Source organism: Pelophylax lessonae, assembly GCF_965119305.1.
Source record: "Pelophylax lessonae genome assembly, chromosome: 3".
NCBI lineage: Eukaryota > Metazoa > Chordata > Amphibia > Anura > Ranidae > Pelophylax > Pelophylax lessonae.
This window is the reverse complement of record NC_138770.1, coordinates 658715589-658787677: the sequence shown is the minus strand read 5'-3', so window position 1 is coordinate 658787677 and position 72089 is coordinate 658715589.

Below are 72089 nucleotides of genomic sequence, written 5' to 3'. Positions count from 1 at the left end.
CGTTTCACGACTCTATGGGTCGCTTACTCATAACCCAGTAAGCGACCCATAGAGTCGTGAAACGCGTCAACCATGTCCATGTCTGTGTGATGCACTGTTGCTTCCAATTTATGGGAATACACACTTCAAGTTTATCTACTTTTGAGTGCGGGCACTGTGAATGAGGGCCTGGGCACAAGGGGTGGGGGGGCAACACAGCAGGAAAAATAGGATTTTTGTACTGAACGTAAAAATTCATTTCTCTGAGTTCAATAACAGACACAGCACTCCATAAATCATAGTTACTGGGTTATATTAATACAAAAAGTAATAACTGCGCTAATGGAAAAGGAAACAGCAGCAACTTCAAGTGTGACCACACCCTAAACAGAATCTCTATAATAAGCCGCGCTAGCTTGAATGATGGAAAATAAAGTCCATAAAGTCCATGTATAACAGGATCACAGTATTCAAACAGGCTCCCTATGGGTATACTCTTACCAGAAATGGTAAATCAAAAGGCAGGTTTCTCTAAGATCAAACACTTCCCCTTGATAGCAGACTGTAACCAATATTCTCGCGTTAATTCAACGGTATTGATAAAAAAAATATAAAACGCAAATAGCGTAAAACCCAACACAAATGGAGGAAACTTAAACACCAATGTGAGTGAAAAAAAACTGGATAACTGGGTTATATTGCCTCCTCCAGGAGTAGGACTAGGTAGAACAAAAACCATCTGGCTACACCCATGGGCCATCCTCAGCTGGTATGTAATCAGTTTAGTAGCAAGCAGTATTTTAAGTATCAGAACAGTATTAGAGAAATTGATTTTACGGTAAATACAAAAATCCCATTTTCTCTTTCGTTCATTGACAGACACAGTGCTCCATAAATCATAACTACTGGGAACTCCAAAAGCAGTGGCAAAAGGAAAATGAGGGGTGGGGAAAAAAACCCCAAGGCTAAACATAAGTGCCCTTAACCAGGACACAGGAGCCTTAACCGGGTCACAGGAGCCCCGTCTGAAAAAATAAAAGTTTAAAGAAAAACACCCCTCAAGATGGAACAGCCCCTCTTAAACAGCAGCCTGCAAAACTTTGTGGCCAAAATAAATATGTGAAGGTATGCATCGATGACCAAGTGGCCGCCTTTCAAACTTGTGATATTGATGCCTGATGACTGAAGGCTGAAGTAGAATGCACCGTGACAGGGAAAGGTGGAACCTGACCATTAATGGAATAAGCCTGAGTCACCGTCATGATCCATCTGGAGATGGTAGCCGAAGAAGCAGCCACCACTTTTCTTGGTCCGTCCGTAACCACAAAAAGCTAGTCTGACCTCTGAAAGGGCTCTGTAGCTGCCAGATACATCAGAATTGCATGAACCACATCCAAGGTATGTAAAGAAAATTTCCTGGGATGAGCCAGCTTGGGACACAAGGAAGGCAACACAATGTCCTCATTCAAATGGAAGTCAGAGACAACTTTGGGCAGGAATGATGGACAGGGACGAAGAACCACTTTATCCCTATGGACCCCCAAATAGAGACTGCAACAGTATGATGCCGCCAATTCCGATTCCCTGTGGGCTGAGGTAATAGCCATTAAGAATGTCACATTCTGGGATAACGTAGAAAAGGGAATCTCCAGAATATTCTCAAATGGAGGTTTCTGGAGAACCGAAAGCACAAAAATTAAATGCTATGGTAGCAAAAGAGACCGTACAGGTGGAGCCACATGTCGAACCCCCTGAATGAGGGTACAAATTAAAGAGTGTGTGGCTAGGGGTGACTGAAAGAAGACTGCAAGGGCAGATACCTGGCCCCAGATAGTACTCAAGGCCAATTTCTAATCAATACCCCGTTGAAGAAAGGTTAGGATCCGAGTCACAGAAAAGGATCGAGGATGAGCGCCAATCCACTCACACCAAGAAATGTACGCTTTCCGCGTATGATGGTATATCTTGCTGGAAGACGACTTCCTCGCCTTCACCATAGTAGGGATCACTGATCCAGACAAACTTCTATCCCTCAATACCTGGCTTTCAATAGCTAAGCCATTAAAACCATTGACTAAAGCAGGATGATAGGTCAGCCCTTTGGACAACTGGTCTTCTCTGAGAGGAAGCCCCCAAGTGACGTTTACGGCCACTAGGATGATTGGAAGATCCTCATTCTTGATTCCTCGCAGGAACTGCAGATAAAGCCTTAGCCGAGGATTCCATGGTCCTTGGACACCTGCGGCATCTGTCAGAGGAACCCGTGATCTCGCCACAAACTTGGGTATCCTCCTGTGGAGCCGAACTTGCTAAAGGAGCTGCATGTAGGACTGTGCAAACAGAACTGTCTTGAAGATGGATACCACCAGGCTAGAACCTGTATGCAAATCAGGAGAGAGAACTATCTGTGTGACAGCAGCAGGAGAATCATGGCCTGTGGTTCCTGAAGTTTGTCCAGAGGAAGGACCACCCTGGTCAGAATTAGAATCAGACCTAGGTAATTAAATTCCCTGGACAGGGATAGGGGGACCTTAGGTAGTTCGAACATCACCTGAACCTTTACAGGAATTAAATCTGCACAAGGAGACTCAGGACCTAGAAAACCTTAAAAGAACAAACTTTGTCCCCCTTTCTGGGTACCTCCAAAAGAAACATTTTGCAGACCTCCTTGACGCTCACAAAAAAGGTCCACAGGGCCGGAAACCAGCGAAGATGTCCCCCGACCCCAATAATGGGTGAGAGTAGACCTTTACGCTGAAGGGGTCTAGTCTGCAGGTCCAGAGAAGCTAGCTCTAGGCTTACCAGACCAAGGTTGCTTGGAACCTCCCGGGGACGATTTGAAAGATCTATTTCCCTTATTCTCCATCCCAGGAGCACAAAATAATTTTCTATGGGCTGAGAGGGAAGGTCCCAGTCTTTGATGAGGCTCCTTCCCTTTCCTGGACTGTGTTAGGAAGGTATTCCCCCCCCCCCCCAGAGGCCCTTAATGATGTCATCCAGGGTAGCCCCAAACAGGCGATCACCTTGAAAGGGAAGATCAGTAAGAGCTTTCTTGGAGGCTTGATCTGCAGCCCATGGACCAACTGGTCTGCTAAATCAACATAAGCAGTGGGGACCTGCTCACACCCAGGCCCTGGCGCAAAAGCCTGGCCCATTCAGTTAGAGTCTGAGACGCCAGGGCTGAGGCAAAGACTGGCCACAAAGCCGAACCAGCCATAGTAAAAGCCTCCGCTTTCCTGTCATTCCTTAAAGGATGGATATTCTTCTACTGGGATCATGGTTGCTTTTATCAACCTGGAAACAAGAAGGTGCCCCACTGGTGGACCAGTCCACTTTTTAAAAGTGACTCCTCTAGAGGGTAATGTACAACAAAACGTTTGTGGACCACTAACAGTAACTTTGGTTGTACCCATTCCTTACAGGAAAACCTGTCAAAATAAGACACATAAGGAAACACCTTTGGAGTGCGAGGTGACTTATGCGTACTAAACAACACAGCCACATCCGTGGCTACATCAGCTGCATCCTCCATTTATAAAGTCTCACGTTCTGTAGTGATAAGTGCGTCTACCAGTGCTTTTTCATTCGCTGCAGCGACCATGGAGGAATCATCCTAACTATCGGATGGATCTGGGGGTGTGATAATAAGTCCTCAGTCCATGGTGGCATCAGGCTCATAATCAGATGAGACAGACTGAGCAGGGGAAGGCGGGGGGTGCTTCCTCCTGGGCCTATGCCCACACGTGACTTCCACCTGGGACACTAAGGACTGCAGGACCGCTGTCAGTGCAACCATGGGAAGCTGGGGTTTCCTCCTCCATGAGGGGGTCAGTGGGGGAGATGTGACCCTGAGGCTCCATAAGGAAAGGAAGACCTTGCAGTACAAAAACAATCTTTTGGCATCATGAAAGGATCCCCTCAAGGTTTAGGGTACCTATGAGCAGAGAGAGAGAGAGATAACAGGGACCCCCAAGGACTCATCCTACCAACCAGAGGAGTGCGGAGAATTCGGACCCAGCATCATCATGGACCCCATCCCTGTTCATATGTCCAGGGCACAAGAAGAGGAAACTGAGGAGGAAGAGGAGGAGCTTTGGCATCCCCATGAGGCTTTGCTCGTTTCCATTGTCTGCCGGACTAAGGAAAAATGACATCCGTGACATCATCGGGCTACACAAACATGGCTGCCAACCGGAGACCAGCCAGACAAAGGAAAAATGGCCACCATCAGCTACAAACGCTGAAGCATGCTGCCAGAATTTTCCTTGCCCCCTCTGCAATGCTGCACCCTCTGCAAGGGGACCCCCCCTGAAGTTAGGACACACGTTAGGGCAGACTCCGCTGTGCACTCTGGGACCCCTCCAGACTACCAGGGCACCACACACACTATCCCAGGACCCTTACAGAGTGGGAATAGCAGGGGGGGGGGGACCAGGGGTCTCCGCTGCATTCTCTGCCCTTGATCCCCCACCAGACTCCAGTCCAGACAGGAGGGAAAGGAAGTGGGGGAAGGCCAGCTCACTGAGGAATTTAAGGATGGGAGGAGGGAACCTGCAGGCAGGTCCGACTGTTCCTGGAGGTTACCACCTTCCACCCCAAAAAAAACGCCAAAAGGGGAGACGGTACTTACCCTTCCATTGTGCGGGTAATGCTCCAGACAGAATCCTCACCACTGAAGTAGGGGAGCTGCGGACCGCTGCGACTCAGACCCAATCCTGGTCGTATTCGACCCTACGAGATGTTATTACATTTGCTAGATTGAAGATTGAAATACATTTATATTGATACACTGACATTGTTGAGTTACATAAATTAGTTCTAGCTATATACAGTCAGTTTAGGCAGGACTGTCTGCCAGTCACTCTCACAAATCTTTTGATAATTGACATATATATTTAGATATTCATATATCTATTCATAGCTCGCTATATTGTTATTTTCTGGATTTTGTGTCTTGGGTTCCATATTTACATTTGGGACCCAGGGAATCAAAATCTCATTATATTCATTCCTTTGTTGCCTGTCCAGTTGTGTTGAATGTATATTTGTTAACCCTTTATTTGAATTTAGTAAACTACTGTAATATGACATGGCAAATGAGCAACGACATGGCAAATGAGGCTTAATGTGGAGAAGTGTAAGGTTTTGCACTTGGGGACTAAAAACATAAAATCACATCACACTTTAGGGGGGGAACCTTTGGGGGAATCAAAAATGGAGAAAGATCTGGGAGTCTTGGTTGATGATAGATTAGGCAACAGCATGCAATGTCAAGCGGCAGCTGGCAAAGCCAGCAGATTATTAGCATGCATTAAGAAAGGGATGTATTCCAGAGATAAGACTATAATTCTTCCACTTTATAAAACTCTGGTCTGACCACATCTGGAGTATTCTGTACAGTTCTGGTCGCCGGTCCTCAGGAGGGATGTATTGGAGCTGGAGAGAGTCCAGAGAAGGGCAACTAAACTAATTAGGGGATTGGAGGACCTTGATTATGAAGAGCATCTGCAATCGCTTGATTTATTCTCCCTGGAGAAGAGACGCCTGAGGGGGGACATGATAGCAATTTATAAATATCTCAATGGGGATCTCAGCTTAGAAAAAAAGCTAACTACAATAAGGGGGGGCAAGTGGGACTTTATAGGTGCAAATGATGGAGAAAAATCTGAATTCTCAAAAATTAAACATTTTATTACAGAAAGAAAATAAGGACAAGACAATACATTTGATTAAAATGTTAAAAGCAAGAAAATGCACTTGATAATATCAACTCTACATGTTTCGCCATCTTCATAATAGCTTCTTCAGGAGTTTTGCCAGATATTTCTCAAAAGTGAACATTTCTAAATTGCAAAAAAAAGAACATAAACGATAGGACAAAAATATACATTTTTAGGGCATATACCAATGGTCCTAAATTGAATGCCCTAATGAACTTCGTAATTCTAGTGCTAATATCTAAAAGGTACCTTATGGAGACCTGGACCCTTTCTTTTGCCGGAAGTAAAGATAATGTGGGCGCCGGAGCCGAGGTGAGTAGAGAGGAAGAAGGAACTGAGACATCCAGCCCCTTATAGTTGACCCATAGAGAGGATGATAGCCAAGCCAAAGAATATACGTATTAAAAATAGGAGACTTCAATATGGAAATACATTGAAAAATATGAGCTGCATGACCTCAGAATAGGGGTTATATATCTAATTGCTGGACTCAAATATATTTACCTGTATTGATAAAAAATGCAATATACTTCAGGGAGTACCCCAATTTCAAAAAACCGGGCGGGAAACGAAAGAAATTATCCCATAAAAATCCCAAAGAGGAGGTATCCCTTTAAGGAAAACGAGAAATTTAGATATAGTATGAGTAGATCATGAATTTTAAAGAAAAGAAAACACATACATTCATGGTCTGTCTAATAGGGATATTTACCCTCATGATGCAAATGTTGAGCACATAAATTTCCATCCACACTTGTATGTGAGCGGACCGTCAAATCACAAAAAATTCTTCCAGTGGTGCGCTCTAATAAGAAACTGCGCAAAAGAAAGAAAGGAGCACAGAGCAAAAAATAATTCAGTTAATATATCAATGCCCACGAAATCAAAAAAGAAAAATAGAAGCACAGATGTTCCATTACCGCATAGGTCTCCAAACGCATGTATCGTTCCCCGGTGGTCTAGTGTAATACTGACCGTGTTGCGCCGGCATTTATACATCCTCTCCACTCCCTCGGCGTCTGACGTCACCGAGGGAGTGAGAGCGAGGCGTACCCAGTCGTCCAATTGAAGCCAAGCAGGAAGTGCGTCATACAGACACGACCGCATCACATGGCACGATCCGGAAACCGGAAGTCGAGGACAACAACATCCGGTCCGGTCGCCATGTAAGCAGAGAAGGTGAATACATCGAGACACTTAGTCCGACATGGATTTAAGATGAAATCAACAGAGATCCCAAAACTCAAACAGAAATATTGTTTAAGGAATCTAAATTATGGGAAGATTTTATAGGACACAGTCACATACAAAAATCGACCCGATTGTTTCTCTCTGTATTTAGGATTAAAAGTGTACATTCACCCAATTAGAAAATTTAGAAAAAAAGAAAAGAAATATAAAATAAGGCTCCCATAAAGGATCAGCTGGGAATCACAAGCGGTGCTGCTACAAACCAGGCCGGACCAAATTGCCTGGAAAAATTAGGTAGGGCACCGCGGGTGCCCATATGGGCAACAAGAACAGAGGCAAAAGAGAAGCCCAGTTCAAATTAACTCTCAATTAGATGGGAATAGGTCACCTAAACAGCTCCACACCCACAGTCATACTTACTTTGACGGCAAGGGTCAGGAATCATCAAAAATAATCTAATTACAGAGAAGAATTCCTTGTTCATTCAAAAGTAGACAAGCCACATCTGAAAAATACCATACAAATAATTCATATCAACAATACAAATTATCACTGCTTAAAGCACAGAAAGGGGGACCCTGCAACAAAAAGTGCCAAGATCCAATCTGTTAGTTTATAACCCAGATTCTGGATTTCAACCAACAATAAATTCATTTGACATTGCCTAGCCAAGAAAGGGCTTGAAACTTATGGATTCATTTATACCAGGATACTGAATAGCTGATAAGTTAAATATCCATTTTGTTTCACATTGCAATACATTTCTATCTACACTACCACCTCGTTCACTCAGTGGGATGTGTTCCAAAGCAAAAAAAGTCATCATTTTATCGTCAAAGCCATGATATAAGCCCATATGGCGGCTAATGGGACTTTCGAACTTCTTGATTTGATCAGTTTAACATGATCATGAATTCTATGGAAAAACGGTCTTTTAGTTTTGCCTATGTAGAAGGCTTTGCAACTACAGTACATTAAATACACGACTCCAACAGTTTGACAATTTGCATAAAAGTTGGGTCTGTATAATTTACCATTGGGGAGAATGATTTCACTCAAATTGGGCAAATATCTGCAGAAGTTACATTTTCTGCAAGAATATGTGCCCGTTAATCTTCTTTTACATTTACTTGAAGAGGTATAATGACTATGGACCAACTGGTCCCTTAATGATCGCGACCTTTTAAATGTTATCTGAGGACGGTCACTAATGTATTTAGATACTTTTTCATCAGCCTCTAAGAGGTACCAAAACTTCTTTAAAATTGATCGTACCTGGTCATGTTGGCCAGAGTACCGTGTGATTAAACGTACCTCATCAGTATTGGTCGTTTTTTTTCTTTTTACCGAAAATCAAGTCAGTTCTATTCCATTTTTTTGCTCTATGATAAGATCTCTTAAGGCATGCCCTGCTATATCCTCTACATAGGAGTCGTCTCTGTAAGTTTTTAGCCTCTCTCTCAAAGTCTTCTGATTTGGTGCAATTGCGCCTCAATCTTAAATACTGGCTATATGGTATACTCGATACCAATGGTTGGGGGTGGGAACTGTCTGCCCTCAAGATAGTATTACCTGCAGTGGTTTTGCGAAAAAGAGTGGTGCCCAAAGTTCCATCCTCACCTACATATATTGTAATATAAAGAAAATCCAAAGACTTTTGACTATATGTATGTGTAAATTTTAGATTGAAATCATTAATTTTCAACATCTCAAGAAATTTCAATAAAATGGTTAGAGAACCTGTCCAAATCATAAAAATGTCATCAATAAATCTTCTCCACAGGAGTACACAGGAGAGAAATGACTCCAGATCATCTCTAGAGAAGAGATTACGTTCCCATCCCCCCAGGTGCAGGTTGGCATAAGAGGGGGCACACTTGGTCCCCATAGCCACCCCCCGCACCTGGAGGTAATGGGAACCATTAAACAAAAAGACATTGTTAGACAGAATGAATCTAAGAAGTGAGATGATGAAAGCATTGTATTCTGATGAGGCGCCACCTCTCTCAGACAAGAAGCCCTCCACAACTCTAACTCCGCAATGATGCGGAATGGAGTTGTAGAGGGCCTCTACATCAATACCAACCAGCCATGCGTCTTGTGGAACTTGAATGCCATCTATGGCTCTAATCAAGTCACTTGTATCTCTGATATAGGAGGGTAAGGCCAATACATGGGGACGTAAGTAGTCATCCACTAGTTGGCTGGCTCGCTATGTTAAACAGCCATTACCAGAGACTATTGGTCTACCTGGAGGTTTTTTGAGGTTCTTGTGAACCTTGGGTAGGGCATACATAGTGGGTGTTTTTGGATCTTTGATATTCAAAAACTCCCATGTTTTTTTATTTATAAGGGCTCTAGAGTAAGCCTCAGAAATGAGTTGACGATATTTGGTGACTATTCTTGTTAAGAAACTTTCAGAAATTTTTCTATACCAATCTTTATTGTTTAGAATATCTAAGAATAAGAATATCTATGTATACAACTGGATATGAGGCTATGGTCTTAGATATTCTAAACAATAAAGATTGGTATAGAAAAATTTCTGAAAGTTTCTTAGCAAGAATAGTCACCAAATATCGTCAAATCATTTCTGAGGCTTACTCTAGAGCCCTTATAAATAAAAAAACATGGGAGTTTTTGAATATCAAAGATCCAAAAACACCCACTATGTATGCCCTACCCAAGGTTCACAAGAACCTCAAAAAACCTCCAGGTAGACCAATAGTCTCTGGTAATGGCTGTTTAACAGAGTGAGCCAACCAACTAGTGGATGACTACTTATGTCCCCATGTATTGGCCTTACCCTCCTATATCAGAGATACAAGTGACTTGATTAGAGCCATAGATGGCATTCAAGTTCCACAAGACGCATGGCTGGTTGGTATTGATGTAGAGGCCCTCTACAACTCCATTCCGCATCATTGCGGAGTTAGAGTTGTGGAGGGCTTCTTGTCTTAGAGAGGTGGCGCCTCATCAGAATACAATGCTTTCATCATCTCACTTCTTAGATTCATTCTGTCTAACAATGTCTTTTTGTTTAATGGTTCCCATTACCTCCAGGTGCGGGGGGTGGCTATGGGGACCAAGTGTGCCCCCTCTTATGCCAACCTGCACCTGGGGGAATGGGAACGTAATCTCTTCTCTAGAGATGATCTGGAGTCATTTCTCTCCTGTGTACTCCTTTGGAGAAGATTTATTGATGACATTTTTATGATTTGGACAGGTTCTCTAACCATTTTATTGAAATTTCTTGAGATGTTGAAAATTAATGATTTCAATCTAAAATTTACACATACATATAGTCAAAAGTCTTTGGATTTTCTTGATATTACAATATATGTAGGTGAGGATGGAACTTTGGGCACCACTCTTTTTCGCAAAACCACTGCAGGTAATACTATCTTGAGGGCAGACAGTTCCCACCCCCAACCATTGGTATCGAGTATACCATATAGCCAGTATTTAAGATTGAGGCGCAATTGCACCAAATCAGAAGACTTTGAGAGAGAGGCTAAAAACTTACAGAGACGACTCCTATGTAGAGGATATAGCAGGGCATGCCTTAAGAGATCTTATCATAGAGCAAAAAAATGGAATAGAACTGACTTGATTTTCGGTAAAAAGAAAAAAACGACCAATACTGATGAGGTACGTTTAATCACACGGTACTCTGGCCAACATGACCAGGTACGATCAATTTTAAAGAAGTTTTGGTACCTCTTAGAGGCTGATGAAAAAGTATCTAAATACATTAGTGACCGTCCTCAGATAACATTTAAAAGGTCGCGATCATTAAGGGACTAGGGTTGAGCGGACACCTAGATGTCCGTGTTCGACGGGTTCGGCCGAACTTTAAAAAAAAGTCCGGGTCCGTGTCCCGGACTTTTACCGAACTTTTCCCGGACACCGAACCCCATTGAAGTCAATGGGGACCCGAACTTTAAGGCACTAAAATGGCTCTAAAACACCAAAGGAAAGGGCTAGAGTGCTGCAAATGGCAGCAAAACGTAATTAAGCGCATGGCAAGTGCTCTGCAAACAAATGTGGATAGGGAAATAACTTAAAACAACAAAAAAAAACAGAAAAATAAAACAATGTTCTTCTTCATCTCTGAAGGACGAGGCCCATATGGAGTAGGAGGGAGGTTGAGGTGGTGGTGGATGTGGCGGTGACATAGGCGTGCGCACAGGGTGTGCTGGGTGTGCCTGGGCACACCCTAATCACCTAGGGCACATAGCATTGCCAGTGAGGAGATGGGAAAGATCTCCCTGGGACCTGCTCTGCTCTATTTCTCCTTGCCTACAGGTACATGGCCCCGATACATTACTCTCCCTGCTGGCAAACACATGCATGTGTATTTCAACTTTGGGGTGCACACCTTAATGCAATAGGCTGCGCACACCTATGGGCGGTGTAGGTGGAAGCGGCGGTGGAGGAGGACCAGGGCCGGATTAACAGCATCATGGGCTTGGTGCTGAGGATTTTGAAGGGCCTTAAGGGCCGTGCCTTGCCATGCACCCAGAGGAGGAAGGGTGCAGCCATGCATGCCTAATTCAACATGGGATGCTGTCTCTGAAGCCCATAAACACATCCATGCATCGCCAACTGTCCCTCCTTGTCCGGCCTTCACGCTGTGTGGGGAGGTTCTGAGGGTGCTGCCTGGGGAAGCGAGCATAGAAGCCAGACTTCTGTGTTTACAAGTGACAGAAGAGCGGTAACAGTGAATATGGCCAACCCGGGGCCTATATAAAAGGTAGGGGCCTGGAGCTGCAGCTCCAATAGCCCCTACATTAATCTGGCCCTGAGGAGGAGGACGAGGTAGCCAACACTGCTTCTTTTCAAAAATTTTAAATGAGGGTACACCCCAAAAGAGTGAGAAAGAGCAAAAATGGAACAATGGGTGGGTAAGGTCGGTATCCATTGCTATTCTGCATAAGGTACGGAAAAGTCCCGTGGGATCCATGCCTGGTTCATTTTAATGAACGTGAGCTTGTCCACATTGTCTCTGGACAGGCGGCTGCGCTTGTCTGTTATAACGCCCCCAGCCGTGCTAAATACCCGTTCAGATAATACACTGGCTGCAGGGCACGCCAGCACCTCCAAGGCGTAAAGGGCAAGCTCAGGCCATGTGCCCAATTTGGAGACCCAGAAGTTGAAGGGGGCAGACCCGTCATTCACTACATGTAGGCGTGTGCACACATACTGCTCCACCATGTTGGTAAAATGCTGCCTCCTGCTAAGACGTTCCATCTGAGCTGCTGGTGCTGCTGTTTGTTGTGGCGTGCTGACAAAGCTTTTCCACATTTCGGCCATGCTAACCCTGCCTTCTGAGGTGCTGGCGGTGCCCTGGTTGCGTTGGCAACCTCCTCCTCCTCCTCCTCTGCCTTGTGCTTCCACTGTGGCCCCGCTGTCAGATGGGAATGCCAGCAGCATGGCGTCTACCAGCGTGCGCTTGTACTCGCGCATCTTGCGATCGCGCTCCAGTGAGTGAATTAAGGACGGTACGTTGTCCTTGTAACGGGGATCCAGCAGCGTGGCCACCCAGTAATCAGCACAAGTTAGAATGTGGGCAACTCGGCGGTCGTTGTGGAGACACTGCAGCATGTAATCGCTCATGTGTGCCAGGCTGCCCAGAGGCAACGAAAGGCTGTCCTCTGTGGGAGGTGTATCGTCCGTGTCCTCTGTATCCCCCCAGCCACGCACCAGTGATGGCCATGAGCTGGCCTGGGTGCCACCCTGCTGTGAACATGGTTCCATCTCCTCCTCCAGCTCCTCCTCCTCCTCATCCTCCTCATCCTCCAGAACTGTGCCCCTGCTGGACAATTGCGTCCCTGGCGTTTGCGTGTGCAGGAACCCACCCTCGGAGCCCCTTGCGAATGACTGCCCTGAAAGCCTTGGAAATGTTACCTCTTCATCCTCCTCCTCCTCCTCATCCTGTGCCACATCCTCTTCCATCATCGCCCGAATTGTTTTTTCAAGGAGGCATAGAAGTGGGATAGTTAAGCTGAGAACGGCGTCATTGCCACTGGCCATGTTGGTGGAGTACTCAAAACAGCGCAACAAGGCACACAGGTCTCGCATGGAGGCCCAGTTATTGGTGGTGAAGTGGTGCTGTTCCGCAGAGCGACTCACGCGTGCGTGCTGCAGCTGAAACTCCACTATGGCCTGCTGCTGCTCGCACAGTCTTTCCAGCATGTGCAAGGTGGAGTTCCACCTTGTGGGCACGTCACATATGAGGCGGTGAGCGGGAAGGCCGAAGTTACGCTGCAGCGCTGCCAGGCGAGCAGCAGCAGGGTGAGAACGCCGAAAGTGCGCACAAACGGCCCGCACTTTCTGCAGCAGCTCTGACATATCGGGGTAGTTTTTAAGGAACCTCTGCACCACCAAATTCAGCACATGCGCCAGGCAAGGGATGTGCGTCAAACCGGCTAGGCCCAGAGCTGCTATGAGATTTCGCCCGTTATCGCACACCACCAGGCCGGGCTTGAGGCTCGCTGGCAGCAACCACTCATTTGTCTGCTGTTCCATGCTCCTCCACAACTCCTGCGCGGTGTGTGGTTTGTCCCCCAAACAGGCAAGTTGTAAAACTGCCTGCTGTCGTTTACCCCTGGCCGTGCTGAAGTTGGTGGTGAAGGTGTTACGCTGTCCGGATGAGGAGGCGGTAGAGGATGAGGAAGCGGAGTAGGAGGAGTTAGGAACAGGAGGCAAACTGAAGCGCCCTGCAATCCTCGGTGGTGGAAGGACATGCGCCAAATTGCTATCCGCCTCAGGCCCATCCGCCACTGCATTTACCCAGTGTGCCGTTAGGGAGATATAACGCCCCTGACCGTGCTTACTGGTCCACGTATCCGTAGTTAGGTGGACCTTGGCACAGATGGCGTTGCGCAGTGCACACCTGATATTTTCCCCCACTTGGTTGTGCAGGGAAGGGATGGCTTGCCTGGAAAAGTAGTGGCGGCTGGGCACGACGTACTGTGGGACAGCCACCGACATAAGGTTTTTAAAACTGTGCGTCTCCACCAGACGGAATGACAGCATTTCAAAGGCCAATAATTTTGAAATGCTGGCATTCAGGGCCAGGGATCGCGGGTGGGTAGGGGGGTACTTCCTCTTCCTCTCAAGTGTTTGGGAGATGGAAAGCTGAACGCTTCCACGGGACATTGTGGAGATGGTTGTTGGTGACCCAGGTGGTGGTGTTGCTGACAGATCGTCTGTTTGCGGGGTGGCAGGTGCCGGTATCACTACAGATGTGGCTGGAGCGGCCGAGACTGCAGCAGAAGAGGAAGCAGGATGAGCCAGAGACGTTTCTTGGTTTTGAAGGTGTGTACTCCACTGCAGCTCGTGCTTTGCACTTAGATGCCTGATCATGCAGGTTGTGCTCAGGTTGAGAAGGTTTATGCCTCGCTTCAAGCTCTGATTGCACAGGGTGCAAACCACTCGTGTCCTGTCATCAGCACATTTTCTAAAGAACTTCCACGCTAGAGAACTCCTTTGAGCTGACTTTGGTGCGCTCGTTCCCTTGCTGCGTTGGGCAGTAGCGGGCGTAGTGTCTAGGGCACGGCCGCTCCGCTTCTGCACCCTGCTCCCTCTTCTGCTGTGCTGGTGGCTCTGTGCGACCACCGCCTCTTCCTCCAAACTACTCAGGTCACCTGCATGACGTTCATTCCATGTGGGGTCGAGGACCTCATCGTCCTCCACATCATCTTCCACCCAGTCTTCACCCCTGCCCTCCCTGTCGGTCTCCACAATGCTGAACGCCGCAGCAGTTGGCACCTGCGTTTCGTCATCATCGGAGACGTGCTGCGATGATCCTTGCATGTACTCATCTTGAGAAATAAGTGGTTGGGCATCGCTGCACTCAATCTCTTCCACTTCTGGGGCAGGGCTAGGTGGATGGCCCTGGGAAACCCTGCTGACAGAGTCCTCAAAAAGAATAAGAGACTGCTGTATGGCTTGGGGCTCAGACTGCTGGCCTGATTTGCAAGGGGGTGAGGTGAAAGACGGTTGGACATTGGCTGCAGGTGCCAACTCTGACCTTTCTGCAGTAGACTGGGTGGGAGACAATGTGAAGGAACTGGAGGCACTGTCAGCAGCAAACCAATCTACTATCGCCTCAACTTGTTCTGGCCTCATCACTTCTAGGGGCGTTTGATGCCCTACCAAATACTGATGCAGGTTCTGTCGCCTACTCACACTTGAGGAAGGTGTTTCACTTGTGCGTGTAGCTGGCACAGATCGACCACGTCCTCTCCTTGCAACAGGAGCTCTACCAGCAGCACCACGACCCAGGCCACGGCCCTTATTTGACGGTCTCCTCATATTTCCGTAATTTAAGATCTTGCCCTAGAAAGGTTTTTATTGAATAGCGGAATAGGAAATATGATCCAAAAAAGTGTATGTATCTCGCACGTACAAAACCACACTAGGCCCCAATTACTATTGTTTCTACCCCTAAAAGGATGGATGAGGAGTAGGAGGAGTATGGAACAGACAGCACCCTCAAATCTTCAGAAGTATGAGATGAACCCCAAAAACTTGGAAAGGTGGATCTCACACGTACCGACACAGACTATCCCGCAATTCAATTGATCCTCAAAGGTTTTTATTGAATAGCGGAATAGGAAATATGATCAAAAAAAGTGTATGTATCTCGCACGTACACAACCACACTAGGCCCCAATTACTATTGTTTGTACCCCTAAAAGGATGGATGAGGAGTAGGAGGAGGAGTATGGAACAGGCAGCACCCTCAAATCTTCAGAAGTATGAGATGAACCCCAAAAACTTGGAAAGGTGGATCTCACACGTACCGACACAGACTATCCCGCAATTCAATTGATCCTCAAAGGTTTTTATTGAATAGCGGAATAGGAAATATGATCAAAAAAAGTGTATGTATCTCGCACGTACACAACCACACTAGGCCCCAATTACTATTGTTTGTACCCCTAAAAGGATGGTTGAGCAGTAGGAGCAGGAGTATGGAACAGGCAGCACCCTCAAATCTTCAGAAGTATGAGATGAACCCCAACAACTTGGAAAGGTGGATCTCACACGTACCGACACAGACTATCTCGCAATTGAATTGATCCCCAAAGGTTTTAATTGAATAGCGGAATAGAAAATATGGTCAAAAAGAAAGTGTATGTATCTCGCACGTACACCACCACACTAGGCCCCAACTACTATTGTTTGTACCCCTAAAAGGATGGTTGAGCAGTAGGAGGAGGAGTATGGAACAGGCAGCACCCTCAAACCTTCAGAAGTATGAGATGAACCCCAACAACTTGGAAAGGTGGATCTCTCTCACACGTACCAACACAGACTATCCCCCAATTTAACTGATCCCCAAAGGTTTTTGATTAAATAGCGGAATAGAAAATATGATCCAAAAAAAGTGTATGTATATCACACGTACACAACCACACTGGGCCCCAATTACTATTGTTTGTACCCCTAAAAGGCTAGATGAGGAGTAGGGGGAGTATGGAACAGGCAGCACCCTCAAACCTTCAGAAGTATGAGATGAACCCCAACAACTTGGAAAGGTGGATCTCTCTCACACGTACCAACACAGACTATCCCCCAATTTAACTGATCCCCAAAGGTTTTTGATTAAATAGCGGAATAGAAAATATGATCCAAAAAAAGTGTATGTATATCACACGTACACAACCACACTAGGCCCCAATTACTATTGTTTGTACCCCTAAAAGGCTAGGAGTAGGGGGAGTATGGAACAGGCAGCACCCTCAAACCTTCAGAAGTATGAGATGAACCCCAACAACTTGGAAAGGTGGATCTCTCTCACACGTACCAACACAGACTATCCCCCAATTTAACTGATCCCCAAAGGTTTTTGATTAAATAGCGGAATAGAAAATATGATCCAAAAAAAGTGTATGTATATCACACGTACACAACCACACTAGGCCCCAATTACTATTGTTTGTACCCCTAAAAGGCTAGATGAGGAGTAGGGGGGGTATGGAACAGGCAGCACCCTCAAATCTTCAGAAGTATGAGATGAACCCCAAAAACTTGGAAAGGTGGATCTCTCTCACACGTACCAACACAGACTATCCCCCAATTTAACTGATCCCCAAAGGTTTTTGATTAAATAGCGGAATAGAAAATATGATCCAAAAAAAGTGTATGTATATCACACGTACACAACCACACTAGGCCCCAATTACTATTGTTTGTACCCCTAAAAGGCTAGATGAGGAGTAGGGGGGGTATGGAACAGGCAGCACCCTCAAACCTTCAGAAGTATGAGATGAACCCCAACAACTTGGAAAGGTGGATCTCTCTCACACGTACCAACACAGACTATCCCCCAATTTAACTGATCCCCAAAGGTTTTTGATTAAATAGCGGAATAGAAAATATGATCCAAAAAAAGTGTATGTATATCACACGTACACAACCACACTAGGCCCCAATTACTATTGTTTGTACCCCTAAAAGGCTAGATGAGGAGTAGGGGGGGTATGGAACAGGCAGCACCCTCAAACCTTCAGAAGTATGAGATGAACCCCAACAACTTGGAAAGGTGGATCTCTCTCACACGTACCAACACAGACTATCCCCCAATTTAACTGATCCCCAAAGGTTTTTGATTAAATAGCGGAATAGAAAATATGATCCAAAAAAAGTGTATGTATATCACACGTACACAACCACACTAGGCCCCAATTACTATTGTTTGTACCCCTAAAAGGCTAGATGAGGAGTAGGGGGGGTATGGAACAGGCAGCACCCTCAAACCTTCAGAAGTATGAGATGAACCCCAACAACTTGGAAAGGTGGATCTCTCTCACACGTACCAACACAGACTATCCCCCAATTTAACTGATCCCCAAAGGTTTTTGATTAAATAGCGGAATAGAAAATATGATCCAAAAAAAGTGTATGTATATCACACGTACACAACCACACTAGGCCCCAATTACTATTGTTTGTACCCCTAAAAGGCTAGATGAGGAGTAGGGGGGGTATGGAACAGGCAGCACCCTCAAACCTTCAGAAGTATGAGATGAACCCCAACAACTTGGAAAGGTGGATCTCTCTCACACGTACCAACACAGACTATCCCCCAATTTAACTGATCCCCAAAGGTTTTTGATTAAATAGCGGAATAGAAAATATGATCCAAAAAAAGTGTATGTATATCACACGTACACAACCACACTAGGCCCCAATTACTATTGTTTGTACCCCTAAAAGGCTAGATGAGGAGTAGGGGGGGTATGGAACAGGCAGCACCCTCAAATCTTCAGAAGTATGAGATGAACCCCAAAAACTTGGAAAGGTGGATCTCTCTCACACGTACCAACACAGACTATCCCCCAATTTAACTGATCCCCAAAGGTTTTTGATTAAATAGCGGAATAGAAAATATGATCCAAAAAAAGTGTATGTATATCACACGTACACAACCACACTAGGCCCCAATTACTATTGTTTGTACCCCTAAAAGGCTAGATGAGGAGTAGGGGGGGTATGGAACAGGCAGCACCCTCAAATCTTCAGAAGTATGAGATGAACCCCAACAACTTGGAAAGGTGGATCTCTCTCACACGTACCAACACAGACTATCCCCCAATTTAACTGATCCCCAAAGGTTTTTGATTAAATAGCGGAATAGAAAATATGATCCAAAAAAAGTGTATGTATATCACACGTACACAACCACACTAGGCCCCAATTACTATTGTTTGTACCCCTAAAAGGCTAGATGAGGAGTAGGGGGGGTATGGAACAGGCAGCACCCTCAAACCTTCAGAAGTATGAGATGAACCCCAACAACTTGGAAAGGTGGATCTCTCTCACACGTACCAACACAGACTATCCCCCAATTTAACTGATCCCCAAAGGTTTTTGATTAAATAGCGGAATAGAAAATATGATCCAAAAAAAGTGTATGTATATCACACGTACACAACCACACTAGGCCCCAATTACTATTGTTTGTACCCCTAAAAGGCTAGATGAGGAGTAGGGGGGGTATGGAACAGGCAGCACCCTCAAACCTTCAGAAGTATGAGATGAACCCCAACAACTTGGAAAGGTGGATCTCTCTCACACGTACCAACACAGACTATCCCCCAATTTAACTGATCCCCAAAGGTTTTTGATTAAATAGCGGAATAGAAAATATGATCCAAAAAAAGTGTATGTATATCACACGTACACAACCACACTAGGCCCCAATTACTATTGTTTGTACCCCTAAAAGGCTAGATGAGGAGTAGGGGGGGTATGGAACAGGCAGCACCCTCAAACCTTCAGAAGTATGAGATGAACCCCAACAACTTGGAAAGGTGGATCTCTCTCACACGTACCAACACAGACTATCCCCCAATTTAACTGATCCCCAAAGGTTTTTGATTAAATAGCGGAATAGAAAATATGATCCAAAAAAAGTGTATGTATATCACACGTACACAACCACACTAGGCCCCAATTACTATTGTTTGTACCCCTAAAAGGCTAGATGAGGAGTAGGGGGGGTATGGAACAGGCAGCACCCTCAAATCTTCAGAAGTATGAAATGAACCCCAAAAACTTGGAAAGGTGGATCTCTCTCACACGTACCAACACAGACTATCCCCCAATTTAACTGATCCCCAAAGGTTTTTGATTAAATAGCGGAATAGAAAATATGATCCAAAAAAAGTGTATGTATATCACACGTACACAACCACACTAGGCCCCAATTACTATTGTTTGTACCCCTAAAAGGCTAGATGAGGAGTAGGGGGGGTATGGAACAGGCAGCACCCTCAAACCTTCAGAAGTATGAGATGAACCCCAACAACTTGGAAAGGTGGATCTCTCTCACACGTACCAACACAGACTATCCCCCAATTTAACTGATCCCCAAAGGTTTTTGATTAAATAGCGGAATAGAAAATATGATCCAAAAAAAGTGTACGTATATCACACGTACACAACCACACTAGGCCCCAATTACTATTGTTTGTACCCCTAAAAGGCTAGATGAGGAGTAGGGGGGGTATGGAACAGGCAGCACCCTCAAACCTTCAGAAGTATGAGATGAACCCCAACAACTTGGAAAGGTGGATCTCTCTCACACGTACCAACACAGACTATCCCCCAATTTAACTGATCCCCAAAGGTTTTTGATTAAATAGCGGAATAGAAAATATGATCCAAAAAAAGTGTATGTATATCACACGTACACAACCACACTAGGCCCCAATTACTATTGTTTGTACCCCTAAAAGGCTAGATGAGGAGTAGGGGGGGTATGGAACAGGCAGCACCCTCAAATCTTCAGAAGTATGAGATGAACCCCAAAAACTTGGAAAGGTGGATCTCTCTCACACGTACCAACACAGACTATCCCCCAATTTAACTGATCCCCAAAGGTTTTTGATTAAATAGCGGAATAGAAAATATGATCCAAAAAAAGTGTATGTATATCACACGTACACAACCACACTAGGCCCCAATTACTATTGTTTGTACCCCTAAAAGGCTAGATGAGGAGTAGGGGGGGTATGGAACAGGCAGCACCCTCAAACCTTCAGAAGTATGAGATGAACCCCAACAACTTGGAAAGGTGGATCTCTCTCACACGTACCAACACAGACTATCCCCCAATTTAACTGATCCCCAAAGGTTTTTGATTAAATAGCGGAATAGAAAATATGATCCAAAAAAAGTGTATGTATATCACACGTACACAACCACACTAGGCCCCAATTACTATTGTTTGTACCCCTAAAAGGCTAGATGAGGAGTAGGGGGGGTATGGAACAGGCAGCACCCTCAAACCTTCAGAAGTATGAGATGAACCCCAACAACTTGGAAAGGTGGATCTCTCTCACACGTACCAACACAGACTATCCCCCAATTTAACTGATCCCCAAAGGTTTTTGATTAAATAGCGGAATAGAAAATATGATCCAAAAAAAGTGTATGTATACCACACGTACACAACCACACTAGGCCCCAATTACTATTGTTTGTACCCCTAAAAGGCTAGATGAGGAGTAGGGGGGGTATGGAACAGGCAGCACCCTCAAATCTTCAGAAGTATGAGATGAACCCCAAAAACTTGGAAAGGTGGATCTCTCTCACACGTACCAACACAGACTATCCCCCAATTTAACTGATCCCCAAAGGTTTTTGATTAAATAGCGGAATAGAAAATATGATCCAAAAAAAGTGTATGTATATCACACGTACACAACCACACTAGGCCCCAATTACTATTGTTTGTACCCCTAAAAGGCTAGATGAGGAGTAGGGGGGGTATGGAACAGGCAGCACCCTCAAACCTTCAGAAGTATGAGATGAACCCCAACAACTTGGAAAGGTGGATCTCTCTCACACGTACCAACACAGACTATCCCCCAATTTAACTGATCCCCAAAGGTTTTTGATTAAATAGCGGAATAGAAAATATGATCCAAAAAAAGTGTATGTATATCACACGTACACAACCACACTAGGCCCCAATTACTATTGTTTGTACCCCTAAAAGGCTAGATGAGGAGTAGGGGGGGTATGGAACAGGCAGCACCCTCAAACCTTCAGAAGTATGAGATGAACCCCAACAACTTGGAAAGGTGGATCTCTCTCACACGTACCAACACAGACTATCCCCCAATTTAACTGATCCCCAAAGGTTTTTGATTAAATAGCGGAATAGAAAATATGATCCAAAAAAAGTGTATGTATATCACACGTACACAACCACACTAGGCCCCAATTACTATTGTTTGTACCCCTAAAAGGCTAGATGAGGAGTAGGGGGGGTATGGAACAGGCAGCACCCTCAAATCTTCAGAAGTATGAGATGAACCCCAAAAACTTGGAAAGGTGGATCTCTCTCACACGTACCAACACAGACTATCCCCCAATTTAACTGATCCCCAAAGGTTTTTGATTAAATAGCGGAATAGAAAATATGATCCAAAAAAAGTGTATGTATATCACACGTACACAACCACACTAGGCCCCAATTACTATTGTTTGTACCCCTAAAAGGCTAGATGAGGAGTAGGGGGGGTATGGAACAGGCAGCACCCTCAAACCTTCAGAAGTATGAGATTGTGTTCACTGTACCCCACAAAGATTGAGTTCACTGCACCCCACGATTGTGTTCACTGCACCCCACAAAGATTGTGTTCACTGCACCTCACAAAGATTGTGTTCACTGTACCCCCCAAAGATTGTGTTCACTGCACCCCACAAAGATTCTGTTCACTGTACCCCACAAAGATTGTGTTCACTGCACCCTAAAAGGATGTTGTTCACTGCACCCCACAAAGATTGTGTTCACTGCACCCTAAAAGGATGTTGTTCACTGCACCCCAAAAAGATTGTGTTCACTGTACCCCCCCAAAGATTGTGTTCACTGCACCCCACAAAGATTGTGTTCACTGCACCCCAAAAAGATTGTGTTCACTGTACCCCCCAAAGATTGTGTTCACTGCACCCCAAAAAGATTGTGTTCACTGTACCCCCCAAAGATTGTGTTCACTGCACCCCACAAAGATTCTGTTCACTGTACCCCACAAAGATTGTGTTCACTGCACCCCAAAAAGATTGTGTTCACTGTACCCCCCCAAAGATTGTGTTCACTGCACCCCACAAAGATTCTGTTCACTGCACCCCACAAAGGATTTTGTTCACTGCACCCCAAAAAGATTGTGTTCACTGCACCCCAAAAAGGATTTTGATCACTGCACCCCAAAAAGGATGTTGTTCACTGCACCCCAAAAATGATTTTGTTCACTCCACCCCAAAAAGATTGTGTTCACTGCACCCCACAAAGATTGTGTTCACTGTACCCCCCAAAGATTGTGTTCACTGCACCCCACAAAGATTCTGTTCACTGTACCCCACAAAGATTGTGTTCACTGCACCCCAAAAAGATTGTGTTCACTGCACCCCAAAAAGGATGTTGTTCACTGCACCCCAAAAAGGATGTTGTTCACTCCACCCCAAAAAGATTGTGTTCACTGCACCCCACAAAGATTGTGTTCACTGCACCCCAAAAAGATTGTGTTCACTGCACCCCAAAAATGATTTTGTTCACTGCACCCCAAAAAGGATTTTGTTCACTGCACCCCAAAAAGGATGTTGTTCACTCCACCCCAAAAAGATTGTGTTCACTGCACCCCAAAAAGATTGTGTTCACTGCACCCCACAAAGGATTTTGTTCACTGCACCCCAAAAAGATTGTGTTCACTGCACCCCAAAAAGGATGTTGTTCACTGCACCCCAAAAAGGATTTTGTTCACTGCACCCCAAAAAGATTGTGTTCACTGCACCCCACAAAGGATTTTGTTCACTGCACCCCACAAAGATTGTGTTCACTGCACACCAAAAAGGATTGTGTTCACTGCACCCCAAAAAGATTTTGTTCACTGCACCCCAAAAAGATTGTGTTCACTGCAGCCCAAAAAGATTGTGTTCACTGCAGCCCAAAAAGATTGTGTTCACTGCAGCCCAAAAAGATTGTGTTCACTGCAGCTCACACACAGAAAAATGGATGTGGATCACTGACACCTGCCTATCTCCAATCCCACACCACACAGCAATATCGATTGTAGTTTGTAGAACACAGTTTCCCTAAAATTCAGCAGACTCTGTCCCTAACAGGATTGAGAAGAGATCGTAGATCAGGATTGAGTGCAGATTCACCCCACCCCCCACACAGCAATATCGATTGTAGTTTGTAGAAGACACTGACCCTATAATTCAGCAGACTCTATCCCTAAAATGCCTACAACTCGCCCTGCCTAAACACTCCGACCTGTCCCTCAATTCTATCCGGACACAAATGGTTTTTTCCTGCCTATCTTTCCCTAATCAGCAGCCAGCACATTGATGTGTGCTCTGTCCCTTAGCTAAGCAGCAGAATGACGCTGCTGCGGCGGCTGCCTCGAACTTATAAAGACTTGGTCACATGCTTCAGACGGCCAATCACAGCTACTAAGACATTTGCAGGCATGGCTGGGATGGCTTAAGGCACACCAGTTAAACGATTGTTGATTGGCTGTTGAAAGCCCGCCATGAAAAGAGCGCCAAAGCATGCAAAACCCGGAAATAAAACGACCGAACACGGATTTTTACCCGAACATACAGTAAAGTGTCCGTGTCCGTGTTCGGGTAAAAAAAATCCAATTATTCGGTACGAACACGAATAATACAGTCCGTGTTCGCTCAACACTATAAGGGACCAGTTGGTCCATAGTCATTATACCTCTTCAAGTAAATGTAAAAGAAGATTAACGGGCACATATTCTTGCAGAAGATGTAACTTCTGCAGATATTTGCCCAATTTGAGTGAAATCATTCTCCCCAATGGTAAATTATACAGACCCAACTTTTATGCAAATTGTCAAACTGTTGGAGTCATGTATTTAATGTACTGTAGTTGCAAAGCCTTCTACATAGGCAAAACTAAAAGACCGTTTTTCCATAGAATTCGTGATCATGTTAAACTGGTCAAAAACAAGAAGTTCGAAAGTCCCATTAGCCGCCATATGGGCTTATATCATGGCTTTGACGATAAAATGATGACTTTTTTTGCTTTGGAACACATCCCACTGAGTGAACGAGGTGGTAGTGTAGATAGAAATTTATTGCAACGTGAAACAAAATGGATATTTAACTTATCAGCTATTCAGTATCCTGGTATAAATGAATCCATAAATTTCAAGCCCTTTCTTGGCTAGGCAATGTCAAATGAATTTATTGTTGGTTGAAATCCAGAATCTGGGTTATAAACTAACAGATTGGATCTTGGCACTTTTTGTTGCAGGGTCCCCCTTTCTGTGCTTTAAGCAGTGATAATTTGTATTGTTGATATGAATTATTTGTATGGTATTTTTCAGATGTGGCTTGTCTACTTTTGAATGAACAAGGAATTCTTCTCTGTAATTAGATTATTTTTGATGATTCCTGACCCTTGCCGTCAAAGTAAGTATGACTGTGGGTGTGGAGCTGTTTAGGTGACCTATTTCCATCTAATTGAAATTTAATTTGAACTGGGCTTCTCTTTTGCCTCTGTTCTTGTTGCCCATATGGGCACCCGCAGTGCCCTACCTCATTTTTCCAGGCAATTTGGTCCGGCCTGGTTTGTAGCAGCACCGCTTGTGATTCCCAGCTGATCCTTTATGGGAGCCTTATGTTATATTTCTTTTCTTTTTTTCTAAATTTTCTAATTGGGTGAATGTACACTTTTAATCCTAAATACAGAGAGAAACAATCGGGTCGATTTTTGTATGTGACTGTGTCCTATAAAATCTTCCCATAATTTAGATTCCTTAAACAATATTTCTGTTTGAGTTTTGGGATCTCTGTTGATTTCATCTTAAATCCATGTCGGACTAAGTGTCTCAATGTATTCACCTTCTCTGCTTACATGGCGACCGGACCGGATGTTGTTGTCCTCGACTTCCGGTTTCCAGATCGTGCCATGTGATGCGGTCGTGTCTGTATGACGCACTTCCTGCTTGGCTTCAATTGGACGACTGGGTACGCCTCGCTCTCACTCCCTCGGTGACGTCAGACGCCGAGGGAGTGGAGAGGATGTATAAATGCCAGCGCAACACGGTCAGTATTACACTAGACCACCGGGGAACGATACATGCGTTTGGAGACCTATGCGGTAATGGAACATCTGTGCTTCTATTTTTCTTTTTTGATTTCGTGGGCATTGATATATTAACTGAATTATTTTTTGCTCTGTGCTCCTTTCTTTCTTTTGCGCAGTTTCTTATTAGAGCGCACCACTGGAAGAATTTTTTGTGATTTGACGGTCCGCTCACATACAAGTGTGGATGGAAATTTATGTGCTCAACATTTGCATCATGAGGGTAAATATCCCTATTAGACAGACCATGAATGTATGTGTTTTCTTTTCTTTAAAATTCATGATCTACTCATACTATATATATCTAAATTTCTCGTTTTCCTTAAAGGGATACCTCCTCTTTGGGATTTTTATGGGATAATTTCTTGTTTCCCGCCCGGTTTTTTGAAATTGGGGTACTCCCTGAAGTATATTGCATTTTTTATCAATACAGGTAAATATATTTGAGTCCAGCAATTAGATATATGACCCCTATTCTGAGGTCATGCAGCTCATATTTTTCAATGTATTTCCATATTGCAGTCTCCTATTTTCAATACGTATATTCTTTGGCTTGGCTATCTTCCTCTCTATGGGTCAACTATAAGGGGCTGGATGTCTCAGTTCCTTCTTCCTCTCTACTCACCTCGGCTCCGGCGCCCACATTATCTTTACTTCCGGCAAAAGAAAGGGTCCAGGTCTCCATAAGGTACCTTTTTAGATATTAGCACTAGAATTACGAAGTTCATTAGGGCATTCGATTTAGGACCATTGGTATATGCCCTAAAAATGTATATTTTTGTCCTATCGTTTATGTTCTCTTTTTTGCAATTTAGAAATGTTCACTTTTGAGAAATATCTGGCAAAACTCCTGAAGAAGCTATTATGAAGATGGCGAAACATGTAGAGTTGATATTATCAAGTGCATTTTCTTGCTTTTAACATTTTAATCAAATGTATTGTCTTGTCCTTATTTTCTTTCTGTAATAAAATGTTTAATTTTTGAGAATTCAGATTTTTCTCCATTTGCACCTATAAAGTCCCACTTGCCCCCCCTTATTGTAGTTACCATTTATCATAGGGATGTGGTGCTTCTATTCTATATCTCTAGCAATATTCTTTAAAAATTAGAAAAAAAGCTGTTCAGTCGAAGGGATTGCACGAGGACTCATACAATGCGATTAGAGGAGAAGCGTTTTAACCTCAGGCAACGTGGGGGGTTCTTTACTGTTAGGGCTACAAGATTGTGGAATTCTCTACCACAAGAGGTGGTTTCTGCGGGAAGTATAGTGGCGTTCAAAAGACTCTTAGACGTACATCTCAAGGATCAGAACATTCAGGGGTATGTGAGATGATTACGGCCACACACACCTACACAGGTTGAACTGGATGGACTATTGTCTTTATTCAACCTCACCTACTATGTAACTATGTAATACACTGATACCCAAGTGTCACGGATATCATTACATTAATATGTCTGAACCAATAGTGCCTAGCGGGTCGGAGTTACCTCAGGGTCCAGGGAGTGTGGAGGAAGTGCAACTACCCAGCAGCCCCCATGGGGGTTGTGCTACAATTGCAAAAATCAATAAACGTAACATTTTGCAGAGATTACTCATGATGTGACTGTTTTGGAATAAGTGAAGACACAGAAGAGTTAATTTACTAGAACTGGAGAGTGCAAACTCTGGTGCAGCTCTGCATGGTAGACAATGAGCTTCTAATTTCAGCTTGTTCAATTAATCATTTGCCCCCCAGGAAGATTTACCCCCCTTCTTGACCAGGCCATTTTTTTTGCGATATGGCACTGCGTTACTTTAACTGACAATTACGACTGACATGGGACGTTGTACCCAAATAAAATTCATGACCTTTTTCTCCCCACAAGTGGAGCTTTCTTTTGGTGGTATTTGATCTACTCTGCAGTTTTTATTTGGTGTGCTATAAACAAAAAAGACAGACAATTTTGAAAAAAAAAAAACAAACCAAACTACATTTTTTACTTTCTGCTATAAAACATATCCAATAAGAAAAAAAAAAAAAAAAAAAAAAAAATCAAATTTCTTCATCAGTTTAGGCCAATATGTATTCTGCTACATGTTTTTGTTAAAAAAATCCCAATAAGCGTATATTGATTGGTTTGATCAAAAGTTAAAGTATCCACAAACTATGGGATATTTTTGTTTATTTATTTTTATTTTTCTATTTATTTACTACTAATGGCGGCGATCAGCGTCTTAAAGCAGGACTGCAATATTGCGGCGGACGTTCTGACAGTAACTGACACTTTTTGTGAATTAATGACACCAATACAGTTATCAGTGCTAAAAATATATACTGTCACTCTACTAATGACACTGGTTGGGAAGGTCTTAACATCAGGGCCGATAAAAGGGTTTAATTGTGTGCCTAGCCAGTGTTTTCCAAACTGTGGGAGGTGCTTTTACTAGGGGAAAACATGGATCCTTGTCCCTGCTTTGCAGAGACACAGGATCCATGCCTTCCCTCCTGTCAGAACCGCAATCTGCCTTGTTTACATAGCTGTGGATGATGATCGGCGGGTGTCGGAGGACAATGGGTACCGTTCACCTGTTGATCGGCTCCTGCTGTGTGTAATCATTTGCACCCCCTGCCAGGAAGTACAGGAACACACACACACACATATATATATATATATATATATATGTATGTATGTATGTATGTGTGTATGTATGTATGTATGTATGTATGTATGTATGTATGTGTGTATGTATGTATGTGTATGTATATGTATATATATATATATATATATATATATATATATATATATATATATATGTTCCTGCGCACAGCAGCTGCCCTGTAGCAGTTAAACTAAAACAAAAAAGGGATTGTAAAGGATGTTTTCTTAAAAAAAAAAAAACATCTCTATACTTACCTGCTTTGTGCAATGGAATTGCACAGCGTGACCCTGAACCTCCTATTCTCGGGTCCCACGCTGGCGCTGCTGGCTCCTCCTCTTTTGCCAGTGCCGCTTCCCATGGGGGCACTCATGTGTGCTCACTCCCTAAGGGACTCGGCCCCCCCACACTCTCTCGTCACTGGCTTTGATTGACAGTGGCTCCTAGTGCCCCAACAAAGCCAGCGAGACTGGGAAATTAGGGGATGGCAGGGGGTAAGTATTTTTCCAGGAGAGGATATGTGTGTGTGTGTGGGGGGGGGGGGGGTCGTTTCTAATGATTTTGGGGGGAAGACACGGAGTGGCGATTTTGGCTCTGAGGAAGAGGGTCCTCCCTCGAAACGAGTAAGCCACATCAGGTTTTGAGGACGCCATCACGCTATCCAGCAGTAGAGAAGTGTCCTGGAAGCGAGCGGTGCCCATTTCCTATATGCTTGTTCTTATACTACGTTTAACCTCCCTACACAGAAGACTGTGATTTTGATACATATATTGCACCCATATCTTTGAGGATAATACCTAAGGAGACATCCCCCAAGGTCTACAGGTTGACGTGTGACACCTGAAACGCTCTTATGAGTGTTAATGAAGGTGAGCGGCCATTACACCTATTTTGTGGAACCCTAGCTCACTAAAGCTCGCACTGGGAATCACCGGAAGCATTTGATTATTTCACCTGATATGAACTTGATTCTGCTTTCTTCTATCAGCACTGATTTGATTTGACTTTTCTGGTGACCACGCATTTCTCTTTTTTATTTTTGGTCACTGTGTGATATTTGTTCACTATCACATTTTTTTGTTTTTTCTATTTTCACACTATTGAAGAGTTGATAGTGGTTCGCCCTTCATAGGGTATTTTTTATGTTTTTCATATTTCACTTTTTTTTTTTTCCACTTTTTCTTCAACAAGGTTTATGCTATAAGTTATGAACATCACTTTTGTTATTTGGTGAGTCATTTTCACCCCACCGTGAAGAGCGACAGTGGTTTACTCTTCATAGGGCATATTGCCATTTTTTACAATAATTGTTTCAGTTCGAGCTTTTGATCAGTTCTTTATCAACAGAACCTCTTACAATTGCTCATTTCTGCACAGGATATTCACTTTATATCTATTCAGCTAATTTTTGATCAATTTATAGATCACTTTAGCACTTTATTGTTCTTGGATATCCACATTTCCTGCACACGATCACTTTTTCTTTCACCATTTGAAGATTTTTACAGTATTATTCAGCATTTTTATTATTCATTTATATTATATTGAAAAGTACTCATTATTCTTACATCTTTTAACCTCTTCTTAGGTTTATGGATTTTAGATTATTTTGTGTTGAATTTTATCTTCATAATTTATATATATATATATATATTCACCTACGTTCACTTTGGCACTTTTAGCACTTTTGTCATTTTTGAAGATTGATATTTATTATCCAGTATATGGTTCACCAATTCTAGTATGTCTGCGCTGATTTTTATCTCTTTATTTACACACACACATATATATGTTCCTGCACACAGCAGCTGCCCTGTAGCAGTTAAACTAAAACAAAAAAGCGATTGTAAAGGATGTTTTCTTAAAAAAAAAAAAAAATTCTATACTTACCTGCTTTGTGCAATGGAATTGCACAGCGTGACCCTGAACCTCCTATTCCCGGGTCCCACGCCGGCGCTGCTGGCTCCTCCTCTTTTGCCAGTGCCGCTTCCCATGGGGGCACTCATGTGTGCTCACTCCCAACCAGAGATGTATAATAACTAAGTAGAACTACTTCACTACTGTACTTAAGTACCGAAAGGCGGTATCTGTACTTTCCTAGAGTAGAATTTTTTTCTCCTACTTCCACTTTTACTTCACTACATTTTTTCGATGATTTCAATACTTCTACTCCGATATTTTTTTTTTTGTGCTGCATAGTTACTCGTTACTATTATAAAAATTACCACTGCCAGAACAGTAGATGGCAGGTTTCATGAAGCTCAAAACATGTGTATTATCAGCGCATACGAAAATAAATGCTACTGTATGTATAAATAAAAGCTGCATTTGAAATAATAAAAAACAATATGATGTTCAAACTTTTGACTTCTTTCTTTAATAACTACATAACACAGTACTTGTACTTTTACTTTCAGTACTTGAGTAGCAAATTTTTTAAAAAAAACTACTTGCGATACTCAAGTACAAAAAATGTTGAATACTTTAGTACTTCTACTCAAGTCACTTTTTGATTGAGCACTTCCACTTCTACTCAAGTCACTTTTTGATCGAGCACTTGTACTTTTACTCAAGTATGGGTTTCGAGTAATTTATACAACTCTGCTCCCAAACCCCGCTGCTGTGTCCACAGACAGAGGGACTCGGCCCCCCCCCCCCACACTCTCTTGTCACTGGCTTTGATTGACAACGGCTCCTAGTGCCCCAACAAAGCCAGCAAGACGGGGAATTTGGGGGATGGCAGTGGGGTAAGTATTTTTCCAGGAGGGAATATGTGTGTGTGTGTGAGGGGGGGGGGGTGTGGTTTCTAAGAGTGATGATTTAGGGGGAAGACACAGAAGAGCTGATTTACTGAAACTGCAGAGTGGGGATTTGAGAGTAATTTGAAGTGGGGGGGGGGTGGGGTGGATGTGTACTAGGAGGGTGAATGTTAGGGGTAGAGGATTTGTGCTAGGAGGGGTGAATTTTTTTTTTCGATGGTGGGGGGGTTAGGTTATTGGAGCTGTGGGGAATTTGGGGGATAGGTACAAATATTTGTGCTGAGAGAGCAGGAGGGTGGATTTGTACTGGGAGGAGGGGAGAATTTGTGTTTAGAGGTTAAGCATGCAGATCAGTGCTCAGTGTTTTTATGGGGGAATTTTTTCCTGACACAAAGCTCATACATCATGGGGAGGGGGCAGTTTGGCACATTATGGCTCTTGATGACCTTGTACTGACACTGCAGGTAAAAATGGAAAGGGGGGGGGGGGGGCGGGCAAGGGGCCAAAATCAATGCCTAACATTTTTTTTTTTTTTAAACTTTTTTATTTAGGATAAATTGGTGGTACAGGAGAAAATTGTACATCATCAAACATGGGATAAAAATAGAAGTATTCTTAAGGTACATAAGATAGGATATATAATCTGATAACAAAATTCACAGTATTTGTCAGTCAAATAGAAAAAAAGAGAAATATTTGGTGGATTGAGTTACAGTATATAGTATATTTCTAAAGATATTCTTACAAAGCAAAAGCAAAGCAATGTAATAAGAGATTTGTGCATACAATAAGCGTTGCCATACAATGGTTGATAGCGTTACAATGGAAATCCCCATTGTTTCCTTCTTCCCAACTTAAAACAAGAATTAATGCAATCAGCTTCATGTAAAAAATCTTTCATACCCTTTACAATTCTACCCATTTCTATAATAATAGTTTGCTAGGACATTGGTGCCTAAATATTTTTTTATCTTAAAGTATAACTAAAGGAAATTTTCTCTTTTTTTTTAATTTTGAATAGAGTTGAGATGAATTAGACCCCCTGTCAGTTTTTTGTTTGCTGTCTATGCCCCTATTATTTACCCTCTTTATTTGTCTTGTTTACCATTATTATCATTGAAAGTAAAAGTAAAAGAAAATCCCAAAATTTGGTTTGTCCCCAGAAAAGTAAGAGATGGAAAAATCGTCCAATGGGGACGCTAGTTCTGGTGATCTGGGGGGCACCAAGGAATTCCCTTAATTTGCGGGTATTTCCCCCAACTTCCTGTTTTGGCTATGGGACAGAAAGTGAAGAGAAATCTCCACAATGGGATACGGATGGTGAAAAAAATTCTGACAGGGGTGATAACCCTCCCTTGCTCTATCCAAAATGAGAAAAAAAAAAAATTGCCTACAGTTCTACTTTAATGCAAAGGAATGCAAAATGTTTATGCTTTAGAACCACTTTAAAGGGTAACTCCACTTTTGTGAGGAAAAAAAAAAAAAGCAAATAAAGAAAAAATAATATAGCGTATACAATTGCTACACACGCGATATTGTAATTGAATGTTATTAAAAATACCCTTTCCTTCTCTGTCCAAGTCGGCCCTTGGCCGAATATCGAACGCGTACCCCTTTAAGACTGGATCGTCTTCCATCCGCTACCTGGGTGTCACTCTCCCTTCGGATCCAACCCGTCTTTTCACTGAAAATTTTGTCCCCCTCCTAACTAAAGTCCTCTCTGATCTCTCTACCTACTCTTCAAAACGGTTGACTTGGTTTGGACGGATCAATGTGCTGAAGATGGACATTCTCCCTCGCTTCCTATACTTGTTCCAAGCACTACCTGTTCCTATACCGACCCCTTTTTTTGATAAATTACGCAAGGCCCTTTCCCGTTTCGTGTGGCTCCATAAACGACCTCGCCTGAGGTAAGCGGCACTCTCTCTTCCGAAGTCCAGAGGTGGTACCGGTATTCTGGATTTCACCCTCTACCATCGTACGGCCACCCTGACGCGCCTAGTTGATTGGTTCCACAACGGCCCCAATAAATTGTGGGTACAAATTGAGCAGCTTCTAACCCCCTTGGATCTCAGGGCGCTTCCGTGGACCCCCTTACACCTTCGTGGCATGGTACCCCTCCCCAGGCAGCCTGACTTCTCAGACCCTGCGGACTTGGGATCGTCTCAACGGGTCGGGCCGACTCTCAAGTCCCCGGGGTCCCATGACGCCCTTTTTTGGTACTATGGCGTTCCCCCCGGCAGTCTCCTGCTCGAAGTTCGGGCCTTGGAATGCGACAAACCATCGCCGTGTGTCCCAACTCTTGCGAGTGAACCCTTCCTTGTTGCTCCCCCTCAATCCCGCTGCACAGGCTGGCGATTCTGCTGGCTGGTTGCACTGGCACCAGGCCCTCTCTTATGTATGTACCTTGCCTTCTCTGGCTGATGTTCGAGGGGATCTATCGGCATTTGACGCCCTCCTGCTCCAAGACGATCCCCCCACGCACACGGTGTTCCTACTGTACTCTCGGCTCCTAAATACTCTCCGTCCTGATCGTCCGACCTACACTGCTGCTTGGGACAAAGACTTAGGTCAAGCTCTTTCAGATATTGACTGGCGTTAATGCTTCGCTATGACCCACTCGCTGTCCCCCGATACACGAGTTCAGGAGAAGGGGTACAAGCTCTTGACCCGATGGTACCGGTGCCCTTCATTTGCTAAATATGTTGACCCCCTCCAATCCGATGTTTGTTGGAGGTGCATGTCGGCTAGGGGCACGATTCTGCATATTTGGTGGGACTGTCCACAGATCCACCGGTTATGGACCGACGTCATTGCTCTGTACTGCCGGCTGTGGGCGACCACAATCTCAGCCACACCGGAACTGGCCTTACTGTCCACGGTGCCTGGTTCCTTCCGATCAATTAAGAGGGATGTCCTCAGGTTCTTCTTGGCAGCTGTCAGGGCTGTGATCCCCAGACATTGGAAAACCACCCATGTACCCTCTAGGCTGGAGTGGACCCTGGAGTTGGATAAAATTAGAGACATGGAGAATTTGTTGGCACAGGAGGGGGGCAGGGAAGAATGGTTCTCTGCCACGTGGATGTCCTGGGACATGTTCCGATGTTCGGATGCCTTCAAGTCCTGAAATGATGCGCCAGTGTTCCCTGGTGACACTAAATCACACAAAAAAAGTTCTTAAAAATTGTCATTTTTGATAGAGAGCCAATTATTGGAAAACTTAAAAAAAAAAAAAAAAACTTAACAAAAAAAAAATTTCTTTGGATTTATTGTTTGGGGGGTCTAAAAGGTGTACCTGTGAAGTTTCAGCTCTGCAGCATGTCCAGAACCAGGAAAAAAAGATCATATAGGTGTAAAAGGGGTTCCCACCATCCCTGCTCTACTGGAAAATTATCTTTTTTTCTGGTTCTGGACATGCTACAGAGCTGAAACTTCACAAGTACACTTTTTAGACCCCCTAGACACTAAATCACACAAAAAAGTTCTTAAAAATTGTCATTTTTGATAGAGAGCCAATTATTGGAAAACTTAAAAAAAAAAAAAAAACTTAACAAAAAAAAAATTTCTTTGGATTTATTGTTTGGGGGGTCTAAAAGGTGTACCTGTGAAGTTTCAGCTCTGCAGCATGTCCAGAACCAGGAAAAAAAATAGAATCAGGGTTAGGGCTAGGGTTAGGATTAGGGTTAGGGTTAGGGCTAGGGTTAGGGTCAGGGCTAAGGTTAGGGTTATTTTTAGTGCTTAGGGTTAGAGTTAGAGGGGTAGGGGTAGGGCTACTAACTCTAACCCTAAGTATCTCACCGTAACCCTAACCCTAGCCCCTAACACTAAACCTAACCCTAACCCTCTAACCATAACCCTAACCCTCTAAGCCTAGCCATAAAAATAACCCTAACCCTAACCCTAACCCTAGCCCTAACCCTAATTCGTATTTTTTTCTGGTTCCGGACATGCTACAGAGCTGAAACTTCACAGACCCCCCAGATGCTAAATCCAAAGAAATTTTTTATTTTTATTTTTTTTTAATTTTTCCAATAATTGGCTCTCTATCAAAAAATTACAATTTTTAAGAACTTTTTTTTGTGTGATCCCTCTCCGGCATGCCACAGTCCAGGTGTTTGTACCCTTGAAACAACTTTTCCATTACTATTGTGGCCAGAAAGAGTCCCTGTGGGTTTTAAAATTTGCCTGCCTATTAAAGTCTATGGCGGTTCGCAATGTTCGCCGGTTCGCGAACATTCGCCGATGTTCGCATTCGCCGTTCGCGAACAGCGAATTTTATGTTCGCGACATCACTATTTGTATTTCCTGGTCTTTCTTCGCCTCTCTTTCTACTTCTGCAGTCCCTTGCTTTATTTTTTCTCTGTCCCTACAGATATGTCATTCAAGGAGATGGGTGTTGGGCGCTAGTGCCGAAGGGGTGTCCACCAGACGCAAATCAGCCAGATGACCAGTGGATGCTTGCAGACCAGAGATGTATAGTAACGAAGTAGAACTACTTAAGTACTGTACTTAAGTACCGAAATGCGGAATCTGTACTTTCCTAGAGTAGAATTTTTTTCTCCTACTTCTACTTTTACTTCACTACATTTTTTCGATGATTTCGATACTTCTACTCAAGTATTTTTTTTTTGTGCTGCATAGTTACTCGTTACAATTATAAAAATTACCACTGCCAGAACAGTAGATGGCAGGCTGCATAAAGCTCAAAAAAATTTGTTTAATGTCATTTGTAAATCAGCGCATACGAAAATAAAGGCTGTGTATAATAAAAGCTGCTATACCAAATCTTTCCAATAAAAAGAAAATATGAAACAAACAAATAAATGGTGCTACAGCGCTTAAAGTGCATCAAGAAACTACTAACAAACACAGGTTAATCATTTGAATAAATCATTTGAAATAATAAAAACAATATGATGTTCATACTTTTGACTTCTTTCTTTAATAACTACATAACACAGTACTTGTACTTCTACTTTCAGTACTTGAGTAGCATTTTTTTTTTATAACTACTGGTACTTTTTACTTTTAGTACTTAAGTAGCAATTTTTTTGAAAAAACTACTTGCAATACTTAAGTAAAAAAAATGTTGAATACTTTAGTACTTCTACTTAAGTAACTTTTTCTGCGAGCACTTCCACTTCTACTCAAGTCACTTTTTGATCGAGCACTTGTACTTTTACTCAAGTAGAAATTTCGAGTACTTTATACAAGTCTGTTGCAGACAGACTTCACGGTTATTGTTAAAATTCAGGCAGCACTGACAGGCAAAGAACAGGAAATCCCGCTGGCAGCTGCACAATATTTCGCACTCTCCGGTTTTAGTAAATTAACCCCAGAGGGTCTTCACATGTGCGGGTAGAGAGGGATAAGCTAAGTAACTGTTTTTGAACCTTGTAGTGCAGCAGGAGCCCAACTTCAAGGGTACTTTTCAAATATCCCTGGAGTTCAACTTTAATCCAGAGCCTATTCATTCCACGCTGATTGGTAGCATTTAGCTCAGTAATTACTGCTGTAAATTTCCCAATAATTGTGCAACTTCAGTGGTTCAGTTCTGTGAATGCTGATGAGAAAGATGTTCTAAGACCTCAGCATGTAGACTAAATACTGTCATCATCAAAACATCCAAAAATATCCCACACAATGTACAATGAATGCAAACTACATACACTGCTCAAAAAAGTAAAGGAACACTTTTTAACAGAGTATAGCATCAAGTCAATTAAACTCCTGGGATATTGATCTGGTCAGTTAGGTAGCAGAGGGGGTTGTTAATCAGTTTCAGCTGCTTTTGTGTTAATGAACAACCAGCATCATGAAGGCCAAGGAACACATCTGACAGGTCAGGGATAAAGTTGTGGAGGAGTTTAATGCAGGGTTAGGTTATAAAGAAATATCCCAAGCTTCGAACATCTCACGGAGCGCTGTTCAATCCATCATCTGAAAATGGTAAGAGTATGGCACAACTGCAACCCTACCAAGACATGGCCGTCCACCTAAACTGACAGGCCGGGCAAGGAGAGCATTCATCAGAGAACCAACCAAGGAGCCCATGGTAACTCTGGAGGAGCTGCAGAGATCCACAGCTAAGGTGGGAGAATCTGTCCACAGGACAACTATTAGTCGTGCGCTCCACAAATCTGCCCTTTATGGAAGAGTGGGAAGAAGAAAGCCATTGTTGAAAGAAATCCATAAGAAGTCCTGTTTGCAGTTTGCGAGAAGCCATGTGGGGGACACAGCAAACATGTGGAAGAAGGCGCTCTGGTCAGATGAGACCAAAATTTAACTTTTTGGCCTAAAAGCAAAATGCTATGTGTGGCAGAAAACGAACACTGCACATCACCCTGAGCACACCATCCCCACCGTGAAACATGGTGGTGGCAGCATCATGTTGTGGCGATGCTTTTCTTCAGCAGGGACAGGGAAGCTGGTCAGAGTTGATGGGAAGATGGATGGAGCCAAATACAGGGCAATCTTAAGCCTCGTACACACGTACCGATCGTCGGCCGAACGATCGGCCGTCTTTTGTCCAGGGCTGTCGTGTCTGTTGAAAAATGCAAAAGACTGCACACGAATTTTGTCGGCCAACAACAGCCGACTGCAGAAGTGATGTCATGTGATGGTTAACTTTCCTCGTCTTTTTTCTTTTCTGAGCATGCCCAGTCTTGCAAATCTGCTGTCTGTCGGCCGAAATCTGTACTGACTGGCGAACAATCGGCCGTTCTGGTGTTGGCCAACAAAAATTTTAATGCTTGCACGACAGATTCTGTTCGGCCGAAAATGCGCTGTCGGCAGCATCATACTAACAAGCCTACAATCGGCCGATTGGTCGTCGGCCGAATATTTACGGCCGACAATTGGTACGTGTGTACGGGGCATTAGAAGAAAACCTTGTAAGAGTCTGCAAAAGACTTGAGACTGGGGAGGAGGTTCACCTTCCAGCAGGACAACGACCCTAAACATACAGCCAGAGCTACTATGGAACGGTTAGATCAAAGCATATTCATGCGTTAGAATGGCCCAGTCAAAGTCCAGACCTAAATCCAATTGAGAATCTGTGGCAAGACTTGAAAATTGCTGTTCACAGACGCTCTCCATCCAATCTGACAGAGCTTGAGATATTTTGCAAAGAAGAATGGGCAAAAATTTCACTTTTTAGATGTGCAAAGCTGATAGAGACATCCCCAAAAAGACGTGCAGTTTTAATTGCAGAGAATGGCGGTTCTACAAAGTATTTACTCAGGGGGTGAATACAAATGCACACCACACTTTTCACATATTTATTTGTAAAAAAAATTTGAAGACCATTTATCATTTTCCTTCCTCTTCACAATTATGTGACACATTTTGTGTCGGTCTATCACATAAAATCCCAATAAAATACATTTACATTTTTGGTTGTAACATAACAAAATGTGGAAACTTTCAAGGGGTGTGAATACTTTTTCAAGGCACTGTAATGTAGCTGTCTCATTGTTTACCTGATTTGACGGTTCAAATTACTTTGCAAATAAAATCTTTGTAAAAGAAAAAAGACACAAGTCCATCTAACTCAACCAGTAGAAAAAAAAAACAACAACCATGCAATCCCATATACACAATCTTATCCCCACAGTTGATCCAGAGGAAGGCAAAAAAAATTCCTTCCTGGGCCACCAAGAGACAATTGGATATTCACCGGATTACCTCTACCTATAAATATTGGTACCCATTTATATTATGTACACCCAGGAAAGAATCCAGGCCTTTTTTAAAGCAATCTACTGAGGTGGCCAGAACCACCACTGGAGGGAGTCTATTCCACATTTTCACAGCTCTTACTGTGAAGAAACCTTTCCGTATTTGGGGGATTTGTGTTGGGAGGGTGGGATTTGAAGTGGGGGGGAGTACTAGGAGGGGAAGTTTTGGGGGTAAAGGATTTGTTCACACCTGTGCAACTTGTACTGCGAACCATTCGAATTGGTGCAACTCTGACTTGCACCAATTTGAAAAAGGTTCCTGCACTATTTTTGGCGATTTCATGTGCGACTTGCATTGTCATCTGTGCATGAAGTCGCCCAGATGTTGGAAAGCCACACATGAAATCGCACTGACCAGCGGCTTTAAAATCACGCTGAAGTAGCACAAATGCAAAGTAGCATTGAGTGTGAACGAGGTGTTAGATATCTAAAATATGTATGCAAGTTTAACCGGTTGCCGACCGCCGCACGACTATATACTGCGGCGGTCAGCCCCGGCCAGGCAGAGTGACGTATGGATACGTCACTGGCCTGTCACTGACTTGCTATCCAATTGCGGGCGGGCACGCGCCCGCCCGCCGAGGCGCGTGCCTGCCGCGGCTCATTCACTGACAAGTCAGTGCGTGTGACCGGCGGACCCGATGTCCGCCGGTCACACTACGATCGCTCCGGTGAAGGGAGAAAGGCTTATGTAAACAAGCCGTCTGTCATTCTCCCTGGTGTAAAAATGAAGATCAGACGGTTCTACTATGTAGGACCGTTGATCTTTGTTTTTACACCAATAGCAATGTCCCTATACAGTTAGAATCACGCCCCTAGGACACACTTAACCCCTCCCTGTCCAATACAGTTAACCCCTTCCCTGCCAGTGTCATTTTTGCAGTAACAGTGCATATGTATAGCACTGATTACTGCAGTAATGTCACTGGTACCCCCAAAAGTGTCAAAAATGTCAGTCAAGGGTCCGATCTGTCCGCCGCAATGTCGCAGTACCGAAAAAAATCGCAGATCGCCGCCATTACGCGTTAAAAATAAAAAACACCAAAAATGACAAAAATCTTTCCCTTTGTTAGTAAACGCGATAAATTTTGCGCAAACCAATCAAAATATGCTTTTTGCGATTTTTTTTTTACCAAACATATGTAGCATAAAACAAATTGGCCGAAAATGTTAAAAAATTTAGATTTTTACATTTTTTTTTGGGGAATTTCATATAAAAAAATGTGAAAAATATTGTTATTTTTGCAAAATTGACGCACTTTTTTTGTTTATAGCGCATGATCAAAAAATCGCACAGGTGATCAAATACCACCAAAAGAAAGCTCTGTTTGTGGGAAAAAAAGAACGTCAAATTCGTTTAGGTACAGCGTCGCACGACCGCGCAATTGTCCGTTAAAGTCACGCAGTAAAAAATCGTAAAAACCCCCTGGTCTTTTAGCAGCCAAATCCTCCGGGGCTCAAGTGGTTGAATCAGCCATTCAACAGTATGAATAACACTATTCTGGTCACCCCAGAAATTACAATCTAACTTATTGTACTTAGCGGGGCTGTAGATTTTTTATCATATTTTGGATTGTAGGAGGCTCAGCCCTGTCATCTTATAGGGGATTGAAAGAAACCAGAGGCATCGTTGGGCGCTTACAGAAGGAGAATGAGGTTGTCATCTGCATGCACCATGGTGAATTGTGGTGAATTGTGGGTATGGAAAAACTAAGAGTTGGAGAGGCTTACAATTTCGAGCCTACGTACAGAGTTCAGGTGTCACAAGTATGTAATGTACAGAGCGCAGGAGTCAGGTGTAGGTTGTGCACATAGTGCAGGGGTCAGGTATATGTAATGTACATGGTTCAGAGGTTAGGTGTATGTAATGAACACAGAGTAGGGGTCAGGTGTAGGTAATGTACATAGTGCCAGGGCCAGGTGTATGTAATGTGCATAGTGCTGGGGTCAGGTGTATGTATTGTACATGGTCCAGAGGTCAGATGTATGTAATGTATATAGTGCCGGGGTCAGGTGTATGTAATGTACATGGTGCAGGGGCCAGGTGTATGTAATGTGCAGAGTGCAGGGGCCAGGTGTATGTAATGCACATCATTCAGGAGTCAGGTGTATGTTATGTACATAGTGCAGGGGTCAGGTGTATGTAATGTACATGGTGCAGGGGCCAGGTGTATGTTATGTAAATAGCGCAGGGGTCATGTGTATGTAAAGTATATAGTGCAGGGGTCAGGTGTGTGTAATGTACATAGTGCAGAGGGCAGTTGTATGTAATGTACACAGGGCAGGGATCAGGTGTATGTAATGTACATAGTGCAGGGGTCATGTGTATGTAATGTACATACTAGTGCAGGGGCCAGGTGTATGTAAAGTATATAGTGCAGGGATCCAGTGTATGTAATGTACATGGTGCAGGGGGCAGGTGTACATAATGTACAGAGTGCAGGGATCAGGAGTATGTAATGTACATAGTGCAGGGGTCAGGTGTCTGTAATGTACATACTAGTGCAGGGGCCAGGTGTATGTAAAGTATATAGTGCAGGGATCCGGTGTATGTAATGTACATAGTGCAGGGGTCATGTGTATGTAATGTACATACTAGTGCAGGGGCCAGGTGTATGTAAAGTATATAGTGCAGGGATCCAGTGTATGTAATGTACATGGTGCAGGGGGCAGGTGTACATAATGTACAGAGTGCAGGGGTCAGGAGTATGTAATGTACATAGTGCAGAGGGCAGTTGTATGTAATGTACACAGGGCAGGGATCAGGTGTATGTAATGTACATAGTGCAGGGGTCAGGTGTCTGTAATGTACATACTAGTGCAGGGGCCAGGTGTATGTAAAGTATATAGTGCAGGGATCCGGTGTATGTAATGTACATAGTGCAGGGGTCATATGTATGTAATGTACATACTAGTGCAGGGGCCAGGTGTATGTAAAGTATATAGTGCAGGGATCCAGTGTATGTAATGTACATGGTGCAGGGGGCAGGTGTACATAATGTACAGAGTGCAGGGGTCAGGAGTATGTAATGTACATAGTGCAGAGGTCAGGTGTATGTAATGCACATAGTGCAGGGGTCAGGTGCATGTAATGTAAATAGTGCAGGAGCCAGATGTATGTAATGCACGTAGTGTAGGGGTCAGCTGTACGTAATGTACAGATTTCAGGGGTCAGGTGTATACAATATACAGAGTGCAGAGGTCAGAAATATATACAGTCCAGCACACAGCCCCCCTATGTTTCACTTCACCACCACCTTCTTTTACATAGCACAGCAGTACCACCTATGTACACAATGTATACACATATGTATATAAACAATATACACAAGTATGCACACTGTAGACACATAGACACACATGGCCGAGGCAAAAAAGTTATCCACACTTTTCAAAAGTATAACTAAAGGCAAAACTCTTTTTTTTTTTTTTTTTTTTTTTTAGTTTTGCATAGAGTGGAGTAGGATTATAACCCCTGTCAGGTTTTTATTGCGGTCTGTACCCCCTTAAGGGAGATTCACCCTCTCTAATTGTCCTGTTTACCATTATCATTGAAAATGAATGTAAACTAATATCCCAAATTTTGGGTTGTCCCGAGAACAGAAATAGGAGGGAAATCTTCCAATGGGGATACTAGTTCTGGTGACAAAAAAGGATATCTCACTTTGGAGGGAATTCCTCTGACTTCCTGTTTTGGCTATGGGACAGGAAGTGAAAGGAAATCTCCCCAGTGGGACACAGATTGGAGAATAAACCCTCCCTTACTCAATCCAAAATGAAAAAAATAAATAAATACATTTTGGTTACATTTAAAATTTGCTTTCTTTTGTAGTTGTAGGGCTTTGTACCAGAAACATGATCCCCATTATTAAAGGGATACATCATATAAAATTTGTAGTTTATTTAACCCTAAATATTTAATTTAACCCTTTTATTTCTTGGTCTTTGCCCTTTCCTTTTAAATTTTTATATGGATTTTGTGACATAGATTGAAAAGTTTGGGGGGGGGGGGGGGCTTGGATGCCAGTGGACCTTGTCCTGGCACTGAGCTCCAGATGTTTTTTTTACACACCGGAAAACACAGGAAGTTGTTTGCTCGGCACCGACACCATTCACAGAGCTCTTTGCATTTTCTCAATGAAAGCCCAAAAGGTTTCTTTGTGTGTTTGTTGGGTATATATAGGGGAGATGATCAACTTGGAAGATGTGCCAGTGGAGGGTATCATCCCTATTGTACACTGAACAAAATTATAAACGCAACACTTTTATTTTTGCCCCCATTTTTCATGAGCTGAACTCAAAGATCTAAGACTTTTTCTACGTACATAAAAGGCCGATTTCTCTCAAATATTTTTCACAAATCTGTCTAAATCTGTGTTAGTGAGCACTTCTTCTTTGCTGAGATAATCCATCCACCTCACAGGCGGGGCATATCAAGATGCTGCTTAGACAGCATGATTATTGCACAGGTGTAATAAAAAAGAAGACAACAAGGCGCATCTAAATGCAGCCTGTCGACAATTTATTAAGCATAACACATATAGATGCACTCACATGTTCCAAAAAGTACATGAGCCTGAAGATTGGGGGGCAATCAGTCCCTCTATAGCATCCTGGGCAGATCGGTTCTGGTGCCTGCAGCGGATCCCGTAATCTGTTATCCTCTTCTTTCCTCCGTGAGTGTTCCAGACGGCTTCCGGGAGCGAGGACGAGAACAAGGGCCGGACAGCACAGTCGCTTGCCCCCCAATCTTCAGGCTCATGTACTTTTTGGAACATGTCAGTGCATCTATATGTGTTATGCTTAATAAATTGTCTACAGTCTGCATTTAGAGGCGCCTTGATGACTTTTCTTTTATTACATATCTGGAAGAATTGCTTCAGTCTTTTACCCCCACCTACCAATGGCTGTCTAGAGACTTTTGGACTCATCCCCTTATGGTGCCTTTCAAATTCCACAGGACACTGTAAGTTCCATCAAGGACATCATAACAACCAGAACTAGTGCCGATCCATTCTGTATTGTGGCTAAATTATTGCACAGGTGTGCCTAAGGCTGGCCACAATAAAAGGCCACTCTAAAATGTGCAGGTTTATTGTAGTGGGGGGGTCCGAAAACCAGTCAGTATCTGGTGTAACCACCATTTGCCTCACGCAGTGCAACATATCTCCTTGGCATAGAGTTTATCAGGTTGTTGATTGTGGCCTGTAGAATGTTGGTAAACTCCTCTTCAATGGCTGTTGGAAGTTGCTGGATATTGGCAGGACCTGGAACACGCTGTCGTATACACCAATCCAGAGAATTCCAAACATGCTCAATGGGTGACATGTCTGATGAGTAGGGATGATCGAACTTTTGAAAAGTTTGGTTCGACCATAACACCCGAATTTCCCAAAAGTTCGGTTCGGATTCCAGAACCCCATTGAAATCAATGGGACCCGAACTTCTGGAATCAAAAAACACAATTTTGAAGCCCTAAAACCCAATAAATGCCCCTAAAAACTGCCTAGGGTTCTGGGTCATGCCCCAGGGACTATGAAAAAGTTCTTAAAAATTGTCATTTTTTATATTATATATGTATACCCCTAACCCAGAATCTGCATAGTGGGGTCACCCTGACATGGCAGAGTTCGATCACCCTGACATGGCAGAGTCAGTTAACCCTAAACTGCACTAAGGGTCACCCTGACATGGCAGAGTTCGGTCACCCTGACATGGTAGAGTCAAGTCACCCTAAACTACACTACGGTCACCCTGACACTTAAAGCTATCCCTACCAAAACTAGATTTTTGAATCTAACTATAGTGGTTTATAGTACCCTAACTACACTGCATATCCCTTTCCTCACAGTAATAATTGCAAAATGACACTGGAGCTTTACAAGCAGCAGGAGAAACACAAATTCTTCCACTCTCTTCCACAGCCTTTGTATTACAGTTCTAGAGTTTTGGCGGGGCTATGTTATATACTGGGGGGCGTATGGGGGGCGTATTCACTCCTGATTGGCCTCTGGACCCCGTAGTCACTCCAATCACATTTTACTGATGTTTCTGGGCCAATCACGGGCTTTTAAAGCCCAGTTCCTGTCCCATTGCATTTTGGGCGGTTCTGGTGGCCGAATTCCAAACTTTTACTGCAAAAAGTTCGGAATTCGGCTGAATTTCGAACACCCAATATTCGGGTCGAACCGATGGTCGACCCGAACCGTTCGATCATCCCTACTGACGAGTATGCTGGCCGTGCAAGAACTGGGATGTTTTCAGCTTCCAGGAATTGTGTACAGATCCTTGCACCATGAGGCCGTGCATTATCATGCTGTAACATGAGGTGATGGTCGGGGATGAATGGCACAACAATGGGCCTCAGAATCTCGTCACGGTATCTCTGTGCATTCAAAATGCCATCAATAAAATGCACCTGTGTTCGTTGTCCATATCATATGCCTGCCCATACCATAACCCCACCGCCACCATGGGCCACTCCATCCACAATGTTGACATCAGCAAACCGCTCACCCACACAACGCCATACACGCTGTCTGCCATCTGCCCTGTACAGTCAGATTGTTTTGCGCCCTAGGCAAGATCAGCTACTTGCGCCCCCCCAAAAAAATAAAATGAAAAGGGAAGGGGTTAAAAACTGCTCTATGTCATATCCAGTGACCCTGATCTGATGGTTCCTCCATGTAATGCTGTCATACCCAGTGACCCCCATATTCCTCCATGTCACACCTGGGGACCCTGATGTCCCCCTATGTCACACCCAGGGACCCTGATGTTTTTCCATGTCCCATCCTGGGACCCCAATATTTCTCCATATACTGCTGTCATACCCACTGACCCTGATGTTCCTCCATGTCATACCCAGGGACCCCTGTGTTCCTCCATGACATGCTGTCATACCCAGTTACCCCAATGTTCCTCTATGTCACATCAGGGGTCCCTGATGTTCCTCCATGTCATACCCGGAGAGCCTGATGTTTTTCCTTGTCACACCTGGGGACCCTGATGTTCCTCCATGTCACACCTGGGGACCCTGATGTTCCTCCATGTCACACCTGGGGAGCTCAATCCCCCATGGCACACCCAGGGATCCCAATTCCTCATGGCACACCTGGTGACCCCGAACCCCTGTTACACTTGTGACCCCTCTCCCCCATGGCACACCTGGTGACCCCAATTCTCTTTCACACCAGGGATCCTCCATGTCACACCCAGGGACCCTGATCCCCTGCAGTATAAAGAGAGTGGCCTGTACTCTGCCCTCCTTCACCGTGATCCTGCTTATTCCTTCTCCCAGGACACTTCTCTCCTGGACCACAGTGCTCACCACAGCTCCAACCAGCTCCTGGTGGAGGGAGAAGAAGCAGTCACAGAGCTCCGCACCTCCTTCATCACCAACATCCTTAGACCATTCCGGTGCCTTGTCGCTTCAGCTCCAGTAAAGGTGCCGTCCTACAGTGCCGAGCTCAGGCTCAGGTTCAGCTCTCCTCCACTCCCTGCTTAATACCGACCCAGGGAAATGAACGGCTGCCCACCAGCCCAGTGTAGAGTCACTTCCCGCCCAGGGTTTAGGCCGCTCAGCTCCAGACAAAGAGGATCATTATGCAGATAGCACTCCGGTGGGCTCCTTTCTTGCCCCTTGGGGCTCCCCCAACAATGGTGGAAAGCCAGGGCAAGGTAGTTCTGCCAATGCCCCAGACACCTGGCATCTTCCTCTGTCCCTTCTTCCTCCCCCACTACCAGCCCCCCCCCCCTCAGCTCACAAGGATCATTCATGACGGAGAGTGAGTGCTGACTCGTGGCTGCGCCACTAGGTGGCAATGCGCCCTAGGCGGCTGCCTAGTTTGCCTAGTGGAAGTACCGGCCCTGTGTACAGTGAAAACCGGGATTCATTACCTCTCCAAAGTCACAGACGCCATTGAATGTGAGCATTTTCCCACTCAAGTCGGTTATGACAACGAACTGCAGTCAGGTGGAGCCCCCGATGAGGACGACGAGCATGGAGATGAGCTTCCCTGAGACGGTTTCTGACAGTTTGTGTAGAAATTCTTTGGTTATGCAAACCGATTGTTGCATCAGCTGTCTGGGTGACTGGTCTCAGACCATCTTGGAGGTGAAGATGCTGGATGTGGAGGTCCTGGGCTGGTGTGGTTACACATGGTCTGCAGTTGTGAGGCCGGTTGGATGTACTGCCAAATTCTCTAAAAAGCCTTTGGAGACGGCTTATGGTAGAGAAATGAACATTCAATTTACAAGCAACAGCTCTGGTGCACAATCCTGCAGTCAGCATGCCAATTGCACGCTCCCTCAAGACTTGCCACATCTGTGGCATTGTGCTGTGTGATAAAACTGCACATTTTAGAGTGGCCTTTTATAGTGGCCAGCCTAGGGCACACCTGTGCAATAATCATGCTGTCTAATCAGCGTCTTGATATGCCACACCTGTGAGGTGGATGGATTATCTCGGCAAAGGAGAAGTGCTCACTAACACAGATTTAGACAGATTTGTGAACAATATTTGAGAGAAATCGGCCTTATGTGTACATAGAAAAAGTCTTAGATCTTTGAGTTCAGCTCATGACAAATGGGGGCAAAAACATAAGTGTTGCGTTTATAATTTTGTTCAGTTAAATGTATTGCAACATAAATGCCCCTCCAGTGATCATACAAGTACATCTAAAGTATATAAGAAAAAATATGTACAAAATCTTTATTTTAAAGAATAAAATATTTAAAAACATATATCAAATTGTCATAGCATGCATACGGATATCAGCAAAACATTATCTACTACAAACATGTATGGCTGTTTGTCGAGATGGAGAACTAGGTTGGGCCCAGTTCAGAGGCGTAACTAGAACCTTCAGGGCCCTGGTGCAAGAAACCATGAAGGGCCCCCTGGACCCCTGGCGCCCTTTACTCTAGTTGCGGGGCCCTTTATTACGGTGAGGGAAGGGAGAATTCTGAAGGGGGGGCAGCACAGAAGGGGGGGGGACCAGGGGAGCACACAGGGGCCCAGAGACACCAGAGACAGCAGAACACAAGTATACTGGATAGAAGAAGTGTACAAAGGGCAGCGTACAGAGGAACTAATCTCCTCCATTTTCCTCCTGCAGCTACAGAAGGAAAAAGGAGGACAGTGATTTCTCTACATGCTGCCCCCGCCGCCCCTCCTATTCAGGTGTACAGGGGAGCCACATGGGCCCCCTTGAGCATGGGGCCCGGTTGCGATTGCAACTCCTGCAACCCCTGTAGTTACGCCCCTGGCCCAGTTCCTTATATCGACAAACAGCCATACATGTTTGTAGTAGATAATGAATTGCTGATATCCGTATGCAAGCCATGACAATTTGATATATGTTTTTAAATATTTTAATCTTTAAATAAAGATTTTGTACATTTATTTTCTTATATACAGTAGGTGTGATCACTGGAGGGGCATTTAAATCCCACTACCTATTTTTTGTTGCAATATATTCTCAATAAAAGCAAAACATTCTCTTATTGGATGAGGTAAAGAGGCAGGGCAGTGGCATCATGATCCCCATCTCATCCAATCAGAAAACACTTTGCATTCACAGAGAAAAGGCAAAATAGGACCCAATCACAACTCAGTGTTTTGTAGCTTGAAGCTCGAAGCTCTAAAACGCTGGAGGAGAAAAAAATAAATTATTCTCTATGGAGACGTTCACGCCTCCACTCCAAGTCTCCAAACGCCTGAAGCTCAAAAAAGTTCTGGAGCTTTTTTTTCTTTAGGTCAAATTAGGTCGATTTGCAGGTTTTTGTTCCCATAGAAAAAAAAAAATATGGCATTTGGGTGAATTTCTGCTCAAATAAAAAATGTAAAAGAAAAAAAAATAGTAATGTTATATAAATAAATAAATGTAAAATAAACTAAAATAACTAAAAATCATCCTAAATAAATAATAAATAAGTAAAATAAATTTATATTATGTAATAATACATATATTAATACTAATTAACCCCTATTCTTAAAAAAAGATATGGGATAAATTATTATAACAATAATAACAATAATAGTAATTATAATAATAATAATAATAAAATATTAATAAACACCCAAACACAAACAAACACAAACAAAAAATACATTATTAGTATTATTATTAATAGCAATAATAATAATAATAATAATAATAATAATAATAATAATAATTTATTATTATTATTATTATTATTATTATTATTATTATTATTATTATTATTATTATTAATAATAATAATAATAATAATAATAATACAAAAGTTATAATTATAATGATAATAATACTAATAATAGTAAAAACAATAATAATAATGAAAATAATAGTAATAACATTAATACTAATCATAATAATTTATTAAGTGTTAGGGTTAATGTGTTTAGTTATTTATTATTATTTTATTATTATAAATATTATTATTATTATTTTATTTTTTAAGGGTTAGGGGTTAAGGTTAGTGGGTAATTATTTTTTTATTATTCCATACTATTTATTTATTGTATTTATTTATTCATTATTTATTTATGATCATTTTATTTATTTATTTGTGTATTTATTTTACATGTATTTATTAATTTATTTTTATTATTATTATTATTATTATTATTATTATTAGTAGTAGTAGTAGTAGTAGTAGTAGTAGTAGTAGTAGTAGTAGTATTAACACCCTAACCCTAACAAAAATAAATAAATAATAAATAAATACCCTAACCTAACCTTAACTATGGCCCCTTACCCTAACAAAATACAGGCATACCCCACTTTTAAGTACACAATGGGACCAGAGCATGTATGTAAAACGAAAATGTACTTAAAGTGAAGCAATACATTTTTTCATTTCTCAATGCATGTAAATACACTAGCTCCATAGGAAATCTTGGTCTGCTTGACATGGCACTGCTGACAAGGACACCATAGAAAAACATAGAAAACATAGAATGTGTCGGCAGATAAGAACCATTTGGCCCATCTAGTCTGCCCAATATATCTGAATCCTATGAATAGTCCCTGGCCCTATCTTATATGAAGGATAGCCTTATGCCTATCCCATGCATGCTTAAACTCCTTCACTGTGTTTGCAGCTACCACTTCTGCAGGAAGGTTATTCCATGCATCCACTACTCTCTCAGTAAAGTAATACTTCCTCATATTACTTTTAAACCTTTGCCCCTCTAATTTAAAACTGTGTCCTGGTAGTTTTTCTTCTTTTAAATATGCTCTCCTCCTTTACCGAATTGATTCCCTTTATGTATTTAAAAGTTTCTATCATATCCCCTCTGTCTCTTCTTTCTTCCAAGCTATACATGTTAAGGTCCTTTAACCTTTCCTGGTAAGTTTTTTCCTGCAATCCATGTACTAGTTTAGTAGCTCTTCTCTGAACTCTCTCTAGAGTATCTATATCCTTCTGGAGATATGGCCTCCAGTACTGCGCACAATACTCCAAGTGAGGTCTCACCAGTGTTCTGTACAGCGGCATAAGCACTTCTCTCTTTCTACTGCTTATACCTCTCCCTATACATCCAAGCATTCTGCTGGCATTTCGTGCTGCTCTATTACATTGTCTTCCCACCTTTAAGTCTTCTGAAATAATTACTCCTAAATCCCTTTCCTCAGATACTGAGGTCAGGACTGTGTCAAATATTCTATATTCTGCCCTTGGGTTTTTACGCCCCAGGTGCATTATCTTGCACTTATCCACATTAAATTTCAGTTGCCAGAGTTCTGACCATTCTTCTAGTTTTCCTAAATCCTTTTCCATTTGGCGTTTCCCTCCAGGAACATCAACCCTGTTACATATCTTTGTGTCATCAGCAAAAAGACAAACCTTACCATCGAGGCCTTTTGCAATATCACTTATGAAGATATTAAACAAAATTGGTCCCAGTACAGATCCCTGAGGTACCCCACTGGTACATGACCTTGTTCTGAATGTTCTCCATTGACTACAACCCTCTGTTGTCTGTCACTCAGCCACTGCCTAATCCACTCAACAATATGGGAGTCCATGCTCAATGACTGCAGTTTATTGATAAGTCTTCTATGTGGGACAGTGTCAAAAGCCTTACTAAAATCTAGATATGCAATGTCTACTGCACCTCCACCGTCTATTATTTTAGTCACCCAGTCAAAAAAATCTATAAGATTTGTTTGACATGATCTCCCTGAAGTAAACCCATGTTGTTTTTCATCTTGCAATCCATGGGATTTAAGATGTTCCACAATCCTATCCTTTAATAGGGTTTCCATTAATTTGCCTACTATTGATGTCAGACTCACTGGTCTATAGTTGCTCGATTCCTCCCTACTACCTTTCTTGTGAATGGGCACAACATTTGCCAATTTCCAATCTTCCGGGACGACTCCTGTTACTAATGATTGGTTAAATAGATCTGTTAATGGTTTTGCCAGCTCACCACTAAGCTCTTTTAATGATCTTGGGTGTATCTCATCAGGACCCTGTGACTTATTTGTCTTCACTTTATACAGCAATCTTAGAACGTCTTCCTCTGTAAAGACACATGCATCAAATGATAAGATTAGTCATCCTTTCAAGTGGAGGTCCTTCTCCTTCCCTTTCTTCTGTAAAAACTGAACAGAAGTATTCATTAAGGCAGTCGGCTAGCCCTTTATTCTCTTCTACATACCTTCCGTCCTTTGTTTTTAATTTAGTTATTCCTTGTTTTAATTTCCTTTTTTCATTTATATATCTGAAGAATGTCTTATCCCCCTTTTTCATAGACTGAGCTAGTTTTTCTTCTGCCTGCGCTTTAGAAGTTCTTATAACTTGCTTGGCCTCTTTCTGCCTAATCTTGTAGATTTCCTTATCTTCATTGCTCTGGGTTTTTTTAAAATTACAAAATGCTAGCTTTTTATTTTTAATGATTTGGGCCACTTCTGCTGAGTACCACAGTGGTCTCTTCCTTTTTTTGCTTTTACTGACAAGTCTAATGCAATTTTCTGTTGCCTTCAATAATGCACCTTTTAAGTAGTCCCATTTCTCCTGGACTCCATGTAATCCGTTCCAGTCTGATAAGGACTCATTTATGACTAATTTCATTTTTGAAAAGTCTGTTTTTCTAAAATCTAAAACTTTTGTTTTTGTGTGGTGTGACTCTTTCACAGTTCTTATATTAACCAAGCTTGGGGAGCATGTTAAGGGGATCCAGGATTATGATATGGTAGATTACCTTGGCAAGCTGGCTGGCCACAAATAGGATATGTTGTAGTCCTGGGTCCCCTCTCGGTGCTCCCTACGTTTGGTATCCCTGTCACTTATGGTTTGGAAGCAGTGCCATGTCAAGCTGACCAAGATTTCCCATAGACACCAAAGTTAAAAACCGGGAGTAGTGCCATGCCAAGCTGACCAAGCTGTGTCTGTACTCGCGAGTGTATGTAAAGTGAGTGTACTTAAAACAGGGTATGCCTGTAAATTATTCATGAATGAATAATAATAATAATAGAGAAATAAAAGCTGATGGAAAAGCGAATTAAGCTGAAAAACCTAGCAACAAATGATACAACAGATGATAGTTTTCTCTATTGGCTAAAAAAAAAACCCCCAAAGTTCCAAAAAAAAAAATGCCAGAAAAATGCTGAAAGACGCCGCGCTCAGGTATGAATGCAGTCTGAATGGCTGTTTGAGCGATCTCCTGTGTTCACTAAGCAGCAGGGCAGCCGCTTGGTATGTGACCTGGAAGCTAGCGGAGATTGCTGGAGTAGCGGTGCCAATTACTGTGATTTCCAGCTTCCATGGGGATCCCACAGGTATGGCCTATACAAACCTAAATTGCTCCAAGCTGGACCAGTGTAATTATGTAAAAAAAAAAAAAATCTATATCTGAAATTCATCCTAAATATAAGAGGAACTCATTTATATTTAGCTTTTAATTTTCTTTTGAGGGTCTCTTCTTTTACTTGTTGATCAATGTATTAAACAAGCAAAAAATTGGGGGAGCAAACCCTGAACATGTATTTCTAAAGCTGGTGCAGCTATGAACCAAGCGACATGTATATTAAAAAAGAATAGCGCACACATGTAAAAGAAATTACTATCAAATATGAAGACAATCCATAAGTAAAAATGGGGATTTAGTCCCACCAAATGGCCATATCGTGCTCAAGCCCACCACTATGTCAAAGTACCCCATTGTCAGTGGGTCCTGTATTATGTATTATCAGATAACATTTGTACAGGTTGGCGGTCAGTAGACAATGCAGATACAGGGAATGAAATGAAGACTTTCATGGTATATGATTTTCCTACATATGGTTTGGTGTTTATTCCGGATCTCATGTGTTACTCTTCATCACGTTCTCCACCCATGTACATCCCAGCGGAGTCTATCTGACAACAGCTCAACCTATTTCTAATCATTGTGTCATTGAGTCAGTGCTAACGTCCAGCTGTCAGAGGCTTTCCTGGATATGGCGGAATTCTTCTACAAAAATAAGTTTTCTTTTATTTTTGTTAATTTTCATAGATGAGGAATAAAGGGGGGGGGGGGGGTTGTCAGCTGGATGTGAACCACTCCACAAAATAGTAATATTTATTTAAAGTGAATGGTATGCAGTACAGTGTCTTGCGGTTGGTGCCGCCTATGACATTTATAACAGGAACAAGACTATCAGGAGAGAGTGTGCTGGGATAAAGAAAAATAATCCATCGTAATATATAAATGTCCAAATGAATTTATTTTCTTATAATCCAGAACTAAAATTTGTTAAAGAGTAACTTAACTTTTGCTAAGGAAAATCATTCCCCTCTGGGGGATCTCTGTACATTGCAGGGATTTTTTACAGGCTTTGCTGCAGATTAGTACCTTTTGTTATTCTGAAGAAAAAGCTGTTTGTCTGTCTATGTCCATGTGTGAATCTACATGGGAGTGGTTTTATAATTCTCAATCAGCTGCTGCACTTGGAGGGCTCTAATGAGAATAACAAATAAAATCTGCGCTTGAAAGTGAGGTGACGGAATGGAATTGACTTGAATGGTACTTCGTGTCGGCTAATCGGCCGGACGTCTGCTACCCCCCTCCCCCCCTTCTTCCCACCTACCTGATTCTCCCCACCCCCCCCCCCCCCCCAGTTCGCTTCAGATTGCAGGCCCCTTGACTCATACTTAATGGAGGTGCTATGCTGTTTCATATGTCTAGCTATACTCAATCAAAGTCCCATATTCCTCCTTTTCCTTTAACCACATGTTACTAGGGATGGAGTTAGCTAGACAATTATACGTCTGTGGCAGATCGCTCTCCCTTGTTTGCCTTTCTATGCTGTTTCATCTTGTTTACATCGTTGTTTTTATTCGCATGTACCGCATGTATTGTACTTTCTGTACTGCAAAACCTTAATAAAATGTTTATCAAAAAAAAAAAAAAGAAAGTGACGTGACGGCGGTAAATATTGCCTAGGATCTCTATGGCTCCGGGTAAATGCCCACACCTTTCTGCCCTCCATGGGTCTGGGGACACCCAATGGAAACAATGTCGGAAAAACTAAACCGTGTGATTGGCTCACTGATTTTCCCAGAAGTCTGCACAAGATGCAAGTCAGGTTTTTGGCATCCCCTGCAACAAAAATGTTATTTTTGGTGAGATACTGCCAATAGGAAATCACGTCTAGAGAGCGCACCAACCTTGCGCATTACCCAAGTGGTGTTTATAGGTGTAAAAAGTTAGGAAATATACTCTTAAACAAGTAGGTCATAAAAACATTTCAAAGTCCACAATGGACACTAGGCGACCAGGTTATCAGGACCATGTCCAGCATGATGGAGAACCTTCCAGATGGCTGACGTGTTTCGAGGGGAGGTGCCCTTTTCCTCAGAACCATGTTTGTGAGTATATATCCTAAACATCACTTGGGTAATGCGCAAGGTTGGTGCGCCCCCTTTTTGCTTTTTCTACAGGGCTCTAATGAGGAAAGTTGCAGGATCTGCTTCCCTTTAGACGTGATTTCCTATTGGGGGTATCTCACCAAAAATGTTTGTTGCAGGGGATGCCAGAAATCTGATTTGTATCAGCACTGATTACTGTAGTAATGTCACTGGTCCCCCCAAAAGTGTCAAAAATGTTAGTTAGGGGTCCGATTTTTCCGCCGCAATGTCGCAGTCCCGCTAAAAATTGCAAATCACCGCCATTACTAGTAAAAAAAAAAAAGACAAATCTTTCCCCTAGTTTGTAGACACGATAACTTTTGCCCAAACCAATCAAAATACGCTTATTGCGATTTTTTTTTTTACCAAAAATATGTAGCAGAATACAAATTGGCCTATAAGGATGAAAAAATTTGATTTTTAAATTTTTTTATTGGGAATGTCATATAGCAGAATGTGAAAATATAAGGTTTTCTTTCAGAATTGTCGCTATTTTTTTGTTTATAGCGCAAAAAATAAAAATCGCACAGGTGATCAAATACCACCAAAAGAAAGCTCTATTTGTGGGAAAAAAGGACATCAATTTTATTTGGGTACAGTGTCGCACGACCACGCAATTGTCTGTTAAAATAACGCAGTGCCGAATCGCAAAAAATGGCCTGGTCATTAAGGGGGACAATCCTTCCGGTCCAGAAGTGGTTAAAGTAACAGTGCCTTGTCCTTGCATTGGGACTCTGCTAGTTAGGGTTGCCCAGCTCAGCCCGATGCACATGGTGGGAATGAGCCCTTGCCCTTTATTTTCTCTATTCTTTAATGAGCTGTCTGTCACTTTCTTGATGTCTGGCAGCTGTTCTGCACTACACATGTATCAACAACAATGATCTTCTATCTCATTTCATGGGGGCTCATAATATCAAGCATCATATTACCTGGGACATTATATAAAATGTTCCTTCCCAACCAGGATAACATTTGGGTCCCCCCTCCTGGGTGCATGGGACACAGTTTGCCCTGGATCAGGGCCTGTAGAAGGGCCTTTGACAATGAGAATGTGTGATTGGAGTGCTCTGCAATGGCGGGGCTCTGTAATGGGAAGGCTCTGTTGTGATGGGAAGACTCTAACGTGGTGGGAAGACTCTAATGTGATAGGGGCCTCTGATGCAGTTTTTCTCTACCATGGCTACCATGGTGTGTCATTCACACCCAGGGGTCCTGTTTTGGGCTCCTCTGAGGGTCTGCAAGCGCAGGACCCAGTTTGCCCTGGATCAGGGCCTGTGCCTGTGATAGGGGTGCTCTGATGTGATAAGAGGAAGTGGTTTACTCTTATGTGATGGGGGCCTCTGATATATATAGGTTACTCTGATGTGTTGGGAGGACTCTGTCATGGGGTTATACTGACGTGATGGGAGAATCTAATTTGATGGGGATACTCTGATGTGATGGGGATACTCTGATGTGATGGGGATACTCTGATGTGATGGGGATACTCTGATATGATGGGGGTCTCTGTTGTGTAGGGGAAACGGAAACTCTGATGTGATGGTAGGGCTCTGATGTGATGGGGGTACTCTGATGTGATAGGGGCCTCCGATGTATAGAGGGCACTCTGATGTAATGGGGGTAGACAGATGTGATAGGGGGCCTCCAATGTATAGAGGGTACTGTGATGTAATGGGGGTACACTGATGTGATGGGGGCCTCCAATGTATAGAGGGTACTGTGATGTAATGGGGGTACACTGATGTGATGGGGCCTCCCAGGGGCGGACTGGGCCGGGGGGAGGGGGGGCAATTTCCCCCCAGGCCGGTCTGATCCCCCCAGAAAAGGCCACTGCAGCATCAGCTCAGTTTATTTAGTAAGTGTCACTTACATGGTGACTGGCCGGCGCCGGCCCCCGAGACCCATTTGTTCCTCTGCCCGGCCGCTATAGTCTGAGCTAGACTGGTTGCTAGAATAGCCAGCCGCTTGGCGTCTAGCAACCAGTGACGTCACGGTCCCGAGGAGGAAAACGAGGCCGAGAAGGGACCCAGCATGCAGAGCGGAGAAGGATCCCCGTGCCTATTACTGGCTCCACCCACTTCCTCCCTCCGTCTCCCACTGTGCAGGCCACTGCAGAAGAGAAGAGGAACTGTCAAAATTTTTGCCTGCAGGAATCCACAAGTGAAACAGCAGATCCAACATCAAAAGCACTTCTCCAGCATGGCAGGTACAAGGTATGGGCTGAAGGATCACCCGTTCTGGGCGGGGGGGGGGGGGGGGGGCTCTGTGTTGATGCAGGGTCGCACTTGGAGCTGGAGCAGCTCTTCTACACCAGCCGTGTAGCCACAAACAAATGCAGGGAAGTAAAGGATTAAATTGCCTCACATGATAAGCTCACTGTACATTAGGCTCCGTCTTGCTTACTGCCAGGCTGACACAGATATCTCGATCTCCGATGTTACAGGCAGACGGAGGAGCTCTGCTATCTTGAGCTGTCCCTGCACTGCTTCTTTAACTTATCTCCAGTTGCTGAGTTATATTGTTCCCTGGCAATAAATAAGGCTGAGTCTGAGTGTGCAGTAAAGGTTCTGTTATCAGATGGGGAGCTTAAACCTTTACTTCCCTGCATTTGTTTGGTTGGCTTCTGTTAATGCAAGTTGGAGGAGAAGGATCACCTCCTAAAACCTGGGCTGGTGCTCCATGCTTTTGTTCATAATAAGCACCTACCATTTAATAATTTGGCTTTTATTTAGGTACCTTATTCTTGCAATACTTTTTAAATGCTAAGGACTTAGTCTGTTTGGTGATCTTTTGATTGGCCTTCTTATGTGGACTTGACTGATGGACTGAAGTAATGCATACACTATGAAGACTTTCAATGAAAAGAGAGAAGGTCCTCTCCTAAACATTCCAGTCCTCACCTAGACATCATGGCATTTTTCAATCATAAAGACCAAATGGGATATTTTACTTTAAAGGGCTCATTCACATGTGTGGAAGTGACTGTTACTCCTCTGAAAAGTGAACCATGCTTCAATTGCTTTTCAGAGCTGTTTAACCCGATAGTTACGTACTACCATGTAACAGTCACACGCAGGGCAGTTATAGGTTGGCCACATTAATCTACATTATTTGCATTCAGTGGCAGCACTGCCCACCAAAAGAAACCTGTTTATACATGAATTCAGGATTTTGTTTCTGTGGGAACATACACTTAGTTCCCACACTGATACCTCACAGATCCCTTATATTAGTGAGGTGATCTATATACAGAATCTCTGTATACATAACAATTTAAAAGAGTGACTGCAGTGTCACTCCTGTCAACAGGGTTTTGTTTTTTTGTCTGCAGCGGGGTGGTACACAATACCACCACCTCCAGCACTGCCACTGTTCTCACTGCAGTCATTTATTCTAAAAAAAGAATCAGATTTCCTCTGCCGGTTTCTGTGTTTGCAAGTGACAGTGTGCCTCCTATACAGAGGACTGGGTATGGGGAGGGGGGTTTGAGGGGTTAAGTGAAAAGCTTTATACTGGGGGATAGGGGGGTAGAGCTTTGTGGTGGTGTTCACCACTGACATTTTTTCATTCCGGTCACACCACCGACTGGGGTACATTTTTTTAATTTCAGTGACACCGCTAATGCATACAACTTTTTTTCCTTTTAGAGCCCGTTCACACTGGGGCGACCTGTCAGGTCGCCATAGGTCGCCTCCCATAGAGAAGCTGCGGACCCGTTCTAATAGGAGCGACACAAGTCGCTCCGACTTAGAAAAAGGGTCCGGAGCTTCATTGGGGCGACCTGGAGCGACCTGCATTGACTTCAATGTTATGAAGTCCGGGCCGGCCGAACCTGTGAGGTCGCCCCGGCAAGTAGCGTCGCCCCAGTGTGAACGGGGTCTTAGTGACCCACCAACCCAGGGACAATTTGTCAATATTAGTCCCATACTGGTGCATCAATTTTAAACGTTTTGGTTTGCAGTAGTGTGCCTCAAATATTGGTACTATTTAGTTGCATGTCACAAACAATACAAACATTTTGGTGCATGGCACCATATCGGCCCCACCCACTTCTCCATCCAACAGGGAGCAGGGGCTGGTGGGGGGTGATAGACGGGGGGTGCAGTTTCCCATTTTTTCCCTGGGCATTGGATGACCTTGTCCTGGCACTGCTCTCCAGAGTCAACCTGCTGCCTGAGGTGAGGTGGTCGGGAGCAGAACAGTGAGTGACAACAAATGTGTCATGTGGAGCATTGCAATATTTCCCTGCACTTAGCTACCCCTTGGCACTATATACCTGTCCCATACCTGTATATTGATGTCTAGCTGCTCCTGGCACTATATACCTGTCCCATACCTGTATATTGATGTCTAGCTGCTCTTGGCACTAGACAGGTATATAGTGCCAGGAGCAACTAGACATCAATATACAGAGTGTATACAGTCCAGTTAAAGTTATTGGGTCCCTGAGGTCCTATAGGGCTCCCCCTTGTGTCATGGGATCATGAGCTGGCAGCAGAGGAGGAGGTCACATGATTAGATCTCAGCCAGGGTTCAAGCTAGGACTTGTAGTCCTTTGCTTTTGGGGATGTAACCCCCCAAAAGTGAAGGACTACAGGTCCCAGCATGAGCCTCTCAGAGAACAGCATGTGTCACACACGCCTGATCTCCCAACTAGTGAAGGACTACAGGTCCCACTCTCCCAAATGAACCACTTTCAGACCACCCACCGCATATATACTGTAGCCGGGGGGCCCAGCTGCGCAAAATCACGTACTGGTAGGTGATTTTGTGCATGGGTTCTTGGGGGCACACGCGTGCCGCTGGGGCGCCGCTCCCCCTATGATTAGACACTGCGGGAGCCAATCAGCAGGTCCGATGGCCGCTGGCCACCTGCGATCATGCAGGAGAATGACAAAACGGCGGTCTGCTTTTCTAAACAAGGCAGACGGCTGTTCTGTCACAAAAGAAGATGGAGATCTTGTGTTTCAGCTAAGCTGAAACATAGATTTCTCTTTTCTTCTAGTACATCCACTCCCCATACAGTTAGAAGGCATTCCCTAGGAGCACACTTAACCCCTTGATCACCCCTGGTGTTAACCCCTTCTCTGCCAGTGCCATTTATACAGTAACAGTACATTTGTTTTAGCACTGATCACTGTGATGGTGTCACTGGTCCCTAAAAAGTGCCACTTAGTGTCAGATTTGTCTGCCGCAATGTCTCAGTCCCGCTAAAAATCACTGATCGCCGCCATTACTAGTAATAACAATTTAAAAAAGTATATAAATAAATGTATCCCAAAGTTTGTAGACGTGATACATTTTGCACAAATCAATCAATATACAATTATTAGGATTTTTTTACCAAAAATATGTAGTAGAATACATATTGGCCAAAATTGATCAACGTTTTTTTATTTTTTACATTTTTTTATTGGGAATATTTTATAGCAGAAAGTAAAAAATATTAATTTTTGTTTTCAAAATTGTCGGTCTTTTTTTGTTTATAACGCAAAACATAAAAACCGCAGAGGTAATCAAATGCCACCAAAAGGCTTTTCTATTTTCTGAAAAAGTTAAGTGTGAAGGTTTATCGATTATTCCTAAATGTATCACATATTCTTTAAATGTATTGTGTACATACATTACTTTCATTTGTTAAAACTGTAGATTTTATTTTTTGTAAGAGCCCATTCACACAGGGGCGACACGACTTGCCGGGGCGACCTGTGAAGTCGCGGTGCACAGCGTGCACCGCGACCTCGGCACGACATGCACGGACTTCATATAATTGAAGTCAATGCAAGTCGCCTCCAGGTCGCCCCAAAGTAGTACAGGACCCTTTTTCTAAGTCGGAGCGACTAGTGTCGCTCCTATTAGAACGGGTCCTGTGCTAATCTATGGCAGACGACCCACCACGACTTGTCAGGTGACCAAGTCGCCTGACAAGTCGCGCTAGTGTGAATGGGGACTTAAACCACCTTTGTTGCTATTAAAATTAAATTATGTTACCACATTGTATCATAATTGTCTTACTATATAAAATCAATATCCATTTTAAAACCAGGCGGGCATGGATGGTGAGCTGATTTGGTGGTTCAATGGGCCACTTGACTGGACTTGCCCCCCAGGCCTAAGGCTGCCAGCCCTCCCCTGGAGGCCTCCAATGTATAAAAGATACTCTGATGTGATGGGGGCCTCCAATGTATAGAGGGTACTCTGATGTAATGGGGGCATACTTGCCAACTGTCCCTTTTATCCTGGGACAGCCCCTGCAAAAAGGGGCCTGTTCCAGGTAATTTATATTGTCCCTGGAATCGCCTGTTAATCAGACTGCCCATAAATGTTACGCAGAAGTAGTGCAGCTGAATGGGAGAATTATTCCAACTCTGCCTCTGTGGCCTTAAGTTTGAAATTCCCTTTTTAATTTCCTGTTATTCTCTCTATATTGAGTAGACCCTTTAATATGACAAGTAGGCGAGATTAATTATGCAGAGTGGGCGGAGCTTCAGGGAAGTGGGTGTGGTAATTGATAGCTGTGCTGCAAAGTGTCCCTGGAAATTTTTTTTAAATGTTGGCAACTATGTGGGGGTACTCTGAAGTATAGAGGGTACACTGATTTGATTGGGGACTCTGATGTGATGAGGGTCCCAGATGTATGGAGGGTACTATGAGGTGATGGGGGTCTCTGATGTATAGGGAAGACTCTGATGTGATGGGGGATTCTGTCATGGGGTACTCTGATATGATGGGGGCCCCCAATGTATAGAAGGTACTCTGATGTGAAGGGGGTCTCTGATGTATAGGAAGGACGGTGATGGGAAAACCTCTAATGTGAAGGAGGGTTTCTAAATTTCACATTACCTTAAAGCGTTTGTTACCCCAACACTTCCTATTCCTGATATGTGGCTGCTGTATCATGTACCTGTATGAGAAAGTATCCTGTTCTCTTTGTGTGAAATCTCTGGTGTTCCTGCCAGTCCCTCTGCTTTCCTATTAAAAACTGACCCCACTAAGAAGGAGAGCACACTGTGGTCAGTTCTCTAGCTATGCTGGGAACTCAGTGTGTTCTCCTCCAATGATCAGACTTGTCCTGACACGCCCCCGCTGCACAGCCATTCACTGGGAAGCTCAGTGTGCTGTTACTTCTCCTCCCCCCAGCTCTTAAGCAGCTGAGAACAGAAGGAATGTAATCACTTATAAAAAACGAAAAAAAGGTACTGTATTTATCCGCGTATAACACGCACTTTTGCCTCCCAAAAATGGAGGGCAAAACACCAGTGCATGTTATACGCCGATATAAAAAAAAAAAAAAAGGGCAGGCAGCGCTGAGAGGCAAAGGGGGGCGGGCCAGGCCGAGTAGAAGGAAGGAAGAGCGGTTGCTGTCTTAGGAAGTCCCGCCTCCTATGATAGACAGCACAGTGGCCCAATGCCAGGACGTGGGACATTGAACATCTATCATAGGCGCCAGGACTTCAGATGACAGCGGCCACTCGTCCTCCCTTCTCCAACGCCCAGAACGCCCCCGCCCCCTAACCCCCTCCCCCCCCCCACCTCTACGTGCTGCCTGCCTTTTTTTTTAAAATATATCCCCCCTCTGTGCAATGGAGCTGGCGAGGCGGCATTGGTGGACACTGCGCTGGCAAGGCTGCATTGGTGGACACTGTGCTGGCGAGACTGCATTGGTGGACACTGCCCTGGCGAGGCTGCATTGATGGACACTGCGCTGGCAAGGCTGCATTGGTGGACACTATGCTGGCGAGGCTGGATTGGTTGACACTGCGCTGGTGAGACTGCATTGGTGGACACTGCGCTGGCAAGGCTGCATTGACTGATACTGCGCTGGTGAGGCTGCATTGATGGACACTGCGCTGGCAGGGCTGCATTGTTGGACACTGCGCTGGCGAGGCTGAATTGGTGGACACTACGCTGGCGAGGCTGGATTGGTGGACACTGCGTTGGCGAGGCTGCATTGGTGGACACTACGCTTACGAGGCTGGATTGGTGGACACTGCGCTGGTGAGGCTGCATTGATGGACACTGCTCTGGCGCGGCTGCATTGGTGGACACTGCGCTGGCGAGGCTGCATTGATGGACACTGCGCTGGCAAGGCTGCGTTGATGGACACTGAACTGGCGAGGCTGCATTGATGGACACTGCGCTGGCAAGGCTGCATTGGTGGACACTGCGCTGGCAAGGCTGCATTCATGGACACTGAACAGGCGAGGCTGCATTGGTGGACACTGCACTGGCGAGGCTGCATTGGTGGACAATGGGCTGGTGAGGCTGCATTAATGGACACTGCGCTGGCGAGGCTGCATTGATTGACACTGCGCTGGCGAGACTGCATTGGTGGACACTGCGCTGGCGAGGCTGCATTGGTGGACACTGCGCTGGCGAGGCTGCATTGGTGGACAATGGGCTGGCGAGGCTGCATTAATGGACACTGCACTGGCGAGACTGCATTGGTGGACACTGCGCTGGCGAGGCTGCATTGGTGGACACTGCGCTGGCGAGGCTGCATTGGTGGACAATGGGCTGGCGAGGCTGCATTAATGGACACTGCGCTGGCGAGACTGCATTGGTGGACACTGCGCTGGCGAGACTGCATTGGTGGACACTGCGCTGGTGAGGCTGCATTGGTGGACACGGGGCTGGCGAGGCTGCATTGGTGGACAATGGGCTGGCGAGGCTGCATTAATGGACACTGCACTGGCGAGACTGCATTGGTGGACACTGCGCTGGCGAGGCTGCATTGGTGGACACTGCGCTGGCGAGGCTGCATTGGTGGACAATGGGCTGGCGAGGCTGCATTAATGGACACTGCGCTGGCGAGACTGCATTGGTGGACACTGCGCTGGCGAGACTGCATTGGTGGACACTGCGTGGCGAGGCTGCATTGGTGGACACGGGGCTGGCGAGGCTGCAATAGATGACACTACGCTGATGAGGTTGCGTTCATGGGCACTGGTGAGGCTGCATTTGATTAAAAAAAAAAAAGTTCTGAGTTCAAAGCTGTTTATTTCAAATTTAAGCTTTTTTTCCTGCAATGTCCCTCCTAAATTTGAGGTGCGTGTTATACGCCGGCGCGTGTTATACGCTGATAAATACGGTATTTATAATGTATTTGTATATCTATACAAAAATGTTTTGCCTTTCATTTCTATTTGAAACTGAATGGGTAGTTTTACAAGGTGAGGGTTTACAATCTCTTTAATTAAGGTGGCTGTGTGCTCCGTCCCAGGCTTTGGTTTCCCATTGATAAGTAACATTTACATTCTTTACATTCTAGACTGCGGTGCCTCCAGATTTTGTATACTTATAAAAGGTGACACGACTAAAAAAAGGTTGAGAAATGCTGGTATAAAACACAGCAGGAAATGAGAATGTTGCAGCAGTACACAGCCCACCCATGATATCGCAGACAGTAGCTTTGTACATTAAACACTGATCATTGTCGCTGCGTTCCCCGGACTGACATTCCTACCCTGGCATTTGTTTGTAAAGTGGAAGTGATTGTGTGGTGGGTGCAAAAAAAAAAAAAGATGGAACCTTTTCAATGTTTCTCTAAACTTAAGCACAGACAGGAGCCTCCAATCCATTAGTGCATTACTATATAAATGTTCCCATTAGCATGTCAGTAAGCTGAGTCTACAGAGATTGATGAGAGATTTCCTTGCCTGGTTTTTTAATGGAAATGGAAACTGGACAAGACAGAGGCTGTCAGTACATTATTTTGTGATTGTGCGTTTCCAAGTTAAAATACACAAACCTGATTCACTTAAAGTGACACTAAAAGTAATACAGGGTGCCTTGAAGGGGCCTTGCAGCTTATGCATGTGTGCAATCCAATCTAGTTGGCCTAGTTTCACCCCAGACATTTATGGGCCTTTACTCTTCAAAGGATAGGTTGATTTTGTATTTGTATTTATATTTATATCAGGTGATTTGCCTATTGCTAAGGCTAAGGGGTCCAGCTCTGGAGCACGGTAGTCCTCCTTTCCTTTTGTTCGAAAAATCTCCATGGGGGATATCAGTCATTTGGTCCGAGGGGGGAGACCTAGACACCCCTGATTATAGGGGACTTGGTTGTCTTTGGTGTCTTGTTTCCCAAGTAACGTCCAGAAGTTCCATTATACTTCCTTAAAGGTGGCATACATCAATTGTCAGATAGATCAAGAATTCGGCCATTGCGAAAAGCAGGATTGGGTACTATCCTTGGAAGAATGTTAGGCTCCAGCCTTGTCAGAAGCAAACAAGTAAAACTTTGGTGCAATGCACCTGTCCCCTGTGCTCTGAGTGGTGCAATCCTCTATCCACCTCGGCTACAAACTTGCAGATGTTTGAGAACTGTTGACAAGGCAAATCTGGAAAGCTTCGGCCTTGCAGCCCCTTTCAAGACCAGGGTAGTCTGGGACCACTAAAAACGACAAACAAACACAAGGGCGCACCGGCCTAGTGCATTATCCTTAAAAAGTTTATTAAAATAATGGAATAAAAATACTCAAACGAGTTTTAGTTAAAGCCATATCAGAAAAAATATAGAGTCCTCAGCATCAAGGTCAAGATTGGATCGTCCCCTGAAGCTGTATAGGCTTACGCGTTTCAAGGCATCATCTCTTCTTCAGGAATCCAGGAATCTCTTGATGCTAAGCTAGGAGGTCTACTTCTTGGTAAATCTCTCGCTGGAGATGTGATGCATGCTTGGTGTAAGCCTCAGGACTTTCTACCCAGGAGTTTTTTTTTGGACAAGCCCTCTCCTGAAGGTGGGCCTAGGTCAGTGTTCGGCTTTTAGCACTGTTTGGGATTCTAGAAAAGGTTGGGTGCTGCCTGTGGTGCTTTTTTTATTGGTGCTGGTGGTTTTTGGGGTGTGCTCCTTGAAGAGGAAGATGCGCTCCACGGGCTTGTCCTGGGGATTTGGAAATTGGTATGGATGGGGAGGGTATTGTGGATGGTGGTCAATTGTTTTTCTGCCAAGTGGAAATTTGGCCTCATTTAAAGCCAGCTTCTTGTATAAGAACCCCTGGGCACGCTCTTTGAACTGCAAGCAGTTCACATCTTTGCTTTTGTCATTGCATTAAGAGCCTGTGGGTGTTTGTTTGCTTATCCCACATCCTGCAGTGGTATTTCTTTGACCAGCATTAGGGGAAGTACTCCCTTAATACATCCAAACCTAAGGTGGCACACTTACAAACAGATGCTTAGTTAGCTAGAACACCTATACCTAGAACACCTATACCTAGAACACCTAGAACGCCTATACCTAGAACACCTAGAACACCTATACATTTTTCCCTAAAAACCAACAAGGGTAGAATATGCAAGCGCACAATTACCTTGAGGTTCCTAAAGTTATATATGGCTGAGCTGAAGCCACTGGAAGTCGTTGCTGTACATTCGACCAGCAGCATCTGAATATCACAGGTACCTTACTCAGGGGTGTCAACTGACACGATAGGCAGGGCAACCAATCAGGTCCTCTAATTGTGAGCTCCTTTAGCACTACTGTTGGGCACAGTAGTTCTCACTAAAGATGACTTTGGTGGGAAAACGGTAGCTATCTTATCTTATCGGATATAATTATTTTACGATTTCTACGCTGGTAGCTGGTTATTGGTCCACAACTTGTCTGTTGCCATGCTGGCAAAAGAAAATAGGAAATTATATCAAAAACTTCCAGAAATTTTCCTTTTCCGGTGTTAACCCATGCATGCTAAACCCACCCAGTTAATTACTTAAACAGGGAGTGGGCTGTTGTGTGGGTGTCAACACTTTATAATTTTGCTTGCTCTAGTTCTTTGGGTAGAAGTGTGCTACTACCACATGTATGATGTCATAGATTGGCACCAGGAAAGGAAAATTACAGTAAGCATTTGATATTTTCCGTTGGGACATGGCGTTTCACATGCCCACTGATTTAGGTAAGTTTAGCCCAACTACCCCTAGGGTAGTTGAGAAGACCCCAAGCAGCTTAGTAGGTGTACACTTTGATGCTGCATGACCAGTCAATAGGCCCTTCCAGTAGCCACAATTATGTGTAGCTATTCTGCTTGAATTTCCTGATTATGGTCTATTTATATCTCTTGAAAGGCTATTTATCAACTAGACCTTGACATTTTGCTGGCTTTTTGTTGAGACCCCTTTTATTACTGGGTCTTTGCATTCATACTCAGTTGCTTAGTTTTGCCCTGCATTTATCTGTGCCTGTAATTTTGTGCAGTATTTATCATGCTAGTTATTTGTCTTACCTTGTTGACCTTTTGCTTTCTATTACCCCCTGCTTTTCTTGCATATGGCCTTGTTAACATGTGCATTCTCTTCAATTGTCTTCTATCCTTTGTTGTTTCACATTGCTCACATGTATTGTACTTTGTCAATAAACCCACCTTTTCCTCATCTGTTATTTTGCAGCCCACTCGTTTTTCAGTTATGACCTGGTCCCTCAAAAGGTCTTCATAGGAATCATTGCATTCAGGAGCATAATTACAAGGTCTTGAGCCTTACCATTGCCATGATGGGGGTCTCTGGCCTCCCACTCATAGCTACAATGATTGTGATCTAGGCCTCCCACTCATAGCTACAATGATTGCGGTCCCCGGCCTTCCACTCAAAGCTCAAGTGCACTAATTAACTCTATTGCACTAATAGATGTAGTATGGGAAAGGGTAAAACCTACAGTTTGTATGGATCCCTTACTGTACTGTTGTGTCCATAATAAAAACCTCACTGGTCATAACAAAACTCTTAATGATGTTCTAAAAATTCTCACCCATACTAAAAATGTATTTTACTGCTGTTTGTATCTCTTTTAGAGAATTGTTTCCATAAAAGGAATGTGGGGAAATCTCCCGAAAAAGGTTAAAATTATTCTCGAATTTGCAGTGTTGGTTGCTCTGAACCTTAAAGAAGAATTCCAGGTATGAAAATCTTTACATAGGTAAATATATTGTCCAGTTTGGACCAGTGTATCAATGCATTATCCAGATTTGTGGGATCCCTCTGAAAATGTTAAATGTCTGTAGTAGGCGATGCTAACTTCTGGGTCTTCCAATGAGGGGCTTTATGAACACAGGAGGTACAGAGTACACAGGTATTGAAGATTTTAGTTGACTAAAACGTACTGGAGATTTTAGTTGACTTAAATGTACTGGAGATTTTAGTTGACTAAAATACAACTGCAACCAAAACAATTCAGATGACTAAAATACAACTAAAATTAAAATGGCATTTTAGTCAAAAGACTAAGACGACTAAAACTAAAATTGCATTTTAGTCAAAGGACAATGACTAAAACTACTGTATGTCGAAATTTGATGGCAAAATTACAGTGGTCTGCCATTACATGTCCTTTTCTAGAACTTCTTCCAAGAGTGAAGACCAGTAATCTAGAGCTGAAGGCTGTACCCAACACTGACTGGTCCACTTGTCATGAAGTCATTATGCCAACAGCTAATGGGAAGTGTCTAAGTCACCTAGGGTGCAAAGTGGACTGCTGAAGAAGGGTTCTCCCACTCTGAAGTGAAGAACAGTCTCAGGTCATGGCGTGGGACATGCCCACAGATTTAGGTAAGCAAGGCTCTACAACCTCTAGGGTCATGTGAGAAGATCCCCAAGCAGTTTAGTGGATATACACTCTCAACACTCTAGTCCACCTACATTAGATTGAGTCCCAAAGTGCATTCACTGCTCAGTGTAGGATCCTTTGTTTGTATTGGGGTGAAAAATATTTAAGCACCACTAACTTTAAGAAGTTACGCAGAGTTAATTATTAGGAATAAACTCTGAGCGAGGGGGGTTAGAGCACAGAATAACCACAAATGATACAAAATGCAGACTTACAACTCTACACTTGGATTTAAGACCTGAATTATTCAGACAGTAGGATACCTTCAATGTAGCATACTTGGTCCTTGGACAAGCCACCTGAACTTCCTGCAAGGTCCACAGGTGATTGCTTCCATTAAGCTTTCCAAGACACACTTCAACGTCAAAGTCTCACCCCTAGAGATCCCATCCAGAAATACATTCCTACACCCCTTTCCCTGAATACAACCTCCAGCAGAACGTTTTAGGTCCCAAGCTTAAGACCTTTCTTTAACACAATACACTTACTCCTCTGGCAGCATGCCTAAGAAGCAAGAGAGCAGCTATACATACATTTTTACCAGACAGGGCCTGGGTGGCAAAGAGAACATCCCAAGTTTACCCCAAATATGTATACTCTTCCCCAGCATGCTCCACCAGTGGTTGGCCAGAGAGACGAAAATATTCAATACTGATCTCTATTGTATCTTGCTCTATTGCCAGAGATCCTCCACAACAGAAAACAGAAGAAAAACAGTACGATCCCTTAGAGCTGGGGCTGTTTACATCCCAGCAAAACTGTCATGCTAGTCTTAACTTACGCATGTTTGAAGACACAGAAGACCAAGTAAATGTGCAACACTCACACGCACGTACATGCTTCACAGCTTGTAGGCAAGCGTGCAGGCATGTCCACCACAGATACTAGCATCTAGTGAAATATTTAACCACTTCCGGTGGCTGGGGTAGGCAAAGTGATGTACCCATACGTCCCTGCCTACTTCCAGGTTTAGGGCACGTACATGTGCACCCCCCACCCAGCATTGGCTGTAATTGTATCGAGCAGGAGCCTGTCAGCAAGTCCCAGCCAATGATTCACAGTCGGGACCTGCTAATCAGCTGTGTACAATGACAGCCCAGAGCCCTGTGTTGATAAACAACACAGACTCTGTACAGAGGGAATGATCTGTCAGTTTCTCATCCCTGCAAAACACACTTTACACACATTACACACACATTTAGGCACACATTAAACCCATTGATCGCCCTATACTTGAACCCCTCCCCGGCCAGTGTCATTAGTACAAGGACAGGGTATAGTATTATCACTGATCACTGTATTATTGTCACTGGTGATGTCAGAGGCAGCTAATCAGTTCCCCCTCAGCGTCAGTTAGTGTCATATTGTCCAGCTCTGCATATGATCTTTGCTGAATGGTCTTTGGGTTCCTGAAATTCCTGACCCCTATGCCTGACCTTGTTTTTGTCCTGGCTTTAGTCTGAACTGCTTCTATATTATCTTTGGCTGCCTATGTTTACTGCTCCACCACACTATCGCAGTTCCATTATAAGTCGCAGATCACCAGCATTAGTAGTATAAAGAAAATAGAAATTCCAGTGTATATATCCCATAGATTGCAGATGCTATAACTTTCATGCAAACCAATCAATATACACTTATTGGGACTTTTTTTTATCAGAGACATGTAGCAGAATACATTTTGGCCAACATTTATGAAAACATTTTATTTTTTTTAAACCTTTTTTCATTGGATATGTTTTGTAGCAGAAAGTAAACTTACTTTTTTGTTTTCAGAATTAACCCAGTGGTGATCAAATAGCACCAAAGAAAGCTCTATTTGTGTGAAAAAAAAATTATTTAAATTTTGTTTGGGTACAGCCCTGCATGGCCGCACAGTTACCGGTAAAGTAGCACAGTGCGGAATATCAAAAAATGGCCTGGTCATGAAGGCGGTAAAATCTTCTGGAACTTAAGTGGTTATATCTGAGCTCTGCATATGATCTTTGCTGAATGGTCTTTGGGTTCCTGAAATTCCTGATCCCTATGCCTGACCTTGTTTTTGTCCTGGCTTTAGTCTGAACTGCTTCTATATTATCTTTGGCTGCCTATGTTTACTGCTCATCCCTATTAACAGTCTTGGCCTGGACTTCTGAAAAAGAGTCTGCCCATGGACTCGGTACCTCAGTGCCTGCACATTTTCATACTTTGATTTCTTTGGTTTGGCATCTTCCTGCCAACATTCCCATAGACACACTCCTAAACCTTGTGGACAGCCTTCCCAGAAGAGTTGAAGCTGTTATGGCTGCAAGGGGTGGGCAAACTCAATATTAAACCCTACAGACTAAGACTGACTGCCTACACGATCACCCATGAGAATAAAAATGCAAATTATCGATAAGGAGATATTTATTGGTACAGCAGTGCCAGTCTTATGACAGCTTCCAAGTTCGGTGGCTGCGTCTGGTGAACACACACACAGACAGGAGTCAGACTGGACTGTCCTGTGTGCTCCTGTTCCCATGGAGGCGGACAGGCATTCCTGCAGTTGTGGGTGACCCCTCCACGGCCCAAGTGTCCTGACAGCAGCGCAGGGCCGATTGGCACTTGCCACCTGCTAAGTTTGGCGACAGGATGCACACGAGGATTGTGACTATTGCTTGGCTGGAGCTGGTTCGCTGGGCAGGTGGGGCACTCGGGCTAGTGGGGCCCCCGGCAACTTACCAGCGTGCCCATTCGGTAAGATGGCCCTGACACTGCAGGAGTTAACTGCTCATTTCTGTCCAGGGCAGCAGTCTCCAAACTGTGGCCCCAGGTCCGAATGTGGCCCTTTGCTTGCCTTTATCTGGCCCTTCGAGCACTATTCCACCAATTAAAACCAATGATGGAACACCATTACCCCTAGTGACACCATCATTGGAGCACGATTCTTCTCATTGATGTCAACAATTGGGCACGTTTTCTCCTATTAAAGCCAATGATGGGGCACTGATGGGGGCATTTTCTACTCCCACTGGTCACAGTCCGGCTCCCCTAAAGCCTGAAGGACAGTAAACTGGCCCTTTGCTTAGAAAGTTTGGAGACCCCTGGTCTAGGGGATGGGAAAAGCACTTTTACTTACCTGAGCCTCCACTCCCCCGGCAGGCAGCCCTCCCCTCCACTTTGGCAGTGGGCTGTTCCTTGGCTCCCTTGCATACAATGCAGGGTTTTGGGTTGCATTGGTCTTGAAGACATTAGAGGACCTTAGACCACCAGAGGGCAGTAGCGAATAGGCTGTAGGTATTGGTCTAGGAGGATCCTTTGGGAGCGGGGAATCAGGAATGTAAAAACTGCTTTACCCACTCTCCCAGACATAAATGGACAGTTAAGTTTAGTGGCAGTCCTACTGCAAGGGAGGACTTTTAGTTTTTCTGGAGTTCAGCTTTAAAGTGTATAAAGGCTATAAAGGTGTACAAAGGCTGTTTATCAACTAAACCTTGACATATTGCTGGGTTCTTGTTGAGCCTCCTTTGACTACTGGGTCCTTGAATTTTGCTTGCATTCATACTCAGTTGCTTAGTTTTGTCCTGCCTGTATCTTTGCCTATAATTGTGTGCAGTATTTATCATGATAGATAATTGTTTTACCCTGTTGACCTTTTGCTCCATATTTTCCCTGCTTTTTTAGCATATGGCCTTGTTACCATGTGTATCTCTTAAGTTATTTTCTATGCTTTGTTGTTTCACATTTCTCACATGTACTGGTCATCAAACCCACGTTTTCCTCATCTGTTGCTTTGCAGCCTACTAGTTTTTCAGTTACAAACTGCTCTCTTGCCATTGCCATGATGGTAGTCTCTGGACTTTCAATTATAGCTGCAATGAAGGTGGTCTCTGGTCTTTCACTCATAGCTGACGTCCAAGGCAGCAGACATCATTGTGTGTTGTACTGATAGATGTAGTAAGAGAAA